At 35.6% G+C, this 72,089-nt stretch overlaps 1 protein-coding gene across 1 annotated transcript; it reads right to left on the reverse strand.

The window, feature by feature from the left end:
* Window positions 1-19,266: 19,266 nt before the first annotated feature.
* On the reverse strand, window positions 19,267-54,414 carry ER-ANT1 (endoplasmic reticulum-adenine nucleotide transporter 1). Its single transcript, XM_089819723.1, has 4 exons — window positions 54,266-54,414; window positions 53,808-54,095; window positions 50,505-50,876; window positions 19,267-19,805 (listed from the first exon to the last, which is right to left on the reverse strand). The coding sequence occupies exons 1-4, from the start codon at window positions 54,269-54,271 to the stop codon at window positions 19,506-19,508; spliced, it is 966 nt and encodes a 321-aa protein (XP_089675849.1). The 5' UTR covers window positions 54,272-54,414; the 3' UTR covers window positions 19,267-19,505.
* Between the last annotated feature and the right edge of the window lie 17,675 nt (window positions 54,415-72,089).

Here is a 72,089-nt window from a genome sequence, read left to right on the forward strand (position 1 = left end):
TGAGTTCCTTGGGAAGGATATAATGTCTCCATTTCTTAAGGGCTTAAACCAAAGAATAAAAATCCAAATCATATAATGATTACTTTCTTTTGGCCTCATTTAATCTTTCACTAAAGAAAGTCTCGAGCTCTCTCTCCTGACTCAACACTACTCCTATTTGCACATTACTTTCATCACATTGAATAGTGAAAATACCATTACATTGGATAAGATGAGAATATATTGTTGAGAAACCTTTACTTTTGGTGATGCAAAATGTTTATCTGCAACATCTATCTAAGAAAATTTACATTTGTACCCTCCCTTGATGGTTTCCATCATAGGTGCATGCACTTGGCTGAAATTTCTAATGTTTTTTTCATAAAAGGTAGACAAGCCATGGAAACTCTTAACGTCCCCCATGCTGCTAGGAGTTGGCCAATTCAAGATGGCTTCTATTTTAGATGGATCTATCTTGACACTTCCCTTGGAACTCACAATCCTAAGTAGACCAACTCTAGCTTCATGAACTCACACTTTTCCAAATTAATAATAATTTTTCCTCATGTCGCTTCTTCAATACTATTTCCAAATGCTTTAAGTGTTCCTCCTTGGTTTTACTTAAAATAAGGATTTCATCTAAGTACACCACAACAAATTTCCCTATAAATGGATTGAGCACTTCATTCATTAACCTCATGAAAGTATTTGGGGCATTACTCAACCTAGATGGCATTACCATACACTCATACATTCCTTAATTAGTAATGAAGATTGTCTTTCACTCATCCACTCCCTAATCCTTATTTGATGGTATCCACTCTTTAAGTCTTTTGTTGAAAAGTAACAATTGAAAAATATTCCATAGAAGATGGCATTGCCCCCTCCTAATCCCCTAAAATTTTCTTTATCATTAGGTCTTCTACCTGTAGAATTGCTAAGCCTCTTTATTTTCCTATGTGCTTATATTCCCCTTGTGACTTTTGTGGTTGGTTCCTACCACCAAAAACCCCTCTTCCTTTGGAGTCCCTTCCTCCTCTCCCTATGTTACCATGATCTCCTAGCTTTCTCCTCAACTTTTCTTCTAGTCTTAGGGACAATTGGAAATATTTTTTCATAGTCTTGGGTACTAAGATATTGATCTCATCTTTTATGCTCATCCTTAATCCATTTAGATATTTGGTTGCCTTCTATGATTCCTCTTCTTCTCTCTTGGATCTAAGACTTGGTCTATGAAATTATTTTGTATAGGTTCTTACATCAAGTTCCTTTTTTCTTAAATTTTGAAATGTTCTATATATTTACACTTCGTAGTATATTGGCATGAACTATACATTAATCATTTCCTTCATCCTTCTCCATGATGTTATCATATTCATCCCTCCATTCACCCTTTCTCCTTGTATGTAATTCTACCATGTAAGTGAAGACCCTTTCAACCTTTATTTATCCAACTTGACCATCTTATCCTAAGGGGCCTCCTTATACTTAAAACATTTTTTTAAGCCTTAATCCAATTGATCACCTTTTATGCATCCATACTCTCACTAAACATTGGTAAGCATCAATGACATCCCTACTTAAAGAAATCAAGGATTCCACAAATTCTTACTAATCTGTAGGAAACTCCACTACCTTCTTAGAGTTTTCCTCCTCTCCCCCCCCCCTCCCATTTCCTCATCAATATCATACTCACACTCCCTTTCCTTTCCTTTAGTCTTTTTCAATTCCTGAAACTTGGCTTCAAACAACTTTCTCTTATACCACTATGATACAAAGTACCTAGAGAAAGCAATGGTTTTTTCACTCACCCAAAATCTCTCTTTACTACATCAATATCACAACCCTAATCCCATATCCTTACTTGTACAGGTACCCTTCACAACCTCCTAACATCCTCCTTGAACAACTCTAATACCAACTAATAACACTTTCATGTTGGTACAACTACTCACATCATTAACCCTTAAGTAAATCACTATGCCTTTTAAGCCTTATCCTGGCTACAATGGAGTTTGACTCCTACTCTTACCTACTGACCTTTCTTGTCAAATGAACAATGATTTGACTGAACTTTATCATCCACTTGGTATGATCAAGTGTTTAGGATACACTTTTCTTAATTAGGCCTGATTCCCAATTAGGTGTCCTTTCTCAATTTTTTCCCTACAATTCTAAATTATTCCAAACAACCCTATGATCAAATAACATTTCTTAGTGCCCTTTTGGACACTTGTTTGAAAAAATGGGTTTCTAATCCATCCGATCAGATACTTAGAGTCTGATTGATCACATAGGCCTAATAGGCCAATTAGGTCATTTTTCCAAAGTAACCCGTTCAAAATGGTTTGATCTATACATTCCAATCACCTATAAATATTTGTCTCGATCCCAAGATATCGAACCCATTTGATACGAATTTGATCTAACCCACTCTCCAACCCCTATGTAACCCCAATTCCTAAATTGCTCTAACTAGACTCATAGAGATGTCAGGTTGATCAATTCATGTATCTCCTTGTGGCACTTGATTCTTTGTCAAAGACCTCCATATTCCTATATTAAATTGTTTGACTTGACTTCTCACCAAAGACCATGAATTTCCAAAAATGAAAAGTAAAGTTAGAAGCATTAGAACATAAAGCCCTAGGTTGGCGAGCGTTTGAGAACTAGTTATAGGAACTTTGATGGATCTCGCCACTCGATACACCAAATTGACTCATATCAAAAGAAAGTGAAATTTGAGGCACTAGTGTACACATCCGTAACCATTTCAAGAGCCAAAAAATAAATGAGTTTGAAACAATGCAAATGCACAGGAAGTTAGAATAGTTTGTTACCACCAATCTTCTAAAATGCAACCATCCTTGCAACATCAGCCATTTCCTTCGATCATATGAGACATATATAGTGTTTATACTTCCAAATTAACTTCTCTCCATTTCCATTTGAAATGAAATTGACCACTGGGGCCAAAACGTAAAATTTGCATTATTATTGACAATGTTATTAATGTTGTCATGACAACATTGACAAGCTTTCGCAATTTTTTGCAACTTTTCTTCCCTTATGGCATGAGCACATCCAAATGAACTAAAATGGGCCAAACAACATATTAACCCTACTCTACCCTTCCCTATGTTTCTAGTAACATGTTGACCAGAGTTGACCAAGAAGGCTTCTAAGTGTCATTCAAGGCCAATGGCCTTACAATTGGTCTGTATGATTCCGAAAGATCCCTGAAAGATCTTGAGGGCCTCATTAAATCTTGTTTAGACTTTTGGAGGTCCTTGACCTTCCACGGGTGCCCCTACACCAATTATGCTTCAAAAAACTTTAATATTAGACATCTAGCTACAATAAGAATGGGTGACTCTAAAAGATGATGCTTAACAAATTGATAACTTTATCCAGAGAGAAAATCAACAACAATCCCTACATAGAACTTAATTTCTCTCTCAATTGATACTCAAGAATGAAAAATAATTATTATACCATCATTAGCGGATTAAAGAGGCTTTCTTTCAATAATTGTCCTTCTAACACATTTTTTTTCTACTCATCTTACTAATTCAAATTAACTTAATGATGCTCAATGTATGTATACTCAAATAAAATAGTGTATAGGTGAATGAAGAATACAACAAATGCATAGTTGATAATGAGGACTCACAATTCCATATAAATAACAAAGAGGATTTATCTATGATAATGGATCTCCTTTCCCGTTATTTCAGATAATTTTCTCTTTTCATGTTTTGATATCATTTAAAAAGATTGTTTGTTTAATTTTTCCTATTCATTCTCACACACTCCCATTTTTCAAAACAAAAAGATTTCCTTCTAGTAATTGATTTTTATACAATCTTCCAATGAATTGGTTGATAGTGTTCATTAGAGCTATCATTCAAATATCACAATAAATTGACTCATATGTAATTTTTGAAAGACTATAATGAAAAATGGAAGAGTTCAGAGATTTAAAACTATTATAATAAGATTATTTTAAAAGATTATGTTATAAATAATAATAATTTTCTAATTTTAAAATGAAAAAAATTTTAAATACTATTTTAATAATAAACTAGTTCAAAAAGTTTAATATATCCCATCAGAAATGACAAAATTATGATACTTGAAATTCTAATAATGTACCCACCTAAAAACTACCACCTATTTAGAACTTATGTTCCCTATATCTATTTACTGTCAGTCATGTTTTTGGTTTAAGTTAAAGAGGAATTTTGAAAAAGACAGCAAAAACTTAAGAAAAGGCAACAAAACCACCACCCAAAAGAGCTGCTGATACATAATTAGTTAAAGGGAATAACAGTGACGTAACACACTCAAATCAGAACAGCAGCACTACAAACTAAAATCAAGACACAATGTTTTCCGGTTCACATGTCATTGACAACTTTCAAGTAAATCTTGAAATGAGTACTTGTTATCAGAAGAATTTATCAGGCCACATATGGGCGAACAATTATGCATGCCCACATGGAGCGACTGCTAGCTATTTAATGTTGTGTCATGTACCACATTCAGTTACATGTCTACTCTGCAATACATTTAATTTGGATCTGTATTTTATCCCACATTCTTTTCTGAAAGCACACAATCTCTGGTATTTTACTGGACTTAGATCGTCTGGCCAAATTATTTTGTTGCCAAATATAAACCGACCCATTCCATGCATTCTCATGACTGACATTATTCTCACCGAGTGTTTCCTCTTTAATACTACCAACTTTAATTCCTGCGCTTGTTCGGTCTGCATTGAATTCCTAGTCTTCTACGGCTTATAATGCCTGTTATGTTTTGTCTTTCATTTGGCTCGTACACTGCAACCAATTCTATTCCTTCTTCTTGCCACCATTTTTAAGAGCTGAAAATTAAAAAACGTTCTCATTTTGTTTTCATCCATCTTGTTAGCCTGGTTGGTTGAAGATGTCATATGTTTTGCAGTAAGAAGACAATATCATGTATGGAATATCAGTAAGAATTATTTAATGATTTCTATTTCATTAAGTCCTTCAAGAATATATATACAAATACACATGTACGTTGTTTTTAATGATTTTGTGTTGTGTCAGTCTAATAGTTTCTAGAAATTTAATAATTAGGTCCAACCAAACCAAGAAAAAAAAAATTTAATTAAATTATGTATATATAGATAAAATTTATTTCTATTTTTTATAGAATTATAAGCTCATATTTAATCAGGATTTTGGGAAGGGGTTCAATTATGGTCTATGTTTTATTAAATATTTATTGCTTAAAAATTAGAAAAATGATCATTAAAAGTTTATTACTAACGTACATTAGTTGTTCAATTGTATTCCTAGTGGTTAAATTTGTTGACTTTCATTAAAGGAGTTGTGTAAATTTATTAGTACATAACTATTTTTAAAAATAGTTATTAAAAGAAAATATAAGTACAATTTTTTGAAGGTGAGTGTTGTTGAAGGTATCAAGATGTCTTTAAGTAGATCTTAGGCAACACTTCTAACCAACTATGTTTTGACTTTTGCACATAAAGAATCCCACGATTAACTGTTCCATATTTCCACAACCCATTTCTAATGCTTTTTTAATGGATTTGACCATGTATATTTTTTTATGCACAATCAAATCCAGAAATAGAAATAGAATCAGACAATGTTCATCTTGACTACCAACAAGTCAAAATAGTGAATATAAGCAAATAGATCACATATAAAGTTATCAATAATAGCTACTTGTACACTTCCTTTTAGAAAACATTGGGTTAATAATTGTAGACATATGTATCCATCGCTTATATTGCACAAATAGTCATGCTACACATCATTCTCAGTTTACAATAACTCAAGATCCTTTTCTACAAGGATATTATACATGATTGTGTTTAACATGTCTATCAAGTTTTTTTTTTTTTTTAATCATTTTGTTATGATTTACAAAATCTTATTTTTTTGGCATTAATATAATAACCAGTCTTAAAAGTTTTAATTATCCCACAAAAACAAAGAACATCTCTATGTTGTCAATGTTTATTATTATTTAAGCAAACTAGCAAGGGAGTTGTCCCTTGCACCACCACAGATGTGCAAAACAATTGTTCAAATAAGGTCAAAAAGATCATTAACAACACATATACAACCAACCCACATCAAGAATATGTAGATAGCTCCCAACAACCTACATAGGAGAGTGAGAATGTACAAAGTGATTTTCCTTGTGTGTGTAGCACAAAGGAAGGTGATGGGGCCCTCTTTAAGAAAGAATCAGCAATAGGAACAAAGTGTTAACAATGGTATATCTCAACAACTAAGAGTTTGTGCAAACCCAATGCAACAACAGTGGGAGAAGGGTCCATATGGCTAGAGGGGACCACATTTAATATGAATTAAGTCACTCTTGAGGTCCTCATTTACAAAATCTTATCTTTTTGGTATTAATATAATAGCCAATCTTTAATTTTGTGTGTCGGTTGTAAAATTCATAATATTATAATGAATTGGGTCAAAAAATTTAGGTCTTGGTTTATATTTTATTATAATTTTTATTTTATTTTTTAAATTTCATGAACAAGACAATATGCATATTTTATTTTATTCTATTTGTAATTATGGTTCAAAGATTTGTAATACATAAAACATGGAGAAATGACACTAATAGATATATATATGTATAATTAAACTAACAATCACATCTTGGTGTGTGATGGATATGTTGAAAAGGTTTGGAAAGTAAATTAGCAATTTTTTTTGACAAATTTGCACAAATTTATGAAGTACGCGAGATCGATTGGTAGGCCATTTAGAATATAATTTTCTTTGTGAAAGACAATGTCTTAATGGAAAAATGATAGCTTCAAATCAAATATACATATAAATTTGTGTTTGTGTTGGATAGAGTGATAATGAGATAGAGATATAAGGAGAAATAAAGGGGGGGGGGGGAGAGAGAGAGAGAGAGAGAGAGAGAGAGATTAAAAACATACATGGATCTAGAGTGTTATAGAAAATAGGGAGATAAACATGTGTGTGTGTGTGTGTGTGTGTGTGTGTGTGTGTGTGAGAGAGAGAGAGAGAGAGAGAGAGAGAGATGTGTGTTTTTGTATCTCCATTTATAAGAAAGTGCAATGTGTGTGTGTGTGTGTGTGTGTGTGTGTGTGTGTGTGTGAGAGAGAGAGAGAGAGAGAGGATAAATGGACGTCAAAAGAGGAAGACAATGAAATATAGAAAGATTGAGATAGGGAGGAGAAGAATGTGTGTGTGTGTGTGTGTGTGTGTGTGTGTGAAGGGGTATATATAAATAAATAGAAAAAAAGAGAGAAGGAAAGATAGAGAAAGGGTAGAGAAGTGGAGAGAAATAAAAAGAGAGTGATAAGGAGATTAGGACAGAATTTTAATAAGACAAAAATGTATAATTAAATAATTCTAATATATTTTAAGTATTATTTTTTATTTCATAGAAAGACAAACAATTAATATAAATTTTAACATGATAAGAAAATTAATTGTCCATAAAAAAAGAATTAATATAAATTAAAAATAAAATAGAATAATTCTAAACAAAGAACATAATAATATTCTTATCAAAATAAGATAATAATTAAACAAAAAAATTAATTCAAAATATAATTATTAAATATTAAACTAAAAACAACAACTTTAAATTATTATTTGCAATTTCATAAATAAATAAAATTTTAACATAGATTTTAATCTAATAAGAAACTAATTCTTTAAAAAAATTGTTCCACTAAATAATTTTTATTTTCCACCAACCAGCTTTATTAAAGGAAAATGCCACCAACCAGATTTTAAAACAAATCCTTCTAACATTTTCTATTTATTTAAGGAAAATGCCACCTTTTCCACTTGCTCAATAGATTCAACCTTGTACATTTTATTACAATACATCTTTATCTTGCATAATGCTCTCTCTACAGATTATTAGGATTAGAATAACTATCTAATAAGAAGGTTGTCTTGTGGAGATTAATGCATAAATATCAAATGCAACATGACATAAAAGAGATTTCTTTGGGTATGAGTTGGTGTAAATTAGTTCAAGGGTGTAAGGTCGCATGTGCATTTGCACATACGTGCACGTGTGTGTGTTCTGAACTATCAAAGTCTTGTTGAACATATGGAGTTTTTCATTTTGAACAACATATTATTTTATGTCCATCTTGAGTCGTTGTTTGAGATGACTAGTAAATATAGGATCCCTTGATCTAGGTCCATGTTGTAGTATCTCCCGAATAATCTTGATTTGGTTTTCATTCCCTTGGGTTCATAATTGCAAATCTAACAATGTACATCTAATAAGGAAGGTCATCCATATCTTTTGGAGATTGATATAGCTTGATACACCCTTTCATGTGCACCTTGCTCTAAGACAAAAATTTGTAATTCTATTGTTCAACATTAAGCAAAGTTGTTAAAGGAATTGGAAAACAATAAGGAAACCAAAAAAAATAATGTACTAGAGAATATATCAAATATCAAATTCAAAATTTATTTTATTGTATTGTATTCATTCTCCATTATATTATTACAAGATATTATCGCATAATAACTGAATTCTTCAACTACCAATAAACAAATAATTAAATATATTATTCATTATCCTTTATTCTTCTCCTTAAAGAACATGGATAAAAAATGGTTATTATTCTATAATTTCCTCCCAAAATGAACATTTTGAGTAAAATCTCCAACTAGATGTGTTGCACTATCTTGACTAGGGCTCTCTCCTTAGACACCTCTGAAAGATGGTGAATTTGTGTTCTCAAATCATCAATGCAAGCATGTCAAGAGTTGCTCTTTTGTTGCTCACTCCAATCAAAGATTATCAAACTACAATTAACCATCACAAGTCATTCTACTAATGATCACTCCAATCATGAGCATAAATGATCGTCTCTTTTTCTATTTGTGATTCCAAAAACTATAGAAACTACAATCTCAAGCAAGTATTCTTGAAGCTTAATATCAATAATCATGAAACTCATCTTATAATCCAAATGTAAATTTGCAATTTTTACAACCAAACAATGTCCAAAGATATCATCAACTTATATAGTCGAAAACAAATCGACAATGTCATAACATCAATAGATCTACAACATTTGAAGCATATATCACCTATCTATAAAATGTCCACTAGAATTAGTTATGCACATACAAACAGATCTCTTTTACAATAACAACTACATCATGAAAATGTTGCTCATTTTCTTTTCATGCAGCCCCCTTGGGCTATGACAACCCTTCTTTGACTATTACTCCTACTCTGATCCAATCTCTAAGTGACAATTTACAACTTTCTTAGCTCTTTGGCCCTTGTACTAAAAAATGTCCAAAGAGTTTCATTAGTTGCTCCTCCTTTATCGTAAGGACAACATTGCTTGGACAATTATTTGATACTCAAGGAAAATAGTTCTTTGAACTCACATTCTTCTATGCAAGAGGTAAGTGAGATGTCCTCCCATCCTTGAGGAAAGCTACCAATATTTGTGCTAGTGTGAAGTTTATATTGTGTATTTTGTTTTTGTTACTTGTCTTGCTACTGAGTTGTTGATGGCCTCTTCTTGTAAAAGTCAAATACCCCAGTGATGCGGTGTTCTCTTTGACACCTTTGGACTATGAACATGTAAAGGTCAACTCCCTTACTAAGATATTGATTTTAATCAAAAACTACACAATCATTGTCAAAAAAATTATAGAGATTATGCCCTATGAATACTACCTTCTTGAAACTTCACTCTCTATAAACATCCTGCAAGACAATGATTTCCTTAGATTTAATAAATTCATTATTTCTTTTGCGCATTCAAACTTTTTGTTATTTATATACGAATGTTATACAACTTTTTAATCATACATGTTATATTTTGCCAACTTTGTCCATAACTTCACTTACATCCATTTCCCCATAGGGGTTTAAGGGTAAGGGGGGTAGGATAGCATAAAAGTGGGTATAGAGGGGACGGGCCTTTTTCCCTAGGCGTAGCCAACCCCAGTCCACCCCCAACCTTCATCTCCTTGCTTCCCATATCTCCACGTTGTATGACATCCCGGGTCAGCTCGCCCCCCTTCCCAGCCCACTCCCCCATTGTCACTTATTCTCCACCTCTAGCATTTACAAGGCCATCAGACTTATGAGATGCAGTAGGGCGGCTGATGAGGAGGGTTTTCAAGCGGAGCTCTTCAAACTCGGTACCACGATCTTGGGCCCTTATCTCTCTACACTCTTTAATAGAGTGGTTTGTTTTGGTTTTCCAGACTCTTGGTCGAGACACATTATTCACCCAATCCATAAGTTCGGGCTAACCTCTGATCCCGAAAACTATAGGACCATCATGATTGGGCATACATTTGCCAAACTTTATGCTACAACTTTGAATACTATTTTATCCAGTGAGCTTGATAGGAGGAATTGTAGGGCTAAGGGTCAAGCAGGATTCAGGATAGACTACCAGACCATAGATCATATCTTTACACTACGAGCTATTATCCAAGAGGCTCGACATCACTCGAAGAAAGTCTACTGTTGTTTTGTGGATTTTCGTAAGGCTTTTGATTCCATCCCCAAAGCAGCCCTTTTTCAGAGATTGAGAGATATTGGTATTTCTGAGATCTTATTGACGGCTATTATGAGGTTATATGAGACTGTGATTGGTAGACTCAAGACCACAGAGGGCCTCTCTGATCCTATCCAGAGCACCATTGGGGTGAAGCATGGCTGCCCTCTCTCGCCCACCTTGTTCGGGATCTACATTGATGAACTCGAGGCTTTTCTTAGTGACTCCTCGCTTCCAGGTGATGGTTGTCATCTACACCAGGTATTGATCTCCATCCTTCTCTTTGTTGATGATGTGGTTCTTCTTGCTTCCTCTCCTGAGGGTCTTCAGAGGCTTTTAGATAGACTTGCATCTTTTTGTGATATGAGACAGCTGGTTGTGAACCTTGAGAAGACTCGGGTTATGGTCTTCAACGGTCTGAAGACTTCACATCTCCATTTTCACTTCCAGGGTCGGGAAGTTGAGATTACATCATCTTACACATACCTTGGGGTTAAGTTTTCTGGATCTCGTTTCAGCTTGAGATCAGCTATTCAGCCTCAGATCAGTAAAGGGTTGGGTTCCCTTGCCATGCTCGAGAGACAGTGCTTCAGACACCACTTTCAAGATACATCGTCTAAGCTATCCCTCCTGGATTCCTTAGTAAGACCCACAGTGCTCTATGGTTCGATGGTTTGGGGTCCTCCTCTTTTAGACTCGGATTGGGCCATGATCGAGCGTACCCAGATTATGCTCCTCCGTCAGATTATCAGATGTCACGATTCTACCCCCCACAGTATTATTTTGGCCGAGTTCGGTGCTCACCCATTTAGACTTGCAGCCATTTTTGGCTTGATCTGGTTTCTCCACCGTCTTCATGGCTTTGCTGACTCGGAGGAAGGCCAACACAAATACCCTTATTTAGCCTACTGCTCCTCAGTTGCTATTGCTGACGTCGATCCTGCCACTAGAGCCCACGGTTGGTATGCTCAGGCTACTATCCTACTGAGTTCAGTGGGGATCGACATTGATCATCTTCCTCCCTACCAGTTCTCATTGGATGCCCCTGCTCATCTACTCCCTTCTCGGTAGGAGTTGAAGGGGCATGTCAGACTTGACATTTACAGGAAGTATATCACACGGACCTCAGTGGATCCTCCAAGGGGACTACGTCCAAGGATGGCTTTCTACGCTGAGCACTTCTTAGTTATTCGAGATGGGATTATTGTATGCCCTGAGTACTTACATAGATACTGGACTCACATCCTGTGTATCTCCCTTGGCTCCTTTAGGGTGGGCTCACACAAACTCCGGATTCAAGTCGATCACCATATTGCTAGAGAGGATCGGGTGTGTACACTTTGTACCTTAGTAGAGGCAGAATCTAAGATTCATTTTCTTTTCAAATGCCCCATATACTACAAGATTAGAGGGAGATTTTACTGTTTGTTTAGAGATTGTAGATCCCTCTCAGATTTTTTTAGGTACACCGATCAGAGTTGCATTGCACTCTATTTTCGCGAATCCTTACAGCTTCATGACCATACTTTACAGCTTTCATTTCCCAAGAGTCAGACCCAAGCACAGCTTATTACGACCTTCTTCTCGCCCTTAACTCCAGCTCGGGGTGTGAAGCGACCGTACAGTTTTCCTAACACGGGCTGTTCCAAATCGGTGAGACCCTGTAGGGGACCTTTTTGCCAGTGACACTCCTCTCGTGGCACTCAGCTTCATCACAAGGCTTCTGGTAGCCGCACAAATCAATCACTGTTGGACTTTTTCCCTGTGAAGACGGATACCTAATCTTTTCCATGATGTTTCTTGCTTTCTTCTTTTGTTGTGCTTGTTCTTTTTTGAAAACCGTTTGGTGCTCCATTTGTCGGCTTTTTCCTTGTTGTAAGCTTCCAGTCCCATAGACCCACGTTGTGGTCTTTTGTTGGACATTAATAAATTTATCTTATCTTATCTTATCCTGCTAAATAACATGACTATTAGACTCTTTTATGTGGCTTCAAAGATTTCACATGTCCCATGAATATTAGGCGTGGCTGCTTAGGAACGGAGCATAGCTCGCCCTTCTCTGTTGATAAAATAGGTTGTTTTTGACTAGTAGTTTTTGACGAGTAGTGAGGTGTCCAATTGAAGAGGGGAAGTCGGCTCCGGAGGGGGTTCTCCTAAACATAGTACTATGAATATATATAAATAAGTGGATGAATAAGTTGTTGAATTGGTTGTGAAGGTAGGGAAGGTTAGGTTGAAGTAGAGTAAGGTTAGGAGAGTTGAGAGTGAGTATTGGCCATGAAATGTATGTAAAGAAAAAACATTTTGTTTTCTATGTAAGGATAGGACGTTTGGAAGGGAAGGTTAGGTTGAAGGAGAGTATTTCCATGCATCCTGCAATAGATTCATTCTTCAATTGTTTGTTCCAACATGTCTTTTTCATAGTGGTTCTTCAATCCACATAAGTTACAAGTTTGTAGATCCCAACATTTATCCTTTAAATGCCTATTTTTATTACAAATAACAACATTTGTTAGAACCTATAACACCTAGCATTGTTCTCTTCATCTATGACATACCCACGACCTCCATACTTAGGCCTCATTATTGGCTCAGAGGGCTCTTTCACTCCTTATTTGTAATTTCATAATTCTTGACTTTTGTATCTCATTCTTTTCATAATTTTCAAGCCATTTGTATCAAACTCTTTTCATAATTTTCAAGACAGCGTTATCTTAAAAATTACTAGCACCATTTGCATAATCAAATACATTGTCATCACATCTAAAAAGCTATGTTGTATGATCATATTGCATGCTACTAATTGATCGACTTCTTCCAGCATTGAAATTTCCTCCATTTATAAACCATTTTCTTCTTCTAATCTTTTAACTTTTCTTCCAAATCATTATTCTTTTTTCATGACCTCATCAAATAACTTTTAACTCTTTCTCCGAAGACTAATTTTTTCTCATCCTCCCTCAAGATTATAACTTCAGTTGTCTGCATTATTTCATTATGGCTCGCTTTTCTTCCAAATCATTATTCTTTTTCATGACCTCATCAAATAACTTTTTAACTCTTTCTCCTAAGACTACATTTTTCTCGTCCTCCCTCCAGATTATAACTTCAGTTGTCTGCATTTTTTCATTATAGCTCTCTTTTATGATTTCTATCATTCATTTCTGAAGTATATGATTTCTTTTCTGAATTATACTTCTTAGCCTCCATTAATTTTTCTTCCTTGTTCTCCTTACTATTTTACCTATTTCCCCATGGAAATAAATGCTTTCAACACACCTTATTTATGTAACTGTTTTGGGTGCAGCGATTTCTATTTCTTTGTTAGCTGCGCCTGCATTCAATCTTCCACGTTTTCTCACAACTGTGCCCGATCAACAGCTGTGGTGGTCTGCCCAAAAAAATAGCATAATCTATGATTTAAACACCTACAATTAGTTTTCTTTCAACAATCTTCTTCACCATCGACAGAAGCTTTTGATGTCCAACTTACAAACCAGCGGCAACAATGTTTGCTTCATTCTTCTTTAATTTAAAGAAAGCTACAATAGAAATATTTGGAGGCAACAGAATCACTTGATATAAACTACAATTTTTTTTCTTTCAAACGTAACATAATTTGCTTTTTGACAGTAACAATTTTCGGATGACCCTATAATTCCTACTTAGTCAAAAACATACAATTATGCTACACTTCTTAGACATTTTCATCCAATACTAATAGATTAGGCAGCAGATTATTCATTTATCTGTAACATGATCTTTTTCAGGTGGCTTCTAAACAAAAGCTCAAAATTTTCCTTGCTTGGCAACTTCACAGAGATTATTCCTTCCTCTGGCGGGTAGACCAACAATCGGCAGCATCCTCTGTCTTCTCAAACAGTGACATAACCTTTGACCGGAAGCCTTAAGATTATTCCATTGCAATCATTCTCCATTATATTCTTAATATAGATTTAGGAATATAACTAAAATTGCCAACACTCATAAACAAATAACTAAATACATTACCAATGTTCATTCTCCTTGGTTGTAAACCTTGTTAGTGCAACTTGTAATCTGCAGTGGTTTATGGTGCATCGTCCATTATTTATGGCAAGACTGTAAGCATATTTTAATCAGGCTGTAAGGATTCAAGTTGCATGTCAAGCTAACTAAGGAGCTCTTGTTTTTAACTCCATCTTTGTCTTCAGGAATTTCATGCATTTATAGCATAATTTCTGCTCTCTTCTTTATATATACATAGTATTTCTTGTATCAAAAACAATGTGATCTGTAGAATTTCATTTCAATTGCAAAGCCTTGTTTTCTTCTCTTTTTTAATTTCTACAAGTATTATTTTCTAATTTGTAGCTAGATCTATGCAGCTATAGCCGCAAAATTCTACATGATATCAAAGCAGGAGTTAGGAAAATAAATGTAAGTTTTTGTTTGCACGAATTAAAGATCAAAACTTTCAAAATGGAATTCTCAGCATCTCATTCTCTCGTCATTCAACTATTTCAAATTAAAGCCAAAGATCTACTCTAGCCCACAAGTAGAGGCTTGTATCGAATAGTTATGACAACAGAGGTTGAACCAAATTCTGTATCACAGATAGACCAAGGTCATGCTCTCTCCGCATGGGTCTTGCATTAACATTCTGTAAAGAAAGAAATTGCATTAACATTACAGGCCACTCATTGTGGTCCTTCATAAGATGACTGATGCTCTACACAATTTAACTACTATAGATTGCAAAAGCTTGAAATGTCTGGTATATTTTGCCATATTATAATAAAAGTAGAGATTAACCTACCTTTACAAATTCATATAACATCTATGATGCGTCCACATGTAACATCTATGATGCCTCCAGATAAATGCTTGTTCTGTTTCAACCTGCATATGCACATTTATAGAAAATTGGCTGCTTTGATATCATGTTTCACGGCTAAATTATTTGGTGAAGCCGAGAGAGTGTTAGCAAAGTGATTAATGAAGATAAGGAAAGCATCATAAACTTTTCGTAAAACAATAAATAAGGGAAAGGATCCAGTACTTGAATATGATCTAATGGATGTGATAGAGGTGGTTGATTTGATATCTATACTTCCAGATTTGACATCCATACTTACAGACTTAATGTCCATGTTTTTTTGTCAACATTGCACCAATCGTTGTGACTTTAAACTTGTTAGTACAATGATGACTACCTATAATTGAATGAAGTGTACCTTAGTTGTAAAAAATAATCAGTGATGTAATGCCACATCAGCTGTGCAAGTATGGGTACCCTTTTTGCATGACCATTGGTCTCACTTTTTATTGGGGCTGTTTTGGACATCTTGGCAAAGAGAATGCTGGCATGGCATTATAATTGATGATATGGGCTTGAAACCTTAGTTATAAGCAAACAACTTGCCAAGTAAACTGCTGTAAAAAAATGGAAGTGATTTGAAATTTCCACATAGGATTTTGAGAAGTGCAAAGTTAGGGTGCTCAAGTACTGGGTCCTCTCCTCTAACAGCTTTCTATGAATTAACAGAACTGCAAGTTCCAATTGAATCTACTAAAGGCCTTTAGGGCAATATATTGCATGGTATAGTACTTTTAGGAAGAAAACTGCCATATATTGAAAAACAGTATCTTTCAAGATTACAAAATGTTAGGGAGGGTTCCACGTCAGAATAATTAGGAGAATCAGTCAGACATCTCATCCTTAGTGTTTCCAGCTTAAGAAGCCCTGCATGGGAATCTGCCGTCAAATTTATGAACTATAACATCAGATAGAAAGATATCACACAGCAGCAGCCAGGCTATGCAGCCAACTAGACCGTTTAATATATAAGACGATTTTCTTTTTAAAAACTAAGTGTACCATCAGATAAAAAGATATCACACAGCAGAAGCTAGGCTATGCAGCCAACTAAACTGTATAATATATAAGATGAGTTTTAGAAAAACAACTGTGTCCCCCTGGGTAAGATATATGTTTTAGTTTTCTGTTTAGATGTTGCCAGCAGCTACTGCCAATCATGCTTCTGATATGTAAAAGAAAGTGAACAGCAAGTGGTGTCCTGCAAAAGAACCATCCAACAATTGGCCAAGGAAAATGTTCAATCCACATTAAAAACCACCCGAAATTGGCTTCAAGCTCTGATGCTGATATTTAATTTGTTGAAACTCTAAATTGAAAAACTTTGCATTTGCAACAACTCTGGCAAGCATAGAACACATCATAAGATATCCTGAAAACTCTCTTTTTCAGGAAGACCAGAATAATGATATGGCAAGTAAAGAGCACATCATAATATCTCCTACACCAAATTATTTTCTGCTAGTAAATATTTGTAGAATTTGATGACATTTGACCCAATGCTGAAGCGTTTTCAAAAAAGGATTGCAAATTGTTGGGGCTATGTGAGTGGTATATATCTGTACCTTGCCACAAAAAGAATTATACCAGTATTTTAACAAGTTAAAAGGCAAAGTCGAGCGACGGCCATTGTTCAGAAGAAATGCATTGCCATCATCACAATTATTGGTCCCATATTCCAGCTCATTGGACACTATTGTTATTTAATTCATTGTAGTCATTAGTTCCAGAACCCTTGAAACAATAATCTCAGGATGGAACTGTATCTCAACATAAGCAAAGTCCTCCCAATGAAAAATATCCAAGACTTTGTGGGCAAATAAAAACTAGGATGTAATAGACATTTGAACCATTGAGCTCATGTATTACTATTTATAGCTCATTGGTGTGTGTGTGTGTGTGCACTTTTTTTTTAGATGGGTAATGGGTTGGAGCCGAAATTAGTTATTATTATTTATTGAGCTTAATTATTAATTGTTAAACTCAAGTAGATTTGAACCCAGGACCTCCCAGATAAGAGACTCACAACTTACCGTTGTGCTATAGACTCTTGCCTATAGCTCATGGTGTGTTGTCAAGAAGCTTAACGGCGGAATTTGTCATCAAACTGGTGCAATAGTTATGTTTCAAGATAGTGATCTACTATTTTGATGCTTGTGAAGGCTTGGGATGGCCTAGAATGTTTTGGAATCTTATTTAGCAAATTAAATATCTCTCTAGGTTGGTTGGTTTTTTTATCGAAGGCCTCCTAAATACAGTTGTGCCGGAGGGGGGAATGAATGTGGAGATGGAATTGGAAGTTGAATATAATTGGATATTTTGGATTTCTCTGGAGAAGTGAAATTTTCAGAAAAGAAGGCTCTCATTTCAAGTCCATCTACAAAAGTTATGGGATCTGAAAAAATAGATTAGAGAGGGTTGTTAAGTAATGAATTTGAATTCACCAGCAGATAACTCATCATGGCAAGTGCCAAACTTGTCCATTGTGCTGAAACAATCGTTCATAAACAGCAAACGTTTTCACCAGTGAAGTGGTGAACTCATCTTTGTGTGACCAGTGAGTTGGCAATTGGAATACCAAACGATCTCTCTTAAATTTCAATGACTAATCTTCAAATTTTCAATCTTTGAGAAGCTAAGGACCAGTGAGTTAGCAATTGGAATACCAAACGATCTCTCTTAAATTTCAATGACTAATCTTCAAATTTTCAATCTTTGAGAAGCTAAGGGCTCTTGCATTTCAATGACTAATCTTCTACGTTTCAACCTTTGCAAAGCTAAGGAAAGGTCTTGACTCTTAACTACCTTCTCCAAATCTTACAAGAGATTAGATATTTTTATAGAGGCTAGTGTCAGAGCCATTATTCAATCTAATACATGTGTATGCAAATCCTTGTGAGCAGGGGAGTGGTTGTTGAGGCGTTCAAGGCTATTTCAAGAATTGTTGGAGCTTGTCAAGACTAAGTCTGTCATCATCACCTTTGTGCTACGATTCGCATAGCGAAAACCTCATTCTCCTTAGACTAGAATTTTTCAGCCGCCATCTGTTTTCTCCAGGTAATATGTGATGTTCCCAGTTTATGCATGTTTAATTTGTTTAATTTCCACATTGTTGATGTATAACATCTTTGTCAAGGTGTTTTCAATAAGTTAAATTGTTAATTTATTTATTTATTTATTCATTGGATTATATAAAAGTGGATGTTGTTTGAGATAATAACATCAAGGAAATCCGTTTTTAAACTGCAGTGTAGCATAGCCAATTTACAGATGATCAACAGATAGAATAATAGAATTATGTAATTTACAACCTACACCTGTCACTCCTATGGGCATCGCCTTTGTCTCAACTCTCAATCTTTTTGAAGCATAACATTCTGACAGGTTTCCAAACAAATAAAGCCTACGGCCTGTTGCGTAGCTTGGAGAAATATAAGGATGATTTCCAACATGCTAGAAGGAATTTAGAAATATCAAAACAATGCCCGAAGTAAGACTTGACGGAACCAAAAAAAGATGGTTCTTCCCTACTCTCTTCTGAAAAACATCTCTTGTTTGAAAAGGAGTCTACATTAGAAGGGAATGGTGTTCTGACCAATCTTGGAAGAAATGAAAAGCTAGAGTATATACTACAAGGCAAAATTTGTGATTAAACACTAGGACGAGAAAGGAAAGAAAAGGAAGCAATAGAAGAATTGGTGAAAAGAAGCATATTCTTTGCCCCATTCTATTCTTGACTTCAAACTTTCTGGAAAATATTGATTCCCCATAGAGGATCTTGATATGTTTGTGTGTGGACTATTGAATTTTTAGGAAATTATTGTTTTCTGTTAAGAAAAAAGCTAGATTGAAAAATAAATTCCCAAGAACTATTATTGATTGAAATACTAATTCATCTAATCATTTACAACTCACTTGGAAGGCTCCTTCAACCACAAAGTTGGTAGCTCAAGGATAGTGAAGAATATTATTACACTAGATGCAATGTGCAACTCCTGAAATTCAATGCCACTGAAGCAACCATACAACTTTCAAACCCAGCAACCATGTGCATCACCATCAACAATCCCATTGAAAATTTGATTCTCAATTAGTTGTTGCCCGTTGATGCAAGTTACCAAATATGTGCATTTGAAGCTGATCATAGCCTGCAAGGACTCCAGCCCCTGCTACTCCTAGAAGCATATTTGCTGTTACTCCTCTGAACAGGGCAGTAACACCCTCACATTGTACAATTTGCTTAAAGGCATGTATGGGGCTCCTATATTTGGAAACTTCACCTGAAGTCATCATCATTCTGCGTCGAACTGTATCAAAGGGATATGCCAGAACGCCTGCTACAGATGTCACACTCCAGCCTAGCATGAAGCTAACGATAAAATTTCCCTGCAGCACCAAAATTATGAAGATTTAATAACAAAGCCAAATAAGACAACACAAAACGAGTGCAAAGATTTATCTTGAATGTTGATATTCTCTATTTTTTTTACATATGTTTTCCCTATTGAGAATTAGACAAGGTATATGGCTAGAAATTCACAGGATGTAAAACCTAATCAGGTGCCTCAGTTAAACCATGTTAAAATTGGGACCACTTCAACACCTATTACCTTTTGAAACCTATAATAATTTCTTAACCATTGTAAGTCTGGAGTTTCATTCAATCTAGGCTTCCTTCTCACTATTGATAATATTAGTGACTAGGTTAAATGGTTTGAACTTCCATTCGTGCCAAAATACATTGAAGCATTCCTCTGTTTCATGATAACATGTCCATAGACTATATTTCCAATGATAAAAGAGTTCAAGCAATCCAAAAATCCTGGATCGACTTAACATGGGTAGTGGCACAATTCAATATTTTTAAAGCTCAATTTATCAGAACCACAGAAGCAGCAACAAAGAATACCCTAACATGGTTGTCGTACTACAGTTACATTGAAGCCCACAGTTCAAGAAGAATTATGGGCACGAGGCAACTGAAAACCCCAACATTTCAATTTGGTATCGCTCAAAAGAAAGGCTGTAAATGAGACCTAGTGATATAATAAACCTCAAGAGAAAAAATACATAAATGAGATTTAAGTTAATTCAATCTATGAGAAGCTACAGAGCGAATCCTTGCAGCTTATTCATTCAAGAAAGCATGTTGCTAAATCTAAATATCAAAAATTAGGATCCACAAATGGTTGTACACATTCATATCATATACATGCTTTTCTCGTAGCCTGCAACAAAAGTATGTTAGATTGTTTCCTTCAAGTGCCACAACTTGAAACCACGACCTCATGAGACATTGAGACATAAGTCTTATCCGCTTCTCACTTCAACCAATTAATATTTAAAATCTGCAAAGTTGATATTGCATAGAGCATAAATGATCATACTTTGTATGACTCCAATGCAAATCACCTAAATTTAAATTTCAAGCTCTGCAGTCTTTAGCACAAAGTTGCATATATACAATCATACAAATATGGATAGAAATACAGATATGGTATTGGGTATGGATACAGCCATTTTTTAAGATCCCCAATATGAATATGGCTGGATACAACATTAATAAATATCAGATACACATATTTAACACAATTTTCTAAGTTATTAAAGGAGTTTTTCGTTACTTCCAAAACAATATAGACAAATAAATGCTACATAAATATTATAAGTTAATTAACACTTTACAATATGCAAAAATAGTAGAGTTGCATTAGAAGATAACCCAACAAAATGGGTTGCTGAATAGAAAAACATTTTATTTGTCTTTCTAATTTGGCACGGGTTTGGTTTATACCGTTTTTCTAGAGGGGATTGTTATGGAGATTTATATGTCAGTTGTTGTAGTGTTGCTCCAAAACAGGAGGCAACTACTCCCTCCAGTGGGAATGCATCTATGGAGCCACCCAACTGTGATGTTGGTGATCCAGGTGTTACAACGGAGTCAGCGGGTGTTGGATCATGCTCTAGCATAATTGATTCACAACCTAACATTGAGACATGTGCGCAGAGTCAGGTGACGGCAGTTGAGCATTTGGATAAAGAGAGTATGGACACCTCTGATGATTTGTTGGGTAATTATGAGCTGCACTAGGTATGATATCCCTTGCCAAATATTTGGCCATGACTCTTAAGGAGGTTTTGGATGGGTCCCAAGATCAAGATTTACAGGAACTTTCTGTGGAGGGGGAAATAGAGTCATACGAGTATGATACAATGAGGGTTTCCAATTCTTTAGAGCAGGTGTTGGTTGAGGTACGGACTAGTTGTATCTCAATTGCAGATGTGTGCAAGGACAGTAGCACACAACAGTGAGCAATCTTGTGGTGAGCAGTTTTGATTCAATTTCCTACCACAATGCAGATAGTGAGGCAATGAGCTTGCATAGGGGACAGGGGTTACATAGACAACATGTGGCTAGTCAACTAAAGATGAGTGATAGTGAAATCTCTTCAGCTCTTGAGCATTGTTATGATATTCGTCAGATGTTGGTTGCATCTAATAGGGATGTTCCTATGGTAGATGAGCACAGTGATAGTAGTCTATCCCTAGCAAAGATTCATGCACTTCGAGAGGTTGTCAAAATCTTGAAGCATAATTACTCACAATTAGTTGTTGACAGGGATTACCTTATGGATTGGGATAGCACATGTTATGAGGCATTGTTAGGGAAAGAGGAGGTAGCTCAGCTTACCCAAGAGCTTGAGGTGACTATGAACTCTCTTCAGTGCACTCGGTTGGCTCTTCAAGAGTCACAGTCAGGGTTAGATGAGGTTACCGTGGAGTTGGAGCAGGTACAGTCAACACCAGCCCAGACCTTGTTCAATTGCATATTGTGGTTGGTAGTGAGTTTGCTTCCACGGTTGGGGATGAGGGACATGATGATGTGGCAGTCACATTCATCCAAAATATAGGTGCAATAGGTACGGAGGAGGTGAAAGCATCAATGGAGACAAGCTCTCATGGTGATTTGCTTCCTTCTACAAGAAGCGAATCTATTTCTTCATTCCATACAGCTAGTAGCATTGGACAGTTTGCAATGCCACTTTTTCAAAGGGATCAATTGTGGGTCACAGGGAAGCAAGTTGGCACTTCCACATAATTTCTACTTCAACAAGTCGTTCATGGAGTATTTACCAAAGACTTCAGATTTGCGGGAGGATTCATCCAGAGTATCTAAGGGTACTCCCATTCAAGGATCTCGTGTTATACGGCAATTGGTGGGGAAAATTGTAGAGACCTTTGCTGCAATGCTTCCCAACAGAGATTTTGTGGTTGGGTTTGCTGAGAGGGTTGCCTAGGATCCTGCCCAACCAATAGTTGTGCAGAGTCAAAGATTGGAGTTGTCTCTTGATTCTCGATTTGGTATTGATGAGCCATAGACAAAGATTAGGGTGTTCAACCAGCATTATACAGTGGAGTGTGCTCATCATTTTTCTTTTGACCCTCAAGTGGAGGATTTGGTTTCACGTCGGTGTGGGTTGGCTCCAATTTCATACCATCCATTATGGGATGGGTTAGCACCACTTTTGCAGAGGGGATTGATACTTGTAAGATAGATCACTTGCAGTATAGACACACCCATGACAGTTTATCAAAGGTCAAAGTTAGTGATAGTGATTCAAGTACTTATGGTCGTTATCATCTCCATAGTGTAGTTGGGTGTCAGTGTCAGTTTGATAGGGACTAAGATGTTGACAGAGTTTATATTTCAATTGGATTGAGTTTCGATAAGTTATTGCTGCCATCAGTGCCTACAATCAATTTTCAGATGATTTTGTCATTGATATCAATTATTTGGGTGTTGGTGCTACAGGAGTTGCTTGTACTCAGCACAGATGGTAGGCAGTTCTATCCTTAGGATCTAGGTGGATTGTAGTGTTCATTTTGCTCTGGGATTGCTTGGGGACAAGCAATCTTAAGGAGGGAGGACTATAATGTCCCCATTTTTAGCAGGCTCTTGTAATTGGCTTGTTCAATTCACCATCGCAACCCTCGTGAGCTAACAATGGGATTTGAGGGTTTCAGTTGTGGGTTATAGGCTTCCCAGTAGCCTATGGTGTGTTTTGGCTCTATTTAAGCGACTTACTATTTATAGTAAGTCAACAATTGGTTTTGATGAGCTCAGTTGAGTTAGAGGAATTGAGTAATGCTCTGAGTTATTTCAGGCTTCTAGTTTGGGCTCCAAGAATCTTGGAGAGAGCGTCTATTTATAGTAAGTCACCTCGTCCAATTCATTCATCGCCTTTCTTCATCAAGATCACTTTGGTTTTGTCAGATTTTGATTATGATGCTTCTTCAGTCATTTTCACAATATAGGTGAATTATTATTATTCATCTCAATATGTTGAGGTTGTTTTGTTGGTATTGTTTATTGGCCACCTAAGTGTCATAGCTCGTTAGAACCGGGTTAAAAAGTTTTAAATCTTGAGCACAAGAAATAGTAACCTCACTTGTAAGAATTTCATGATATGATTGAAAGGATCATTTTTTGGAGCAAGCAGATATTAATAAATTATATGATAAGATACATTATAAAATGATGTTGTGTTGAGGAAGCTTCTTAAGTGAAGTTGCATTTAGTAAACTTGTGTCATTTGGAGACTATAAATATGAGCTAATTTGAAGAGAAAAGCATCCGATTATTCGATTATCTTATTTGCTTTGTTGTCTTGGTGACTTTTCGAAGTTTATGGATTCTTGTGTCCTTGCTGAAGTATAAAAGTATAAGGGTTTGAAGCTGATTGTGCTTTTTCACAACTGAGGTATTCTGGTTAGTCTGAGAATTATTCTAATTGAATTTTCTTCCATGTCAGTATTTTCTTGTTGCTTTGAAAGGAGAGATTAGTGCTGAAAGAAATTGCTTGGGAATCAAGAGAATTTATTGCTGTTGTTAATTCATCACCCCTGCGATTTGAATATTGAAATTCTGGGCATGTTCAATGTGTTAATTCTATAACTCCAATGATCATACTGATCTGATTGTGCAGATCGTTCAGATCTGGTAAAAGCATGAAATCCCTTAGTAAGTCGTATAAATAATTTTCTTCTCCTTAATAGTTATCGGTGTCTCCTTTGAGCAACATAGTTGAAGACTAACTAAACATCTTGGTTAGTTTATATATTAACAATATGTCTCCTTCTAATAGCCGCCGATTCTAAGAGAGCAATTAAGGCCGACCTTGAAAGGGACATATCCTTTCTAAGGACATGCCCCTTGGTTGCTATATTTATGTAGGGTGTGAATGTGGATAAAGGGCACACAAGAAAACAAAGTCTGCTCCTTTAGCATTTATTGCCTCATACAAATTATAGCAGATATAAATATATTATTGCAAAACTATACATCACAGGAAGAAGACTTAATATACTGTCCAGTATTGATAAAGACCGTCTTCAGCAATAGTAAAAGCATTACATCAGTTTGATTGGTAGCAGAATTTGCAAAAACTTTACATGGTATTAGAGCTCTGGTAGTCGAACCTAGGCTTTGCAAATTGACAATCAAATTTTAAATATCTAGCAACTCCTACCTTCAATGGCTAGCGCAATCATACCTAAAGATAGGCTTGATGGAAAAGAACACTTCGTTGCTTGGAAATTCAAAATTATGATGATTCTTGAAGACAAATGATGTAATACAGTTTGTTGATAAAGAATCCAAGCGACTTGATGCTCATCCTCATAAAACTACATGGATTAAAAGAAACAGGAAAGCCATGCAAATCATATTACATGGGGTTAAAAATGAAATAGTACCTATGATAATAAAACATCAGACAGCATTAAATATGATGAATGCATTATTAAATGCATATGAGGTTAACCATGCAACTAAAACCCTTGCACTAAAGAGGCAACTAAATCATATACAAATAAAGAAGGGAGAATCTATGAATTCATACTTCCTAAGGGTGGCTAGTCTAAGAGATGAACTTGCAAGTATAGGGACCATAATTGAAGACAAAGCGCTAACACTTATGGCTATAGATGGGTTACCAGACTCATGGGAAACATTCTCACAAGGAGTAAGTGCTAGAGACAATCTCTCAGACTTCAATAGACTTAAAGGAGATTGCCTTCAAGAAGAATCTAGGAAACTTAAGAAAGGAGGAAAATTGAAAACTGAATATGAAGAACTTCATATTCTCAACACAAATTCCTATAAAGGTAAGAAGAAGAAGGGTAATCAAAGAAATGGCAAACCTAAGAAAGATTTATCCAAAATAAAATACTTCAAATGTGAAAAAGTTGGACACTATAGATCTAATTGCCCTAAGAATTCAAAGCAGCAAATAAACTATACAAACATTTCTAGGAAAGAAGAAAACTATAATCCTGAAAAACGTGTATTGTATTCTACACTATCAAATGAAATATCAAGCATAGGATGGGCAACTAATAGTGGATCATCTCGACACATACAAGATACAAATAAGTACTCGACTCAATATCAAAAGAAGTTAATGGTGAAGTTACCATAGGTGATAATTCCAATCATGCAGTCAAAGGAATTGGGAACTCCACCTTGAAATTAAAGTCGGGTATTTCTCTCCATCTCAAAAGAGTACTCTATAAACCAGGAATAAAGAGGAATCTAATCTCTGTTACAGCACTTGAAGATGATGGACATAATGTTGCATTCATAGACAGTAATGTAATGACTTGATCTAAGAACTCTTCATTTAAGAAATCAAAGTTGATTGGTCAAAGAAAGGGATACTTATATGAATTAGGCATAGAACCTATTCAAGCCTTAATTCATGAAGTTGTTGATATAAATGAAATATGGCATAGAAGGTTAGGACATCTAAACTTCAAAACCTTATCAACTATGGAGATGGTTACTAAGTTGAACAAAGATCATTCAAGCATATGCAAAGGATGCGCTCTGGGTAAGAACACCAAAAGTCCATTTCATGATAGACTAGAAAAACTAACAATGTTTTGGAATTAGTACACACAAATTTATGTGATTGTGGACCTATCTCTATTCCTTCTCTTGGAGGATTCTGGTACCATATACTTTTTATAGATGATTTCTCTAGGAAAACATGGATTTACTTCTTAAAATGTAAAGAATCAGAAGAAATGCTTAAGAGATTTAAACAATTCAAAACCTTAACTGAAAACTTATCAAGACACAAAATTAAAACTCTTAGGACTAATAACAGAGGGGAATATGTTTCAGACTTGTTTAAAGATTTTTGTAAAGAAGCAAGAATTAAGAGGGAGTATATTGTTCCTTATAACCCACAACAAAACGGGGTAGCAAAAAGGAAGAATAGAACAATTATAGAAGCAGCAAGAGCTATGATATTTGATCAAAATCTAGAATATTATCTTTGGGCAGAAGCCTCTTGTACTGTTCTCTATATCCAAAACAAAAGTCCTCACTCTCACCTTAGAGATAAAACTCCTGAAGAAGTTTTTTTTAAGGTTAAACCAAAATATAAGCCATCTTAGGATATTTGGGTGCCCAGTATACACCAAAAGAAAAGAGAACTAAGTTACAACCCTCCAGGAGGAAAGGTATTTTTTTCGGGTATAGTGAAACATCCAAGGCATATAGAGTGTTATAACCCTCTAAGAGGAAAGGTATTTTTGTCAGGTATAGTGAAACATCCAAGGCATATAGAAATTTCATACCTAGTCAGAAAAACATTGAACTTAGTAGGGATTCAATACTTGAAGAGGATTTAGCATTCAAAAGAGCCCTTGGTTTTGAAGATCCTACACATGTACCTAGTTCTGAAGAAAATCATGAATTTGAGTTTTAAAGGGAGAACATTGCAGAAATTGAAGATGAAATTCAAAATCTTAATCTTGAGGAAACTCAAAATTCTAAGAAAAGACCACTTTGGGCTGTTAAGACTGTAGAGGAAGCACAAGACTTCATTGCACCATTCGAAACATTCAGAGAAAGTAAAAGACCCAAAAGATTTTTTAGTTATGCAGCAAACATGAGTGATTTATCTAAATCAAAACCAACCAATGTTTCAAATGCTATTAAACATATAGCTTGGAAGGATGTTATGACGGAAGAATACCAATCCATTATTATGAATGATGTTTGGGAAATTGTTCCAAAGCCTGAAGGAAAATTTGTTGTTTCTTCTAAATGGAAATTTAAAATCAAGCATGCTGCTGACGGTAGCATTAAAAAATATATAGCCAAATTCCTATCCAAATTCATAGCCTAAGGATTCTCTCAGGAGGGAATTGATTATGAAGAAACCATTGCTCTAGCTGCCAAATACACCTCTGTAAGAGCAGTCCTAGCTATTGTAGCATCGAAAGGATAGAAAGTACATCAAATGAATGTGAAAAGAGCATTTTTGAATGGAAATATTATAAAAGAGTTATATTTGGAACAACCTGAAGGATTTGAAACTCATAACCCTAAAATCTTTGTTTGCAGGCTCAAGAAAGCTCTTTACGGGCTTAAACGGGCTCCAAAGGCATGGTATGAAAGAATTGAAGCGTATCTCTCTAGTTTAGGATTCTCCAAGAATGAAGTTGATCCAAATCTCTATTATAAAAAAGATAAAGATGATATGATAATTTTGATACTATATGTTCATGATTTACTAATAACAGGTGATGGATCATCTTATAGATCAATGCAAGAAAGATCTAATCAGAGAATTTGAAATGAAAGATTTAGGACTCTTTCATTACTTCCTAGCACTAGAAGTATCGCAAAACTCTAACAGCATCATACTTAATCAAGGAAAGTATACATCTTGAAGAGATTTGGAATGTGGAATTGCAGACCTATGTCTTCTCCAATGGAGACTAATCTACACAAACTTAAGGAAGCAGCTGCAGAATCACCCTCCATAGATTCTACTCTTTATAGACAGAGAATTGGGTCTCTTATGTACTTGGTAAATACAAGACCTGATATTTGCTATGTTGTTAATGTCTTAAGTCAATTTATGTGTGAGCCAAAGGAGATTCACCTAGTTGCAGTCAAACACATCATGAGATACTTATAAGGCACTCTTAATCTTGGGCTCAAGTATGAGAAAGTTAACTTGGACTTACATGAGTACACAAACTCAGATTGGGCTGGAAGTGTTACTGATAGAAAAAGCACTTCAGGATGTTTTAGTTTAGGCTCAAAGATGATATCTTGGATATGCAGAAAGTAGGCATCAGTAGCATAGAGTTCCACAGAAGCTAATTACATTGCTGCAACAATAGCCTCTCGGGAGGCAGTTTGGCTTAGAAAGTTACTTGTAGTATTATTTGGTCAACCAATGAATCCTACTCTTATTAATTGTGATAATTATAGTTCCATCAAGCTTTCTATGAATCTAGTTTTTCATGATAGGTCCAAGCATATTGAAATTCCTTACCATTATGTAAGAGAACTGGTAAACAGGAATACTGTAACATTAGAATACATTTGCACTACAGATCAGACAACAGATATTCTTACCAAACCTCTCTCAAGTGAAGATAGATCACTTCAGGAAAACACTTGGTATGGTTGAATTATAATACATTTGTATTCTTTAATTATTAATGAAATAATTTTGAGTTTAAATTATTATTATTAGGCTATTGACTGTTATGGGCTCCACCATTTGTATTCATTATTTAAGAGGTGATGATCTTTGAGATAATAAACACTCGTATAAAAGACATTATGAGAGAACGATCTCTTGGAGAATGTACTGAACAGTAGAGAACTACTATCAGATCTGGATGAGTTCAAGATCACATTCTGATATAGACATTTCTATGCCTATGAGTCACAACTTGGATAAAGGAAGAATTTAAATCATTCTTCGGAGTTTATCCTATGAACTGGTAGATCTTAACTCAGAATCATATTGTGATATAGGTCTGCCAGTACCTATGAGTCACAACTTGGATAAAGGAAGAATTCAATCAGTCTCCAAATTTTATCCTGTGTATTGCATTCCAAGCAATACTGTTATGACAAGTATACGTGATAAGTCATATCGCAAGTATAGTAATATGACACAGTATCATGTGTTCAATGATACCACATGCTTAGAAGATTCAGATAGATATAGAGTAGATGAGTGTCATTTGATTTCCACAATTCATTATTAAAATCTGATTAGTTCTTCTGGAATTTGATTGTGTCTGAAGATTTTAGCATCAACGTTTCGGATCACACACAGTGATCCATCATCAGTGATCCATTTTTCTCTTGCTCTTCATCCTGAAACGTTGATGCAAAAATCTTCAGACACAATCAAATTTCAGAAGAACTAATCAGATTTTGGATATAGAGTATTAATCTATGCGTATTCATCTTAATTGATGGTGCTAGATATGTTATCTCTCAATATGATTATCATGTTAAGAGGGAGTGTTAATTCTATAACTCTGATGATCATACTGATCTGATTGTGCAGATTGTACAGATCTTATAAAGCATGAAATCCCTTAGTAAGTTAGTCCTATAAATAATTGTCTTCTCCTTAATAGTTATCGGCATCTCCTTTGGGCAACACAGTTAAAGACTAACTAATCATCTTGGTTAGTTTATATACTAACAATATGTCTCCTTCTAATAGACACTGATTTTAAGAGAGCAATTAAGGCCGACCTTGAAAGGGACATGGACATGCCCCTTGGTTGCTATATTTATGTAGGGTGTGAATGTGGATAGAGGACATACAAGAAAATTAAGTCTGCTCCTTTAGCATTCATTGCCTCATATGAATTATAGCAGATATAAATATATTATTGCCGAACTGCACATCACAGGAAGAAGACTTAATATACCATCCAGTATTGATAAAGATCATCTTCAGCAATAGTAAAAGCATTACATCAGTTTGATTGGTCGCAATATTTGCGAAAACTTTACACAATGCTGCCGATCATTACCAGGGCTACATTTGTAGTGTTTATGACATGTAGACACTTCATACCCACCAGCGAACGATCTGCTATATTTATCTGCGATCTGACTTTACCAGACTTGTGTTTGACAATTGGGCTCTATTACATGGTGTGATTTTGGGTTTGGTGTTTAGGGTTTGCTATATCTGCGATGGACACCTAGAATTTGAGTTTGGAGGTGTTAGAATTTACTGCAACCTGGGACTTTTGTAATTCTGAATTCTTAGTGCCCGGCTGCTTGATTAGCAACATTTGGGAGGTTGTGATTATCACCCTCAGGTTCATCATTGAATATTTATATAATCAATAAATGCTCAATGTTCAATAGATGTTATGTGTATTAGCTATGTATGCTGTGGAATTTGCAGCTAATTGATAATCCAATAATATAGTTGCAGCATAGTAAAAGTTTGGTATTTGCTCCACTACTGTAATTTTAATTTTTTGGGCATAGTATTGGCTAGCATTTGAAAGTGGGATGTTATTATTATATTACAAAATTCATTGATAAAGTTCACAAGATTGAAATATAAATAAGAGTGGCATAAAAGTTACACGCAAAATGTTTGTTGAAATGCAAAACTATTGAATTGTGAAAGAAATTGATGTTTAATTGAGTTATCGCCTGTTGAGGGTTATTAAAATAAATTTCTCAAGTATTTGCATGTTTTTTATAGAAAAATGTAGGGTTTGCTGATTTTTTTCTTCTTGTGTAAATCTTCATAAAATACAACGCTTAAATAGTAATTTCTGGTTAAAATTGTCTCACTGCAGAAGCATTAACATTTTGAAAACATTTTTTTCCCTAATCATAATGGTTCCTGCTAAAAAACCCATGATTCATGTGTGAATCACTACTCATGATATATGGGTCAATGAGTTTAATTAAAAACTACACAATTAAATCCTGATAGAAATATCACAATCTGACTTGCTGTGAAAAATATCTCCTACTTATCAATTGATGAGCTTAAGGGGCTTTCTAATGAATGGTTCATAAGGCACAACACTCAGGGAAGGTTTTGCAAATGAGGTTGCAAGCAGAGTGGGTTTAACCATGGAGGGAACTCCGTAGTTAAGCGCGCTCGAGCTAGAGTAGTACTGGGATGGGTGACCTCCTCAGAAGTCCCGGTGCTTCACCTTTGTGAGCATCACCTACATCCAATGAGTGCTAAGTGTTCCATTTATTCTCATGAGAGATGGATTCATGTGTGAATCACTACTCATGATATATGGGTCAATGAGTTTGACTCAAAAACTAAACAGTTAAATCTTGATAAAAATATCACAATTTGACTTGCTGTGAAAATAATCTCCTACTTATCATCCCAAAGGCAATCAAAAAGATGAGTGTTAGAAGTACACCATAGACTTCAAAAGATTATGGAGGTAATTTAAAAAAACACATTTATAAATCATATACATATTTTTGTTTTATTTTCATTATGCAACTTTGCAAAGTTTCGTATTTTAATGATCCTCCAGTCAATTATTGTTTTGTTTAACTGTTTTGTAGGTCATTTTAGTGTGCAACTTTATCACACTAAAATCCTTGTTGAATTCAAAGTTATCTTTGAGTTGCATATTTGTTGGTCCAAAGTGGACTTCCTCGTCCTATGCTACCGCCCCTGTAGGAATAGATGTGGTGAAATGTATTTTTTAAATCATATGCATATTTTTGTTTTATTTCCATTGTGCAACTTTATATAGTCTTGTATTTTAATGATCATCCACTCAATTGCTTTTTTGTTGAATTGTTTTGTAGGTCATTGAGCCCCTCATAGTCCTCCTATGAGTTGTTGACGAGGAGAAGCCCTCTGTGGGTTATGTTTATGACGGCATGGATAGGACTAAGGAGGCCATTAGAGCCAAATATGTAGGTGTTGAGGACAAGTATGGCCTTATTTGGAACATAATTGATAGGAGATGGCAAAATCAGCTTCATAGACCCATCCATGCAGCAGCCTATAAGATCAATCCGGCATTCTGTTTCCATGATGATTTCAAGGCGAACGAAGAAATTCTGAGTGCCCTATAGACTCTGATAGGGAAGATGGCAGCCACTAATGCCACAGATACATTGCTTAAGATGGAAGCCTATAATAATTCATTAAAGCCCATTTTTGGAAGCCAAATAAGTAAAGGTTGTAAAAAATTGCAGCCAGGTAAAAATTGTAGCTTATAAATTTTAGTTTTATTATCTAGGTTCTAGCTTTAAAGGTGGAAATGAGACTAATCTTCTTCTTTTTTTCTTTTTTCAAATAGATGATGGCAAATGTTTGGGTCTTCAGCCAAAAACCTTCAAAAAATCATCATTCGCATATTGAGTCAGCCATGCAGCACTTCTGGATGTGAGTGCAACTAGAGCATGTTCGAGCACATCCACTCAAAGAGGCGTAACACATTATCTAAGGAGAGGATGAATAATCTAGTCTTAGTGCATTACAACATAAACCTTAGGACTAGAGAAATTTTGGATAGTGACACCTCTCTGACTATTCTAGAGGAGGTTGATCTAAAGTCTAAGTGGGTTATTCTAGCTACTAATCCTGTCTTCAATGATGAGGACCTAGAGTGGATTGACCAAGTAGAGAGAGAGGCCAAGGTTGTGGCTATGGCAACGGAGGAGTGGAGAGCTAGTGGCACCACACAAGCAAAGACTATGGCTGATCAATAATCCAATACCTACCTTAGACACCTTACTAAAAGGCATAATACAGATTACTTTGAGGCTAACATTGAGGATGAGGATGAGGAGCCATAGCTATAGACTTGTTTTTGTTTACATATTTTTGGAACATTAGATGATGAATACTGATGTGATGGATTTCATGGATTTGATCTATGTTTTGATTTGACAATATGTAGAATTTTGAATTTTATATATCTATGTTTGCTATTTCCTTCAGCTACTATTTACCTTTATACTTATTTAATCGATGTATGTTTATGTATGAGATCAAATTACCTTCTATTTCTTGATGTTGTTGTGTCTTTAAGCTTTATTCAATAATGGGTACATGAAATAATCTTTAAATCCTAAAAAATCTCTAAATTTCAAGGGTTTTGTGGATTTGCCAAGTCACAGCTGAGTTTGAGCCCGTTCACGAGTCGAGTCACCCTTGCCGAGTTAGAGCTAGGTCTCAGTCTAGGAACTTTGATATTAATGCACTTGATGTTATAAAGTAATGTGTAGTTGAAGCCTCTTTAGTGGAAGGTGCAATGTTGAAGCCAAGTTGCACAAAAGAGATTATAAATATGGCTCTCATTTTGAGAACTGACATCCAATTGAATATTATTTGCTTTAGTGGTTAACGGTTTGAGTTCTAAGAATTGCTCTTTCAATTATTTTGCAAATTGTTGCTATGGTATAGCAATTTTGCTAATACTTCTCTATTGTTTCTTAATGTATTTGAGAGGTCAATCTAGGTTGAGAAATTGCTAGCATTTGAAGGAATCATTGAAGTTGTTGCAGTTAATTGAATAATTGCATTTCAGTCTGAAAGACGCCTCTGCAAAATTACAGGCAATGTTTGGCATTGTTTGGCATTGTATGTGATCTATGGTCACTTCAATTTGACCTTCGTTCATCTTTCATAGGCCTGTGGACGGTAATTAGGCCCTACGTTGCATAATTGAGGCCCTTCAATCTCCTTTTTAGGCCCTGCTTTCACCTTTAGTGCCTTGTGTTTTCATTTGAAGGACTTGCAAACACATTCACAAACTACGATTAAGCATTAGGAGGTTCCATGGAGTTTGTTTAGAGCATGTGCTTGGTGATTAGTGGCCCATATTGAGCATTTGCTTTGACATCCAACCTCTTGAATGCTACAAATTGTTGCAAGGTGCACACATATTGATATTGGCAAGTTGTAGCAGCTATTGGGCGATTTATGGAAAATTACTGAGGTTCCCAAGTGTAAATATTTAATTAATTCATGCAAATTTGGATTTTAGTATTGTCGAATTGTAAAAAACAAAAAAAGCATATAAAATAAAAAATAGAAAACTTCAAAAAAAAAACCATAAGCAAATCCGGCAAAGACAAGTTCAAGGTCTTTACAGTGATATTAGAGTGGTTTCCTACCAAACTACAAGAATTGGACTCAATTGTCAGTTGATTAGTGTTTAGGGATTGACAGTATTTGACTCAATGTTTTGCTTTCATAAGTTATGGATGGTGATGGGAGATTTGTATCAAGTATGTATTATACCCGTAGAGGTTGTACCTCTCCACCTAGGGATGGAGAGCCTTAGATACAGTTTGAATTTGTAGGCGATAGGGGTGCTAATAGTCCAAATGGTTCAGCCGATACAGGATTCAAAGATGCTAGCACAAGTTTCGTGATTGACAGAGAGGTCAGATAGACATCCAAGGACTTGGCAGGAGGACATCACCATGTGGTAGATGTATTGCAGCAACTTTCTGACACAATGCAATGGATAGCACTCCCTTTGGGATGGAGTAGGGAGAGGGCTCGTGATGATTCTCTTGATTCTCATAAATCACGAGTTGAGGATAGGCTGAGAGCCGGTGACCGATACAGAGCAGGGGACCAAGTTAGGATTGATGATAGGGTGGACAAAATAAGATACATTGGACCCTATGCTAGGCCACAAAGACCAGAGATGGATGTAGTCAGTAGTGAGATTAAGGCTACACCCTTTGCAAATGATGTAGTTGCTCATTTTGCTGAGTGGGATCCTCTACCACAGGGCGTAAAGCACAACTTGAATTTTGATAGATATTTGACTCAAAAGCACGAGCATTCCAGAGGTAGGTCTGCTCCTGATAGACAGAGGCCTAGGCAGTCAAATTTACGGGAGGTGGCCAGTAAGATGACACTCGCACATTTTGATGGGAGTGGCAGAGTGACTGTTAGAGATTGGGTTCATAAGCTCGACACCTACCTTGTCTTGTGTCCTATGACTGAGAAGGACGCTACTAGATTTGCAGTACTACACCTTAATGGAGTTGCACGTAATTGGTGGTATCATGGTCTGGTATCCCTCCATCATTATCAGATCACATCGTACCAGGAGTTTGTTGACAGGTTGATAGAGTGCTTAGACAAGAAGGATCCTGAGGTCTACTTTAGAGAGTTGGCTCAATTATGACAAATAGCTAGTTTGGAGGCATTCATTGGTGAGTTTTAGAGACTTTTCATGATGGTGTATGACATATCGGAGAGGAGAGTCGTGCTATTTATAGAGAGCCTAGCTAAATCACTTAGAGGTTGGGTTAAGTCCTTAAACCCACCTTCACTGCATGAGGCTATGTAGAAGGCTAGGAATTTGGTTAAGTCCTTAGATTAAGGCTTGCACTCTACATCAAGCTTGCATTCTACATCAATCTTGGTTCTTGTAAATCTTACTTAAGTCCAAACGAAGGGATCTTTAGAGTAGAAGCTAGCCCCTCCCTCTGCCTACTTCAAGGCCATGGCATTCTCACTTTCTTCCAAGTCATTTATAAGATATAGATGATAAAGGCTTTCGTTATGGCATATATAATATCCCTAAAAAAAGTAATGTCTTTCCGCAGTTGAGTCCTCAAAAGGCATTTATGCATGCAGAGGTTTCCTTTTGCACCATGAGCATGCAAAGTTCCAAAAAGAAAAAGGGGGGACCTGCGAGCCGATGAAAAAAAATTGATTGCGCTTACTCCCTCCCTCCGCAACAATAGGACAATATTCTGTTACCGTTAACCAATTCTCCTAGAGGCAACTTCTCCTTGAAGCCTTGTAGTTTGTCTTATGATAGGACATCGCATAAGAGGGAAGAAAAATCAGATTCTAAGTGTCCTATGGCAGCACCTTTGGATCACGAGATTACTAATGATTTGAGGAAGAAATCATGTATTTACTACAAGGGGCCTTACGATGTCACTCATGATTGCTCTATGAAGCCTAAGGGCAAGAATAAGATAATAGTGTGGTTTTATGACAATGAGGACAGTTCTAATCCTATAGGGCAGCTAGCTGATTATGATCATGATGTTCAAAGAGCTACAAGAGATGATGATAAGATGGATGATTCCAACCTCAAGTTTGCCTACCTTTCGAGCATGAGAAAGGAAGGAGCCTGTAGAATGCAAGGGATTTTAGCAGGCCAACAGGTGATGCATATAATTTTATTGATGCTTGTTTGGTCACAAAGTGATGGATTCAGACTAAGGATTTTGAGGGACTATGAGTTCGGATGGCTGATGGTTACACCCTTAGGTGTAACAAGATGATTTCGGATCTGCCAATAAAGTTGAGTAACTATGCCTTCAAGACAGATTTTTATGTGGTTAATATAGGCAGCACTGATATAGTTCTTGGCATGGCATGGCATGGTTGCATACCCTTAAGGACATTTGTATCAGCACAAAGAGGAAGGAGATGAAATTCATTAGGGATGGTAAACCACAGGTCCTTAAGGCCATTAGGAATGATAATCTTAAGCAGACTTCTCTTTGACACATGCAGCACTTTGTACACCATGAGGATGCGATTGATTGGGCCGTTGAGTGCAGGATAATGACTATATTAGATACTAATATCATCCAGATATTCAGCAGTTAAGAACTAAATAGTCTAAAGTGTTCAATGACTTACCACCTGGAGGGCCACCTGACAGAGGGATTGAGCATATTATTGAGCTGGAGAAAGGGACTAAGCCCATCATGATTACACCTTAACAACACCCAAAGAAGCTTAAGGATGAGATTAAAAAAACTATACAATAGTTGTTGGATATGGGACACATCAGGCCAAGTAAGTCTCCCTTTGCTTCTTCAGTTGTACTAGTGAAGAAGAAGGATGGCACATTATGGATGTGTATAGTTCACCCAATGCTTAATAAGAGGACTATTAAGAACCAATATTCAATCCCTCAGACTGATGAGTTGCATGGAGCGAAGTTCTTCTCCAAGATTGATTTAAGATCTTGTTAGCATCAGATTTGTGTTAGAGAGAAGGATATAGAGAAGACTGCATTCAAAAACCATTGCGGACATTTTAAGTTTCTAGTAATGCCATTTGGCTTGATGAGTGCTCCAGCTACTTTTCAGTGTACTATGAACAGGGTGTTTCACAATTAGCTTCGGAGATTTGTGTTGGTATTCTTTGACACCATCCTGATTTATAGTAAGACTTGGGATGGCCATGTTGCTACTTGATACAATTCTGGATATTTTGGATAGGGCTTCCTTGTACACCAAGGAGTCCAAATGTGCACTTGGTATGACAGAGCTTCTTTATTTGGGTCATATTATTAGGGCACAGGGTGTTTGCATGGATCTTGATATGATATTTTTTTATTTTAGAGTAGCTAACACCAGAGAACTTGACACAATTGAGAGGGTTCATTGGACTTTGTGCTTTCTACCACAAGTTCATGGCAGGTTTCTCGAGACATGTAGCGCCCCTTACGAATCTGACTCATAAGGGTGCCTTCCATTGGACTCCTTGGGCATAGGAGTGCTTTGAGAAGTTCAAGATGATTATGACTTCATGTCTTGTTGTAGCTTTGCAAGATTTTTTGAGCCCATTTGACTTGCAACATGATGCCTCAGGAGAGGGTATTGAAGCAATATTATCCCAAGATCATCATCCCATAGCTTTCGAGAGTCGGAAGCTACAAGGTCCTAAGAAATCATTCAATATCTATGATAAGGATATGTTGGTCATTATGCATACTTTGGCCAAGTTCAGGTAGTACTTAGTAGGCAGCAATTTTTGTGTTAAGATAGATCATAACAGCCTAAAGCATTTCCTAGGACAGTATGACCTAAATGGGAGACAACAAAAGTGGGTTAATAAGCCCCAATCTTATGATTTTGACGCCCTTTCTCGAAGACCCCACTTGTGCTTGATCATTGAGATTGCAGAAGATTGGAGGCACCTAATCATAGCTATGTATGCCAAGGATCAGTGGACACTTGGTATTGTTGATGGGAGTATTCAGGACAACAGTTATACCATTGCAGATGAGTTGATCACTTACAAGTTAAGGATTTATCTTATTCTAGGATCAAGTGTCTGTGAGATCATTCTCCAAGCCTTTCATGATTCTCCTATGACTGACCATCCCAAATTCTTTAAGACTTACAGGCAAGTTTAGGACAGGTTTACTTGGAAAGGCTTACAGTGTTATGTTCGTGAGTCTTCTACTTGTCAGCAAAAAAGACAAGAGCACACCTACCCAACAGAGTTGATGCAACCACTCCCCATCCCTGAGCGGAAGCGGAAGCTCAGGGCAGGGATTGCATTTATGTGGTAGCGGATAGACTTACTAAGTATGCTCACTTTTTCCATATCACTACTACATATTCAGCTATGCAGTTGGCTAAGTTGTTCTTCCAGGAGGTGTTAAGGGTACATGGTTTATCCCAAACTATAGTGAGGGGCAGCAATAGCAGACTTATGAGTCACTTCTAAAAGGAGGTTTTTATATTATGTGGGACAGAGTTGACTACTAGCACCAATTACCACCCGCGGGCTGACAGCTAGACTAAGATTGTGAATAAATGGGTGGAGGGCTATCTGTGAAATTATGTTTCTTCTCAACAAAGGGCTTGGTTTAAGTGGATTCATTTGTGTGAGTATTGTTTTAACTCCACTTACCATATGACTATACAAATGTCACCCTTCAGAGCCTTGTACGGATATGATCCTTTGAGCTTCATGGATTTGTTGTGCAACGATAGCAAAGTGCTCAGCACAAGTGATATGTTACAGAATAGTAAGGACATTATGAGGTTGTTGAGAGATCATATTCAGAGGGCATGGAATCAACAAAAGTAGTATGCTGATCAAAGGAGGACAATTCACTCCTTTCAGGTGGGCGATAGTTTATTTGATGTTATAGGCATACAGATAGTCTTCCATCGAGAAGAGCAGAGCTGAGAAGTGCAAGCCTCGATATTATGGTCCCTTCCACATGGTGAGGCGTGTTGGTGAGGTGGCTTATAAGTTGGATCTGCCTAATGGGATCTGCCTGATGGTAGCAAGGTACATAATGCATTTCATGTTTCATGCCTCAAAAAAGCATTATGCAGACATGTGGCCCCATCTCCTGCGTTGTTGCCATTAGATGATGAGGGGAGACTTGAGTTGATCCCTGAGGCAATTCTTGAAACTAGGGAGAGACAGTTGCGGAGGACTATTAGAGAGTTTTTGGTTAAGTAACAAGGCCTACCAGATGAGGATGCCACTTGGGAGCCTAGGGATATTCTTCAGCACCCGAGACTATGATTGCTTGGGGTCAAGCAATCTTGGGGAGGAAGGATTGTAATGTCCCCAATTTAGCAAGTTCCAAGAGGCCAGGTTGGTCAGCTCATCATCGCAACTCTCGTGAGTTAGACAGTAGGATTTGATGGTCTCGGTTGTAGACTTGATATTTCTAGTAAGTCTATTTTTGGCCTGTTACTATTTTTGGCAGCAAAAAGTCGGCACAATGGAGACTGTCATTTATTCAATCTTTTGCACTGGATGAGATTATTTAATGGGGAGTCATATTTATTACATTAGTTATGAGGCTTTATAATTATTAATGCACTTTATGTTATAAAGGATGTTGTGTAGTCGAAGCCTCTTTAGTGGAAGGTGAATTTTCAAGCCAAGTTGCAAAAAAGAGATTATAAATATGGCTCTCATTTTGAGAATTAAAATCCAATTGAATATTATTTGCTTTTGTGGTTGAGGGTTTGAGTTCTGAGAATTGTTCTTGCAATTGTTTTGCAAATTGCTGATGTGGTATAGCAATTTTGCTAATACTTCTTTACTGTTTCTCCCTGTATCCGAGAAGTCAATCGAGGCTGAAGAAATTGCTAGTATTTGAAGGAATCATTGAAGCTGTTGCAGTTAATTGAATACCTGTGTTTGAGTCTAAGAGACATTTGAGTCTAAGAGACACCTGTGCAGAATTAAAGGCTGCTGCTCATTACCAAGGCAGCGTTTGGCATTGTATGTGATCTGTGGTCACTCCAATTTGACCTGCATTCATCTTTCATAGGTCTCCGGGCAGTATTCAGGCCCTGCATCGCATAATTGAGGCCCTGCGATCTCCTTTTTAGGGCCTGCATTTATCTTTAGTGCCCTTCATTTCCATGTGAAGGACATGCAAACACCTTTACAGGCTGCAGTTAAGCATTAGGAGGCTGCGAGGGGATTGTTTAGAGCCTGTGCTTGGCGATTAGTGGCCCATGCTGAGCATTTGCTTAGACATCCAACCTCTTGAAGGCTGCGAACTATTGCAAGGTGCACACATATTGATATTGGCAAGTTGTCGCAGCTGCTGGGCGACTTATGACAAATTATTCAGGTTCCCAATTGTAAATATTTAATTAGTTCATGCAAATTTGGATTTCAGTATTGCCAAATTGTTAAAAACAAAAAAAGCATATAAAATTTTTAAAAACCAGAAAAAAACAAAAAAACGAAAAAAATTCCATCAGCAAACAAGTTCAGGGTTTTTACAAATTAACCCTGTGCTCTCCCCTCCCCACCCCCTATATATATAGAATTATATGTCAAATTTGAGAGAATTGAATGATCAATCAGATTCTCCCTGTAGGATATACTGCTTAAGAGGACATTTTTTATTCTTTAGAAGATATGAAGCTACCTCCCATGGCATTTTTAGCACTACTATTTCTCACAAGCAGAGAACAAGGAGGTCTTATCCTTCTTTATACATGATTCATTTGGTAAAATTATTTACATTGTTCCTATCAACCACTATTCTCACCTTTTACCATTTTAAACATCTCAACAGTTTTCATTCCTTAGCCCTAATTTACCAGTCCTGGTACTAGTTCTAGTTCAAGTTTGGGGTATAGTTCAGTCAAAAAAAAAATTGGAGGTTGGAATTGTTCTAGATTAAATCATTAATCCATACAAAAAAAATTAATTAATATATACATATTTGCAGCAGTAACTAAATACAGAAAACCACAAATAGCACCATACATCATATAATAAACAAATACTACCTTTAAAATAATTAAATATTGCAATGCCAACAAAAATCAGAATTGAATGTTATGAAATGTATTATATATTATTAGAATTAAAAAATAATATTGTCAAGCACCAATAATCAACCATCATTAATCAAGCATCATCCATTGGGTTTTCAAAGCATCATCACCATTCATATTAGATGATTTAGGTACAAGTAAATTAGGAGAACCACAAACAATTCCACTAGCTCTTCACTCTCATGGTTGATTGTCAATATGCTTTGGCTCAATATCACACTTCCTTGTGTCTGCTCCCTTGTAGCAACTTTATGTGGAAAAGAAGCAGCAAGTTTGAATGGATAAACAGTAATCCCTTTGCCTTTTTGAGTGTAGTCAATTGTGCTTTACTGAGTGGACAGAGTATGTGCTCTAATTCCTCTCAAATACAAAAGAACAAGCAACCTATTGAGAGAAAATTAGAGAGTTCAAAAGTAATCAAATTTAATTTAAGACAGTTGTGCTGAAGGTAAAAGACAATTTGTTTGAAAATCAAATTGCAAAAAATAATATTTTTAAAATAAGCATATTTATAAAATTGAAAAAAAAAAAAATTATATTGCTTTGCTTACATGTAACAACTCCAATTTTGAGAATGTTTTCTTGTGACATATACTAGTTGGGGATAAGCATTTGGATCTTGTTGGCCTCAATATACACTTGTTTGATCCAATCAATTTTGGTGCCACATTTTTTAAGCATAAAGGTCAAGGGAGTAGACAACACAAGGCGTACTTCAATATACACTTGTTTGATCCAGTCAATTTTGGTGCCACATTTTTTTAGCATAAAGGTCAAGGGAGTAGACATCACAAGATGTACCAAAAATTTGTAGCTAATGCTCCTCAACAAATAACCCAACCACTTAATTTTGGCACAATTTGTTATGATTTGCATGCTGTTTCAAAGGTCAACCTCCTCAATCATTATTATGAGAATGTTAGCAATAAATGAACCATCTTTATTTTTATTTTACCTCCCCTTTAGAATCCATTGCTCCTAAAAACATTACCACTTAAGGAGGCATTGCAATAACATTGATCAATAGCCAATTTTCTTGCATCTTTCCATACATTTGAAATGGGCACCCTTATTTTGGCCCAATAATCCCTTAAGGGCTTCAATGAATCCTCTACAAGCTTCACCTCTTTTCCCAACAAAATGTTACAAACCTTCTCAAAACCCAAGCCCTTATACCTTTTATGATTCTCACAAATTGCTTTCACCAATTATTGCTAATACGATGGGTGAACAACATTGAAAGTTGATACATTTGAATAAAGACATCTTGTTATGTATTGATTGATAATTTCTCAAGACTTGTTATGAAATGTCATTTCCAATAGTCTCTTTATCTCTTATGTGTTAAGGTCATGTGTAATGTCCCCACTTTTGCCAGTACCAGAGTTTGAGAGATTAACCTATTATTGTGATCCTTGCAAGCTAAATATTGTGGATAGAGGGTCTTCTGAGGCAGTGGCTTGGCTTGGGAGGGTCTTATCTTCTCCTCAATTCAGTAAATTACAGGTGGGTCTTTGTTTGCCTCAGATTAGACTTTATTTAGGCTTAGTTTTGTGTACTTATTATTTGTGGTAAGTTGGGTGTTAATTGAGATGGACCATTTTCTATTTTTAGAAAGTGGATTTGGTCACATGGAGAAATAATACGTGAAACTCCTATTTCAGACGACATATTTAAATGATGAGTATTTTGGGAGTTATAAAATTGTTCGTGGCCAAATTATTATTAGATCATCAAATGACTTATTATAAAGTTATAATTTAACTTTATAATATACTTGAGCATTGAGTCATCATTGAAAGGCCCATTTATTTCATTAATAGTATGCCTAAGCCAAGTATTAAATGTTACCAGAAGAGTTAAGTTGGAAAGTTTCAAGAGTTAAGTTCTTTTGGAAAACTTTCACAATTTCAGAAGTTGAGTTCTTTTGGAAACTTTTGTCAACAAAGAGATTATAAATATGAGCTCATTTCATTGGGAAAAGCACGCTTAAATATTTATTTTCTTTTGTTGTCATTGTGGCTTTTTGAGGTTCTAAAGTTTGTGCCCTTGCTTAAGTATACGGGTCTATTTTGAGGATTTGTTATCCACTGTTGAAGTATAGTGGAATATAGTCTGAAATTGGTAGTGCAAATTGCTGCTGAAGTATAGCAATTTGATTTGTCTTCTCAACTGCATTAATTGTGCAAGAGAAGCTGATGTTTGTGATTAAATTGGTTTGATTCGAAAGGGTTTGGAGATAGAAATTATAAGTTGCAGACCTCTGTTTCCCTTTGGAGTTTGATGTTTTCTTTAATGGGGCAGCGTCTATTACATGCTAATTGTGATCTGCTTTAAGTTGGAGACATCATATTGTTGTACGTTGTTCCTCATACAAATCTGCTGCAATTTGATATCTACAGCAGTCACCTACAGGTTCTTCATTTAATTGCAAATTTCATGAGAGTTGTAGTTATGTGTTTCAGTCATTAGATTGCATGCCAAGTGTTTGTAAAAATGTCTATTGGCTGTAGATGCGCATTTCACAGGCTGAAATCATATGTATGTATTTGAATGGTCAAAGAAGATTGCATTTGTACTTTAGCTTCTTTGTTTGGACATCTAATAACCATTTGCACAAATCTAGACTAAATTTGAACCATTACAAGCATGCGGAAGTAATTGAAGATAAAAGACAGCACAATAGAGATTTCATGCAAAGTGTTTAATTAAGTTATCACTTGTTGAGGGTCATTACATCGTGACATGTTTTTAGAGTTTAGCCAAAAAGCGGTGGCTCTTTATAAGTTGAAGATTAGAAGATAGTAGTAGAGGCTTCATTTCTCAAGATCCTTTCTTTAACAAAGAATGATTCGATTTGCAGCTTTTTGCTTGATCTACTTCTTCTCTCATTCATATATGCTATGACTTGTGCTTTTTGAATGAGTACACAAATTTTTCTAGGGCAAGCTTTGATGCCTACTCCAAGTATGTGGCACAAAGGACCTTTCAGTTGATTGCATGAGCTTGAATACCTAACACCACACCCACTACAAATTCAAAATATAACCTTGTCCACCTAGAAGTTGTTGTACCATATCAACATATTTCCAAAAGGGAGAATTCAGATTTGTTTTGAAGATTGGTTGGCCCATGGAGCTAGAAATGGTTGTCATTATAATACATATAGCAAGTTCAATAAACCATAGTTGCACTTATTGATGACAACTTATAACTAAACTTATTGTGATAGATTCCACATGGCAACAAATTCCAACACTTTATTGCCAATTTTTATTATCAATAAGTGGTCACCTTATCATCGATAAATTGACAATAAACACTTCAAATATTGCTTGCAATTGCATAATAGGGCATTCATGACAAAACAAAATCTCATTGCATGAGTTGGCCATGTACGAGAACGCAAGGGCCAAGTCATTCTCTTTAAACATGACAAAGAGAGGAAAACACTCAATCCCCCAGTATAATGTTTCGAATTTTGAAATCTTTTACATGCAAGATAAATAAATTAAAATTAAAATGCTTTATAACTCTTCTTATTTGTAGATGCTTGGCGGTGAAATTGGGGTGGAAATGTCCCGATATTACAAAGATTTGCCCTCAAATTCTTATCCTAGCCTTGCAGTTCATCCAATTGTGAGCACAATTGGAGCTTGTTCGAGGCCATCCATACGAAGAAGAGGAACAAGTTAGTGCAAAAATGCCTCAGTGACCTTGTATTTGTGCAATATAACCTTCGGTTGCACACGAGATAGAGAAAACACTAACTAGTCCACTTGATTAGGATGGCATAGATCCTTAATGTGATTGGACATCACAGGAGCATCCTCCATTGTTTATAGAGGATGAGATCTACAATTTGGAGAGACGGGCTATGGAGGAGGGTGGATTTGCAATGAGATTGGATGACATTCAAGAGGCTGAGGAGGTTGAAGATGACAAAAAGGAGTCATTGTCAATGCCGGCACCATCTACATTCAAGGAGGTAAGTCATAGCTAGTTATACAAAGGGAGGAGGCACAACCACAACGGACTTTTAGGACTAGACCCCCTACCTCTCCAGTAGTGTTTGCTAGAGTTGTTGGGAAGGGGAAGGGGAAGGGGAAGACGAAGATATAGACTATTTTGATGTTGTATTTACTAGTTTTACAAAGACAATTTGTCATTTCTATTTTCCTTTAGGGTTCAAACTATCAAGCTATGGCTACCAACCGTCACCATTCTACATGAGGATGTCATTTCACACCCTATTTGCATTTAAATATATCTAGACTGAGCTTGTTTGTTTTGTTTACTTATTTACTTACTCATTACACGCATCTCCTCAAAAAAAAAATATGCATTTCTAATTTAATTTAGCAGTTTTTTAAGTTGCCAATATTTGTTGGCCCTTGGCAACAAGTTGTCGATAACAATATTTTCAACTATCTAATAAACAACAAAAACACACACACATATATATGATAGCTCGTTTTAAAGGATTAAGCATGTGTTATAGACATTTTGAATGAAGACAAAACAAGGGAGTCCAATGGTAACAAAAGATGCAAGAAAAATAAACTAGAAAACTACAAAGCTCTTCAATGTCCTTGGCAACAAATGGACTCGTGGGAAAGCATAGGGATGCAAACCATCCAATTTGGAACATTTACCAATTTGTCTTCAACTCTATATGTGCAATAGCAAGCAAGAACTAAAGTTGGCAAGGATTAATGATATTTTTCTTTTCCATGCACAATAGGAGAAATGTCTTTGATTTTGTCATTTAAATGTATTAGAAACCCCATTTTAGTGTTTCGGGGAGATTTTTTTGGGGGTTTTGGTTAAATTGAAAAGTCAAAATATAATTATTTATGAAGTAATAAATTTGTTGCCTAGCCATGAAAGACCTCCAAATTCTCTGCAAGTTTGCATAGGTTCATCTCAAATGGACATGTAGGCCAAGAACGAAACCTAAGTGGCCTTCAAGTTTTGGGCCAAACTAACCGTATATCGACAAGCCCTAGCATATGCATAACTATTGTTACAACTTTATCAAACTACAAATATTGTTACTTGCGATGGCTTACAAGTGTACCTCACAAAATTATGGCAAAAAAGGATACCAAGGGATGATACTTCAACCATTCCCCAAGGAGGGAACAATTGAAGTTCAACTACCTTGGCATTAAAGAAAAATCACTATGGATGCTCTCTCTATCTAAGTTACTAAATTCCTCTCTAGAAGCCCAAGGGCCCAATTCGAGTTCGGCCCAAATATGGATCTAAATTCAATCCGGCCAAAATTTGTCCAAGGTCTAATATTTGAAACATGGGTTCGCAATGAAGAATCCGAGGAGAATTTGGATGTATTTGGAGGAAATTTTGACTTGAATGGAAAAACCCGAGAAGAATCCAACCAATTATAAACATTTTATAATTATTTTTTAATCTTTTTTTGTCTATTTTGGTCAACTCAACCCTATAATCCTAAAAATAGACCACTAAAAGGCCAAAATGGTGAAACATATCTTATTTGTGCATGTGTGAATGAGCATGAAACTTCTTGCCTCCATTGCTCAACTTCCATGTTTGCTTTCCATTGCTCAAGGAGTGTTTAAGGGTGATTGTTGCATGCACTAAACTAGTTTGTGAGCTTTTCCTATGTGGTTGCAAGTGTTGAGAACTCCTCAAAGACATCAAAGAAAAAGATTTCAGCAAAAGAGGTAGGTTTTGTTGATTTTATTTGTTTTATTTTTCTTTGCATCTTTTTTACAAAATGAAGTGAGCACTCTAGTTTTATTTTTATTTTTTTCATTTTGTTTTGTGGCTTTGTATGTTGCTTATAGATTCATAGAATGGAAGGTGCTTCTAGCACTAGGAAATCTCGGTTCAAAACCAACCCGGATTCTCCACCATAGGGTTCAGCAACTACTAGGTGGAGGAGGCTTCCTTTGGATTCACAGCCATTAGAAAGAGGAAGATAAAAGCTTTCATCAAGAGTAGAAGAACATTTGTGCTTTATCCCTTAGAAAGGCATCAAGTTTTGTACAAGCAAGCTTAGAGTTGAGGGCAACCTCTACCTAAAACCTTTCTTGCAAACTACATCACATTGAAATATGTTGAAGAGAAAAGACAAGCAGATGAAGCAACTGAGAATGCCATTTCTCATCCTCTAGAAAGGTCTATAAGTACAAAAGTCTCGAAGCCTTCTATGGTGTCAACTTCCAATAAACAACCCATAGAAGATCATTCATTCCTACTTGTTCCTCAAGAACTGATAACATCACAAGGGCTCCTTCGAAATGTCATTTCACAATGAGGTTGAACCCATTGCCAAGCAAGACTTAGATAGATTCATATACACAAATGGATTGGCAATTAATGTTGTTCACTCACCATATTTGCAAAAAAATTGTGAGATTGGTTAATGACACTCCAAGGGGGGTCAAGGATCTAGGTTGTGAGAAGGTGTCCACCACTTTATTGGACAAAGAGGTGAAACATGTAGAGTGTTCCTTGAGGCCCATTAGGGATTCATAGATCAAAACAAGTGTGTCTGTAGTACATGATGGATAGAAAGATGCAAGAAATTGCCCTTTGGTCAATGGTATTGCAGTATCCACAAGAAGTGCAATGTTTTTGAGAGCATTGGATTGTGAAGGGCAAGTAAAGAACAATCCATTCATTGCAAACATTCTTTTCCAAGCCAGTGAGCGAGTTGGCCCTCCAAATGTTGTTAGGTGATAACAAATAATGCCAATAATTGTAGGGTTGTCAAGTTATTGGTTGAGCACTATAAACACATTTTTTGGACAAATTGTTGTGTCCAATCACTCAACCCAATGCTGCAAAAAATTGACAAGAAAATTGAGTGGATCAAACAAATGCATATTGATGCCCAGGAGATCCAAATGTTCATCACAAACCACAACATGTTGCAAGTCATATCTACACAATTCTCAACACTGTAGCTCTTGAAGGTAAGTTAAATTATTTAGAGTTCAAATTCATTTTAGTCTAGTAAACTTTCTAACTTTTTAATTTTAATTTACTATTGTTTTGATTTTGAAATAGGTTGTTGAGACTCATTTCACCTCCAACACTATTGTTTTAAGACACCTTGTGAAGATTAAAGAGGCATTGCTTAGAATGGCAATCAATGCTAATTGGAGCATGTGGAGGCAATCTAGTAGCACAAGTGCAGATGCCATTAAAAAAATGATACTAGATTACTCCGGATCATGTTGAGTAACTCTAGAGATTTACTAAGCCTATATTGACCATGATCCCGTACACTGACATGGATAGGCCTTGCTTGGATGAGGTATATGATGGCATTGGCTGCATGATTGAGGATATGAAAAATAACCATAAATGAGAAAGAGCAAGATCTTGAGGGACATTTTTCAAGGAACTATAGAAAATCATGGTGTAGAGATGGAACAAAATGACTACCCCTTTGCATGTCCTTTCCTTTGTATTGGGCCCCAGGTACTATAGTTGAGTGGTACTTAATGAAAGTAGCACTAGAGTTGCCACATAAAGAGATTCTGAAATTTCTCACAGGTACACAACAGCCCTTCATAGACTCTTTCCTAATCCCATATAGTCTATGGTGTCCGAGCTTATGAGTTTTGCAAGCAAAGATGATTGTGGTCTTAGCACTCTTGAAGATGAGGAAGGTGTTGATGCTCATAAATGGTGGTACTTCCATGGAAAAATATACCAACCCCTACAAATTGTTGTGATCAAAGTTTTATTACAACTATGTTTGTAACTATTAAGATTCTAGTTTCTAGATCCTTGATGATGAATATTAAAGTTTCATTCAAGTTTTCTATTCATGACTCTCAACTCTCTGATTTCAAAATTGAAAATCTTGATAGGTAGCTAGTTCATCATCATCCAAGAGGAATTGGAGCCCATACTCCATCCACTCAATAAAATACAATAGACTACATTCCAAGAAGATCAAAGACTTGGTCTTTGTGCATTCAAACTTGAGTCTCCTAACACACATAGACAATACTACAAAAAAGGGGAGACAAAGTATTGGGATGTTGAATTGGAGCATGGAGAGTTGGATGATTCAATTGCCCACACTAGTGCACTTGGAGTTGATGATGATGATAATGAGCTACATAGTCGTCATGAGGCTGCTCCTGAGGCTGAGATTGCTAGTACCAATGTCACTGGCCCTATTGTGCTTCTAAATTGCCATGGCAGGAGGATGATGATATGTTTAATGACTTTTGATGATATTTGATCAGTGATGGCTGATTGCTAATGCTGGCATTATTATTTTTGAACTGTATTTTGGCATATTCCTATGTTATTTGGACTAAAACTCTAATATGATGGTTGTGTATTTTGCTATGTTGTTTTACTATCAACATCGTCGTGTATTGTGAACTTATTTGCTGCTGCATGTGTGTGTGTTCCAATGGAGTCCAAACAAACCCAAACCCACCACAAAAAAAAAAAATAGAATGAGCCCACAAACCCAAATCTGAATCCAAACCAAGATGACTGGCAACTTAGCTCTCTATAAAATAAGGTTGTTTTAAAGCATCCATTTGTCAGCAATAAAGATGATTTCATTGTACCTTCAATATTCAACTAAATATTAACGTACAGCTTCTCTTTAAGCCTGTTGTTCTCCATGAAGTAAGCTGATTATGACAACTCCCTTTCTTTCATTATTCATTCATCAGCTGTACTTTTCTAAGATAAAAAAGTCATCCAAGTCCCCAACTCATGATATCATTACATCTTTCCACATGCAAATTTGTTCAGAAAAGACGAACCCCTAGATAAACCCTGAAGAAAACAATCAGCTCAACTTGTTGATAAGTTCAGAATGGCTTAATGGAACCAAATCTGATCCCAGCGTAACAGACCAGATTCTAAACTACTCTAGAGCTCCTCAGCAATGCATGACAAAGTAAAGATGCGCGCATTTGCTTTCCAACATTCCTAGACACAACTTACCTACTACCACACCATATGCCTACAGCACCCTTTGACTCAAATCCTCCACAGAAATCGCTGCTTCACATTTGATCCAGCTTGGAAATATATGTTTGTGCCAGGCCCCTTGGAATAACAGATGTATCAAAATTGAAACAAATAATTCTTCAATGTTCAATGGATTTATAATTTTGATCATCCAAGACCATAATTACCTTGAGGGACCCAACAAGAATGACCGGTTTCAACGTATCATATATGCCAAAATATAATCCTCTATATAGTGTGATGCCAACAATTGAAACACTAAAACCCCTATACAGGCCCACAACACCATCACTAGCAAGAGTCTTCTTGTATACATCAAACAATCCCTTGTAATGACGCTGACTACCTGCCAGGACATTTTTTGCATCCATACCAAGTCGTGTACGAGCATAGTCCAAGTGATATAGAAATAAGGATGTAGTTGCACCAGCCGCACTGCCAGAAGCAATATTCCCTGCAAACCACTTTGCATAGCCATCTTTCTCCTTTGAGTAGCCAAAAAAATCCTGGAAAGAATCCTTGAATGCAAAGTTGAAGGCCTGTAACAAGATAGAGATGTTAACATTACTAAATTTTATATCCAAAGAAGAAAAATTAAAATATTCAATAATGTCAGACATGAAATGAATTCGGCTGATCCACAATAATAGAAGAAAGAACATAATTAAAAATTCACATTTCCTTTAGCTTATTTTGAAGAACTAAATCTGCAAGGATTGCTTCAGAATCTTAGATAAGCATTGCCCATGCTTAACACAATCAATATAAACAGTTTAAATTACTTTTAAGAGCTGATAGTTTTGGACTGCACTCAAACCAACATGAGTAAAGGTCTCTCCTGTTAATAAATTGGTCAATGATTACGAGAACATACAATTCACTCATAGAACATATGTGCCATACAATGAAAGTTTTAAGAGATAGTAAATGAAGATCCCTTAGTTAATTATATGTAAATTCAAATTGCATCCTCATTTCTAGGGCACAACCATAAGCTATCAGAATCTCAATATGAGTTCAATCAACTCTTTCTATTGGTATTCCTTCACAACAATGAGAGTCCAATTTAACTATATGACATATCTCACATTCTAAATTTGGTATTTAAAAGTACGATGATTTACAATTGTTCATCTTAAATGTTTTCAAATTACCAGCTTAAGTGTCTCCATCATTCAATCTACAAAACTAGTGACCTCAGCAACTTGTTTGTGATTCTCAGACATTAGAGGTCTTTAGTTTACATTTTGCAATTTGTTGTGTTTGATCTATTCACTATGCACTTCCATTTGTTTCTGCCCACCCCTTTTCAATATCAGCCTCCCTCCTTCCAATAAGTCAGCTCATATTCTCTACATCTAGATTTACAATTGATTGTTGATCACATTTTTAGTTTACTAACAAAAATGTTTCCCAAGTCCTGGGCAAAGTTCCTATCTCACATGTCCTCGCATGTAAATTACAGATACTTATTATTGGACAATAACAATGGCTTTCTATCATGGTGAGCTTCTTATAGCATTTAAACCATTCATCATATTCTAGATTCTAGAATTTAAGATAAGCTCATTTTTGCCACCCAAGCTCAATCATGTGTCCATTTCAACCAAATATATCTGATCTTCATCTAGCTTGTGGTCATGCTCTTGAACTTTAGTCATGGCCATGACATATTAAGGCCTAGTTCACTTGCTTATAAAATCAGGTAATATTAACTAAGCAGTCTTGTGTTGCCTTATACATCTGTTTGCCTGCCTTCATCAAATCTCCGAACCTACAAATTCCCTGTGTTACATGGGAAAGTGTCCTCTCCCTGCCCCCCCGCCCTCCCCCAACAAAAACCTTGGTTTTCCAGCGCAAATATGTTCTGAAGACATCGGGGAAATAACAAGAAATGTCTCCACCACCACCCACTGGAGGAAACATCTCTGGGACATCCTTGCATAGCAGGTGGGTGTCCCTAGGGATAATCCCCACAGCAGGTGTGGCCAGGGGACTCGCTGCCACCTAAAGATGGCTAGGGAATGCTTGGACAATCCTCAACTGTCGCAGGGATGGTCGGGATTTCCTCCAATGCTAAACTCAGTTAAATGTTTAAAAAAATAGCACAAATTTCTAGCAATGACATTGGGTATGATGGAATGCATAGTTCCATTGTTAGAATGATTCTCGTTTTATTTGTGAATTAGAGGACTGTCGAATAGAGTTTTAACTCTCCTACTGGAGTGAGCAGGTTATAAGAATGAATCGATCTAACCCTATAAATGCCTTGTGGTTTGAACTAAATTTCTGATTGTCTTAAGCTTAAATGACTCGTGTTGTAAAAATTCATAATAAAGACCCACCTATAGAATGATATTTGTCATGTTATAACACTGTGAGTAGTTTGAAAATGTTTATACGTCCTCTACTGTTTTGCACGTTTGTGCGTGACTGCCTCAGTAGAAGTAGAACATGAGAACTGGCCAAGGAAACCTTTTAAATGTCAGAAGCTCAAGTATCATGTTGTAGATTAAGACTTGTTATGTCCATCAGGATCCACCTCGCCCTCAAATTCTTCCATGAACAGATGTTCTTATGATTGAAAGCAATAAAATGTCGGATAGTTACAATGAAATAATTGAATAGATGAGTAATAATGGCAGACCGCACTATCCCATGAGAAGAACAGGCACCCATTGTCTATAAAGGTGTGAATAGTTAGGTAGTTCTTAGCTACCTAAAGGAATATAGTACTAGAGAAGAAAGCTCATTCGTTGTTAATTAAAGCATCTTTGCCCATTTGAAAAATACTTACAAAGAATTGTACAAATAATTCACCCATAAAGATGTCAACGTGACTGGCCCGGCAGGCTACGATCTAGTGGGAATATGGATAGACTACCGTGACAAAGAGAAAACGCACTCCCAGTTTCGTTCACCAGGCCGAAGATTTTCCGACAGGGTTGTCGACTTGACTAATTTAGGCTATGGCCTAGAACGCCCAATTGGCTACAGAAAAAAAACTATTGCCAATTGATGAAAATTGGGTTTATCCATCCTGCAATAAGGTACAAACCGGCGTCACTGAGGTTTCCTGTAAATTGGACATGTGCGCATTCCTTATTAGTGAACTCTGGTACCGCTCCACTTCAGGCAGCTAATAACTAAGGGGCGCGCATTCGAGCCCTTAGCATATACTGTTTGAAAAAAGTAACAATGATAACGACAAATGTGCATCGGATACCATGTAACAGGACTACACTAACGAAAGCTTCAAACTAAATTTGAAGTCTAAAGGTGTTTCAAAGCTTGACGGTGTTTTCCAATGGCTGGGAGTGTTCCAAATTGTAATACAAAAAGGAAATCTTTCTATACGGAAGAAAACTATAATATATTGCTTTTTGATGAGTTACATATATATTTGATATCTTGAATGTGGGTATGAAGGTGGATCAACAAAAGCTAATTAAAGAAACAAATAGGCATACCTGGGTGGGAAAGTATCTTATGACATTGGCACAATTGCCTCTCCAGAAGGACAGAAGCCCCTCCTCTCTCAAAACTCTTTTGAAGCCATGCCCAATTCCCTTGTACGGACTAGTCAGGTGTCCCCTCTTCAGCAACTCCCCCTGATTTTGCATCAACAACTTAACTCTCTCAATGGGGGCGGCAGCTGTCTTGGCAACGACGGCTGAAACTCCTCCCATGACAAAGTCCGCGGCAAATATCTGTGAAGGTGACACCAACTGAACCATTCCCTTTCTCCCATCATTTTCCTACACATAATTTCAGTTAAGAAACTACAATTTTTCAGTTGGACCGCCATAACCAAATAAACGTTAAAAGCACAATAATGAGAGATCTGGATATCCTGGCAAATAATTACAGGAAACCCACTATCACCCCCAAAAACATAACAGGGTAATACATTTAGAATACCCAATACCTTCATAAGAAAACCAATAGACTCTGTGGAAGACGTGGATACTTTTCTGAATCCTGATACAGATGGCCGATGGACAAACCCAGAGTTGAAAAGAGATGAAATATTGGGCCAATCTAGGGACCATATCCTTGTAAATAAATAAAAAACAAATAAAAGGGAATTCCCGGCTCCACTTCATCATTGGTGGGTTACCCGGTCAGCGTCAATTCAACGCGGACGTGAACGAGTGGGTTACTCCCCTTCCATCCGGATTAATGTTCACTTAACCGTTAGTTTAATCCAGAAGGAAGCAGCGGCTAACGGTAAAGAGCTCTGTCCAGCCGACTAAATTTCCCCAATAAATGATTGTTCACAATTTTATAATTATTTTTAAAAATAATTATTTTCAAAAATTAGTGGTTGTATGTTTTTTTAAACGCAACAATAAGTCTATAGAATTTTTATATGAAAGTGATATGTAATTCTAAAAATGATAAATAACAATCTTTTTGTTCTAAGATTTTACAAACTAGCACTTGCACCTAAAGGAAGTGCAAGGGTTAGCCGATAGGAAATTACATATAAGTTAATATAAGGGTGGTTGTAGAAAATGTGGGGTTCAATGCCACAAGGTTGCATATTTTAGAAAGAACAATGACAATCATCACAAAAAGGACCAAGCAATGAAAAACACTTCTTTGGTCTAGGAAAGTATCAACATTTGATAATGTTTGGCATTTTATTCTGGTTTGTATGGTTAGGAGGATCATGCAAGCTATAATATTGCATTAAAATTATAATCTACTAGCAAGGCACTTGCTACATGGTTCATACTATATAGTTTATAATAATTTTGTAGAAGAGTGGTAGAGTTAATATTAAAAAAAAAATTATGTCCATGGTTGGAGGCCCATCATCCCAAATGGAGAAGCAATTCAAATATGGACATTATGTTATACTTGGATTAGGCCATCCTATATGGAATCAACGAGATTTAACCTCCCTACGACCAAGAAGGATGAAAGTGCAGACGTGTTGGTTGTAGGAGCTGATATTGGAGAATTAGTTGTGCTTATAATTTTTTCAAGGAAACAATGGTGTATTCCTTGAAGCCAAGATAGGAGGCTTCTACATATGTTGGTATCTAATTGTTTAGTACTATGTGGTTCTTTAGTACATTCTAAAGAACTTCTTTATGGATTCACAATTGACTATTTATAAAAATAAAAAGTTTCTTAACTATTGATGTGGGTTTAGTTTTATAATACCAATTATTATGAGTTATTTTAATTTTAAACTATGTTTTAAAAAATAGCCTATTAAATTTTCTATTAACCATTTGATTTAACACTTCTTGTAAACTTACCATTAAATAATTGATTTTCCACTACTTATCATTGTTGTGATAGGATGTGTTAGGGTGACACATTGTAATGGACTATCGTACTTGGATTCTTAATTAGAGAGGATAACAATAGTTATTGATAAGTTAGGAGTAAATGCATGGAATTCTATTACAAGATAAGGACTTAGTAAATGAAGATATCTATAGCTTTCCACAACCTAAAGGAACCATGCTTGCAATATAACAATTCTTAACTTGCGATGTAAAGATTTTTTGGTTAACTATAGAAAATGTTTTAAAGTAATTTATAAAACCGTAAAAATTGTTATCCTAATATCCATTTCTATTGACTTTTTTCCTTCATGTTATTTGTTTATGATCGCAATGTTTTACTTCCATTTTTCTCCTACACTGACAAGTAGTGAAATGAGTGGAAGAGCCATAGCTCACTTACTGCTATGGTATGATGACTTATACTTTCAATAAGAGAAGGACCATGGTTTCAATATATAAAATATTATAGCTAAGATTCATAAGGGGGGCACTGGTTTCATAAAAATCACCATTAAGGAAGAAAAGTTTATCTTCCCTTGTTATAGACTGGATTAGTACCTCTTACTACATGATAAGTCCATATAGACAATGTATCTTCTTCTAAAGGTTAACGATTCTTTTTATCTCTAAATTGAAATAACTTATGACCTTCACTTCCTTGAGAAATTTATTTTGTTTAAAGAAATAACATTCTTTCTCTATTAATTGTAATGATTTTTTTTTAATTAATTGTTCCCTAATGGGCTAGAAATATTTTAAAATTTTCACATATTTTACCTCTTTTCATATCTTATACATGTGAATGTAATACACCTCCTTAGCTATATCAATGGAGTAGTCGATGCAATTATTAGAAGAGAATGGAGAATATATGAAAAGATTAATGCATTTGAGGTAGATGAAAATCATGGTAAAAAAGACGAAGTCATAATTATTGCTAGTGCAATTGTGGTGGCCACAAATTCTTCTACAAATCCCAACTTAGCATTCATGCTTGTCAAATACCAAACATGACCTATGTTACTAGATTGAAAGTTCCTAAGGTCTCAGTTAAGTAAGTTGAAAAATATATTACTCTGGAACTTACCTAATTTTACTAATAGTTCAAACTAACCTTAATTTGTAGGAATTAATCATTCTCTAATATTTGAGTTGATTCTTTAGGAATCATGATGCCATGGAAAACATCACAGTCCCATCAATATGGACATTGAATTTCTCTTGGATACTATAATTTGGAAATATGGAGAACAAATAAAAAGAGGATACTAACAAAGGGGGGAATTGACAAAAAATACACAAGCATACATGTGAAAAGATGAAATGTAAAGATGGTTTTTGTGCAGTCAAATGTTTGGCATTGATATCCTTTTGGTATCTAACTGAAATAGTGCATTGCAGTTGATTAATAATTTTAATCCTCATTCATGGTTGCATTCATTATCCTACATCATCTTTAGAAAAGATCACAAAGTGTCCATCTAATTAAAATGTTGAGCTACTAACTAATTTATCCAAAATTGCTCTAGATTCATTTTAGTGAATAATTTGATATGTACATAGAAGATGTATTAATTTAACTTACAATATATTATGCATGAAATATATTTGTTCTTTTCAAAAAAAATTAAACTCATATGATTTCATTCCATGTTCCAATTTATTTCTATGATTTTTTCTTAAAAATTTGATGGTATGATTGTAAGGAAGATGGAACAATTATTTCAATTTTAGTTTATTCTAGATTTTTATTGATTTGAGAGCATTATTTAATCATAATATTTATGATTAATAAATGGATGTGGGGAGTTCAAATGTCTTCAGCTGTAGAATTGCCAAAATTTGCAAACTGTGTCAGGGAACTTTAAGATTGGAGAATTGAGCATTAGAGATTGTTCATAGATTGAGAAGCTGCTAGGATTTTCTAGACTTGGCCACTTGAAGGGCATTCACATTGAATATTGTGGAAAGCTATAGAACGTTATTTGGCCAACATCGCTGATAGACTGTATGTAGAAAGTTTTTCAGTTTTGCAAAGGGTATCAACATTGGGTGATCTTATAATGCTGACAGAGTTTTACATTAAGGAGTGTCTAGAGCTTATGGAATTGCAAAAATTTTCCAGCCTGAGCTACATGGAGAATATTAACATTGAGTCTTATGGAAAGTTACAGAACATTTTGCTGCCAAAAAGGCTCCTCTTAAAGCAAATTGTGATGGACTCCTCTGAGTAGTTGTAGAACATGTCAGGTATTGAAGAATTGCATGTAGAGATGTACATGAGTGTTTGTTGTTGCAGCAATTTGGTAATATGGAATTGCATTGATAAGTTGAAGGTGATTATATCGATGGTTTTTTTTAATAGGCAATCATAAATCTAATTTTGATGCGAGTTGTTTTCATATTTGTCTTTAATATTCAGCTCTATTTCATTCATTCATCTCGACAAGTTAGCATTATATTTCAATGAAAAGTGTGTCTAACTGATTAAAATTGACCCCCAGAGAGTATATCTGTCTTTTATTTCAAAATGTCTCGAGGCTGAGTATTGTGATTGGAAGAGCAATGGATGAAGTAGAGTCAAGTATAAATGAATATCTCTTCTCTGATGCTGACACAGTCACCAACATTGTTAGATTTGATGCCAAGAATTTCAAAGACTAGAACAATTATGAATAGGGGTCACAGGGCCGCCAAGTTCCTGCAGGAGATGGTACAGATTTGATTTGGAAGAATACAATAGATGTCTTCATTGTTTTAGTTGTAATAAATTGGGCATTCAATTGTATTTAGGCCCTAAAAATACCTCTTTATTTAATATTTGATGGATGTCTTTTCTCTATTTCAAAGCTCCCATTTTCACACAAGACGGGAAGACATTGACAACGATTACCAAGTCTGGTTCTACACGTCCCATCTATATTTGGCTGAAAGTTTCTAAAGCCTTGGCAACAAATCAATTTTGTAAATATTCTGCAATTAGAATTTTCACAAGAACACCATTTCGTAGAGGCATTTTGTTAAAGAATTCACATACATTATGTATGCTTCCACATTTTATGCATCCTTCAACCATGTGTTCCATAAGATGACAACTCTTTCATGCATTGTGTCAAATAGTCTCTTTGCACAGTTCTTTACCTTGCGATCCTTTACTTCTCTTATCCTCCTTTCTCCTTCAATTCAAACCAAAAAACCTGTGAATCCCCCTGCTTCATTGTGAATACTTTCAACTTTCAAGAAAGTTTTGATTTCCAACTTGTTTGAGGGAGTCAGATGCTATAACAAGACTATCAAAGGTGAAGTGATTTGGTTGCACAACAGATCCTTGCATTCTCTGAAACAACATCAATGCCTCTTCCAATATATCTTACCTTTCATAAGCACTTATTTCTCAGAGTTCTCAACATTTACTTGAGAGTCTCAACGAGATTTTTCCAGACTCTAAAAACAACTCTAAATAGGTTTTTCTAGCATAAGGAGGCAAGCTTAGTTGTCGATCCAAGTCAGTTGAGAGGTACTCGTAAGATCATCTCTGTCAGAAATGCCAGCACAAACGTCACCATTTCTAACTCTAGATATTTTTAGGCATGATTCAAATTCTGGTTGGAGTGAACTCCAATGGAAAAGCCTATCAACTAATTATATTTGTTCAAATTAAATAGAGAATAACATTTAATTTTGTGAAAGAAATTGAATAGTTCATATGAGAGAAGTTTTCAACAACATTATGTTATTTGTAACGCCTCGTCAAGGGATCCAAAAGAAATAACCTTAAGTTTGACTAAGTTTGACAGCATTTTTTTTTGAAGTGAGGAAGTATAACATACACATCAAACACATAGTAGAAGAAGCAATAACATCTAATCATCAGCAAACATACATAATAGGTTACATTCCTTAAGGATCCCAAGACGTTGAGTCGCATTTAAATATAATCTAAACTAAGTCCATCAAATGCCACATCCATATGAAAGAATAATAATAAAGTCCAATGTCCATTTAATATACATTTGTTCTGAATGCCTCTTAGCAAATTAATTCGGAATGCTCATTCATCCACTGTACATGTCACAGGGTATGAAAGGCTTAAAAGAATATACATATGTAAAAATAGATATACATCATCCTCTTTGGATCCATGATACACGTGCAAAAAAAAAATGAAATCATTCACCAAACATGATACATCCATACATCCATAATGATAAAACATCCATCATAAAATCCATGAGCAGAATGAAGGTAAATGCCGATAAAGAATACTCTAGCCACGGTGTCTTGGACGGATCTCAATGGTAAGAGTGAAAAAGCACTACCACCCAACCGCGTGGAACCTAAATGGCCCACTCCCACTACGATGAGGAGATAGTCTCAAGTCCCAAATAGGATATCAAATCACATAACACAGATACTCTCTAAGTCCAGGAAATCCTAAAAGTATGCTAACTCAATGGTTCATAAAATAGATCGACATCTAAACCCAGAGGCACACCAAGACATGTAGGTATCTACTATGTAAGTGGGAAAGTGTCATCACACAAATCACATTCGGAGTGACTCGAGCAGTCCCTTAGGACTCTAAGGTCCCTAGTGATCCCTGCAGCCACTAGTATCCTCTCGCACTGACAAAGCATACTACAAAATGCAAGGTCATAACCAAGCATTCTCTCTACTCCCATCCTAGTCTGTATTAGCAATCGAGGCATGGGCGAGAACATACAATTATCTCTTATTAGGTTCATTTAAGTTAGTATTAAGTGTAAAGTTATCACTTATTTAACAACTTACAATGGGTTACCCCCAGGACCACTTAGGGTCCCCGACCCCCATTGCAAGCCACTTCCCAACATTGCATAAAGATAACCTACCCTAAGCTCATGAAATTACATAATCATAGAAAAATCACCTCAGTCCTATACAAGTGACTAGGAAGCATCATAAAGATATCATAGTAATCACATTAGTTCTTTACGAGCAACTGGAAAGTAACAAGATAAATCACAATATACATCGGTTCTCAACGAGCAACCGAAAAGTAATCCAACAATACTGATCAATGACTCAAAATGGTTAATCAAGTATCTCATAGCATACATCCCGCTATTCCACAAAGACACTGAAACATAGTAACCAACAAAATAAACATACTCATCATAAGCATACCATCACATACATGGTTGAGCAATAATGATCGAGATCGAGTCAACATGATACCACACTCATAAACCCCTGAGCCTCTGGTAGACATCCTATAAATGGTCAACAATCTAGTCAATCCAAAAATCTCAAACATAAATAGCATAAAGAAAACAAGATACAAGCACATGTTTTCAGTTTATTGAAAGCACGTGGTTAAGTTAAATGTGGATTTTCAATTTCTATTACAGAGTTCGCTAATAAGTGGAGAAATATTTTCATCATCTTTCTTATAATAAATTCAAGTATTAACTTAAGTAAAACAAACATTTACCCCATGATTTAAAAATCAACTCCTAAATTTACTAAGGTAAATATTATATTTTGCTTTTAAGTTTATTAATGATAAGATTCTCGTTGTTTCACATTGATCAAGACTTAAATTAAATATTTACATAATTTAAATTAATTTAATTAATTTAATTATTATTATTTATTAAAACATGATTTTAAATCATTATAAATAAAAACTCATCATTATTTAAAAATTTAAAATTTGATTTACATATTTTAATTAATATTAAATAATTATTAAATAACATATATATATATATGTATATATATATATATATATATATATATATATATATATATATATAAAATTTAATAATATACTATTTATAAACTAAATCATATTAAACTTTATATAAAATAAATTTAAAAAAAAACTAAATCAAACAACAATTTTCATATATCGCTGGGCTTATTAAAAAGCCGTGCGGCCTTGCCCTCTATCGCAGGGCCTGCGATGGCAATTGTAGTACCTGCGAAAGTGGGTACGGCTGCCGCCGGTGCAATCCTATGGGGATGGGGTGGGGTAAAACCCCCCCTCCCAATATATATATATATATATATATATATATATATATATATATATTTTTTTTAAATTTTTTTTTTAATTTTTTATTTTTTAAAATTTTTTTTTTATTTAAAAACAAAAACAAAACTTTAAAACCCACACCCCTAAAAAAACACGTCTTCTTTCATTGCAATGTCAATTTTTTTTTAAATAATCTTGAGACCATGAATTTGGTTAAACTAAATTTATATTAAATGAATATATACTTATTTGTATATATGTATATGTGTGTGTGTGTGTGTGTGTGTGTGTGTGTGTATATAAATGTATGTATATATTTATGTATGTATGTATATATACATATGTATGTATTTATATATATAAATGTATGTATATATGTATGTATGTATATATACATACATACATATATACATACATTTATATATATAAATACATACATATGTATATATACATACATACATATATATATACATATATATACATATACATATATATGTGTGTATATATATATATATGTGTGTGTGTGTGTGTATATATATGTATGTATGTATGTATGTATGTATGTATGTATCAATCAAAACTTAGAAATAACTTTGATAGACGAATACTAGATACCCATTCTTTATTTCCTTATATGTATATATATTTTTTAAAGAAGATTTTTCAATAGAATTCAACCCTTCCTGGTAAGTTTTCTCAAACTATAATGTACTAGAGAGAAATTATATTGGACAATTAAAACATTCCATGTACAGAATAATTTTCCAATATCCAAAATCCACAATATGATATATATATATATATATATATATATATATATATATATATATATATATATATATATTCTTCACTAGAATTATCCAGACAATCATCTAACAAACACGAAGAAGACAAGAATTAAAAGAACGTATTTAAATTTTCACAAGCATCTACCTGGACACTGATGCTAATTTGCTATGCTTCAGAAATCTGTAGAGAACAATTCCCCTTCCTTGAAAACTTTTTCCTTCTCCAAAATTTCTCAGCCCCTTGGAAATGAACCCTCAAATTGTGATAAGGAGTTCTCTCCCTAAAATCGGGGCACTAATTGTGCGTTTACCCCAAAGAACTCTTTGCTCAACTGAGTTAACTCTAAAATTAACTTTTATTTATCTTAGTTTTATCTTTTCCATGCACATACAATAATCCATTAAATTACTTTATTTAAATTTTTTTTTACTTGACCCCTTTGAAATTGATTTATTTAATTTAATCTCACGCACGTATTATGCAATCATGAAACTTTTTAATAAATTACTTTCTTTTCCCACTTCTAAATTTATTTTTGAACATTAATTTTGATAACTATCCATTAGTTTAAATAATAATATTATTTAGAATTTATTTAAAAATGCACTCCAAATAAATATATTATTATTAAACTAACTAAATATTATCACGTTCCAAATTTAAACTTATAAATTTATCCTCAAATTAATTCTTTTATTTAATTCTTTTTATTTAATTAATTTCTCAATTAAAAAAATAACATAACATATAATTTTCCATTAAATTAAATCATTAATTAAATCTTTTAATTAGACTTAATCAATAGAAAATTCACCAAAAATGCATACAGTAAAATACGAAAACCCATCTTAGTAAAACACATACAAAATTAACTAAGGGTTTAAAATGACGAATTAACGTCATTCGACACATTCAGAAGGTACACGACTCAAATACTTATCCTAAGTGTCAATTAGGACGAATGGCTCAAAGGTTTAGGATTTGGACTTAAAAATTTATCTCCCCTCTCTTACCATTGAGATAATGTGATAGGGTACGCTCATCCTGGCAATTCAGGGAAGTTGATACCCGGTACCTGCAACCTGCACAAAATCCATGCATGTACATACACAATATATACTAAGCTAAACAAGCAACGGTAAGAAGTGGTGCATCGTGTAAATCTCGACTAGTAGGTGACTACGACTCCCTTCCTTAACCACATCATAAACACCACACATAAAGAAAACAAACACGCACACCATACACATGCAGTATGGGGTAAGTATCCATAAGAAGACACATATGATAATCCATCTAATTAAACATCATCTATAATTTATCAGCATTGTAATAATCATCATGCACACATGAAGTATAGAGTACCAAGTAATCTCATCATATATCAACTAAGTCTGAAACAATATCTAATAATCTCAAGATAATGCTACTAATCATCAACATAACACTGGCCTAAAAGAGTTTGGCAATAATAGCAAAAATGTAAACTAGGGACATGTAGACTAGGGGCAGGCACTACATCCACCCCCCCTAGGATTAGGCTTATTCCTGGAAGCCTACAAACAAGTAGGGATATAAATCTCGTAATCTAGATGCATCCTCCCATGTAGTTGAAGAGTCATTAGTAGGGTCCCATTGGACCCTTACCTGCTCTATGGTTTGACCCCTGAGGGTCAACTCCCGCTGCTCCAGAATGCGAACTAGCTCCAAAGCCAACTGCTCGTCCTCTACTTGCAACGCATTCCAATCAAGAATATGTAAAACATCAAGGATATACTGTCTAAGTACTAAAACATGGAAAACATCATGAATGTGAGCTAGGCTAGGTGATAAAGCAAGATGATAGGCAACTGGACCTATCCTCTCAAGAATCTCGAAAGGTCCCACAAAGCGAGGCGCTAGCTTCAAGCCCTTTCCATAATGGATCAGACTCTTCCGCGGTTGCACTGTCAAGAAAACCTTCTCTCCCACAGCAAACTGCTTATCTGTCCTATGTGCATCAACATACTTTTTCTACCTATCCTGTGCCGTAGTCAAGTGATCAGATACACACAACCTGTTGCTCCATATCACAAAGCATCTTAGGACCCAACATGATGCAATCCTCAAGACTATCCCAACTCAAAGGTGTATGACAAGGACATCTATATAAGGCTTAGAAAGGTGTCATGCCAATAGAACTATGATACCCGTTGTTGTAAGTAAATTCCACTAGGTAGAGATAGTCCTCCCAAAGAGTCTGCCTATCCATCACATACATCCTCAACATATCCTCTAGAACCTAATTCACTCTCTCTCTCTGTCCATATGTCTCTCGGTGATATACCAAACTGAAATTCAACTGCGCTCCAAGATCATGTTGTAGTGATGTCCAAAATGCGAAAGTGAAAACAAGATCCCTATCTGAAATGATCTTTCGGGGAATACCATGTAGTCTCACAATGTCGTGCATGAAGACATTAGCTATAGAAGCTGCAGTGTAGGAAGACCTGATTGTTGAAAAATGTGCCACCTTAGTCAATCGATCAACGGTGACCATGATAGCATCATGACGACGAGAAGTCATAGGTAATCCTACTATGAAGTCCATAGAGATGATGTCCCACTTCCATAAAGGGATGAGATTTGGCTGCAAAAATCCTGTAGGATGCTGGTGTTCTACCTTGACTCTCTGAAACTCAAGACATCTAGCCACAAAATCAACAATGTCGCACTTCATCCCGGACCAATAGAATAAACATCGCAAGTCTACATCCATCTTCTTGACACCTGGATGTGCTGAGTAAGGTGAACGATGGGCCTCTGATAGGATTAATATGCGAAGCTCATCCAGTAGCAGCACATAGATCCTTCTTGAATGTCTCAAAAGGCCATCTGACTCTAGGACATAGTCTAAAAACTTACCCTCCAAAGGTCTCCCTGAATCTACCTCTCTACACATCTCCTAATACCAAGAATTGGTAGAGAGTGCCTGAAGTATCTAACTCCTCAAATCGACACTAAGATTCGTATATGATATCACATGTTTCCTACAACTCAAAGCATCTACCACTACATTCTCTTTCCCCTGGATATACTTCACCTCAAAGTCATACTCGCATAAAAACTCCATCCAACACCTCTACCTAGCATTTAGATTAGGCTGTGTAAATATGTATTGAAGACTATGATGATCGCTATGTAGTTCAAATATGTGTCCCAACAAGAAATGTCTCCATCTCACTAAGGCATGAACTACTGATGCTAACTCAAGATCATGCGTAGGATAATTCAACTCATGATCCTTGAGTTTGCGCAATTCATATGCAATCACCCATCCATTCTACATCAAGACTGCTCCAATCCCCTTAAGGGAAGCATCCATACACACCATGAAATCACCTATTGGATTAGGTACTGCTAAGATCAGTGCACTGGTCAAAAGCTCCTTGAGCTTCCGGAATGCTTCCTTGCATTTATCTGTCCATAAAAACTTATTTCCTTTCCTCTGAAGGGAGGTAATAGGATGTGCTATTCTGGAGAAGTTTTGGACAAATCTGCGATAATAACTAGCTAGACCCATGAAACTATGAATCTTTGACACAGTAGTGGGTGCAGGCCAATCTACTATTGCCTGGATCTTTGCAGGGCCTACAGAGATACCTTTGCCTAAGATAACATGTCCTAAATACTGTATCTTTGATCCACTTCACTGCATTGGCATAAAGTTGATTATCTCTCAAGCACTGCAAAACCAACCACAAATGTTCCTCATGCTCCTCCTAGGACTTAGAATATATCAGTATATCATCAAGGAACACAAGAAAAAATCTGTCAAGATAGGAACAAAACACCCCATTCATCAAGCTCATGAAAACTGATAGAGCATTCATCAGCCCAAAGGGTACCACCGTGAACTCATAATGCCCATAGCGAGTTCGAAAGGCGGTCTTATGAATATTAGCTTCCTTGATACAAAGCTGATGGTATCCTGACTTAAGGTTAATCTTGGAGAACATTGTAGCTCCCTTGATCTGATTAAATAAATCATCAATCCTTGGTAGAGGATACCTATTCTTTATTGTCACCTTGTTCAACTGTCTATAATCAATGCAAAGGTGGAAAGAAAAATCCTTCTTCTTCACGAAGAGCATTGGAGCTCCCAATGGTGATACACTAGGTCAGATACTATCTTTGGCCAAAAGTTCCTCTAGTTGCAAATGTAACTCACTCAACTCCTGAGTGGTCATACGGTAAGGAGCTCTAGAGATAGGTTCGACTCCTAGAGTGAGCTCAATGCTAAAATCAATGTCTCTCTTTGGGGCATACCTAGAATTTCACTTGGAAAGACATTTGCATACTCCTGTAAAATAGGGTGATCTAGAGTCTTCCTCACAGAGTCTTCTTCATCTAGCTCATTTACCATAACAACAAATACCTGACATCCCTTACAAAAGCTCCACTTTAGTTGCATAGCAGAAATCATCTATAGAGATATAGGCCTCAGTATCCCCACAATCTCTACATCCTTTCCTTGGTCATCCTGACACATAATGGTCTTCTTTCTGCAGTCTATACTAGCCCTATGAGAGCCAAGCCAATCCATACCTAAGACCACATCGTAGGAGCCAAGAGGAATAACTCGAAGCTCAATTGAAGTCTCAAACCCTCCTATTCTAAGCCTACACTTATGAACTACAGAATCTGTGGAAACTTTAGTGCTTGAGGCTAGTTCCACTTACCAACCATGATCTTGCTTAACCGCTTCCAACTTACACTTAACAACTAGAGATGGTGAAATAAAAGAATTTGTGGCACCTGAATCAAACAATATAGAGAGAGGTGTACCTCAGATAGCTCCTGTAGTCTCAACTACTATCCCCTGATGGTCTGCCTGACGATGATCCACTGCCACAAATACTCTATGAGCTCTACCTGCATCTTCGACTATAGGCTCAGATGTTACTAGCCTAGGTCCTAAATATTGAAATGCTCGTTGTGGATAGTGAGCTGCAATGTGACCAATCTGTCCACATGAATAACATCCTATGCCGCTACTAGATCCTCTCCCTATAGGTGGTGCATTCAACCGCTAGTGGCTATCTCTACTAGCAAAAGACTAGCTACTCTATGCAAGCTGAGCTTGTTGATTTCATTTATTGCATTGAGCATTGTGATTGTTCCTAGAGTTAGAGCCACCATGCCCGAGGATAAGATCCCTTTTGCTATTGTGACTGCTGTTGAAACTGATTCCCCTTAGGGAAAGGAGGCTTCCTATTCCCACTTGTGTTGTGGTTGCCCTTAGATCTTGCTATTTTAGGCGCTCCCACAAAACCCCCATGTCCAAGGTTGACACTCTACTCTACAAGGATGGCTCGATGTACCGCATCCTTGAGGGTTTTAGGCTCAAATACCTTAACACCCCCAACTAAACAGTTATTCAAGCCTCTAATGAAATGTTGTGCCAATTGCACTGGGTTGTCACTAAATCCTGAAAAGGGCATGAGCTCATAGAACTTGTGCTCATACTCTAGAACGGTCATAGTGAACTATCTCAAGTTATGGAACTCATTTTCTCTATGCTGCTTCCATTCCTTTGGTAAGAATTGTTCATGGAAGCTCTCCAAGAAAATCTCCCAAGTGACACTATTCATGTTTATGCCCAACTTCTTTTCCTCAATAGTCCACTAAGTGGCCCCAAAGAACTCCAGGTTGGTAATGGAAAATCTTGCTTTGACATTACTATCAAAGTCTTGCATAGCAAAAATCTTGTGAAGGGCAATAAGCCACTGCTCAGCTACATAACCAGAACCTTGCCCATTAAAGGGCTTGATCTTGGACCTCTGAAGGTCCTTCATCTGAGAAGATACAATGGATCTATGTCAATCCCTCTGAGGTCTCCTAGACCTATGTCTATGCTCATGTCCTACTTGATGTGCTCTATCTTGATCATGAATAGGAGGTAGGCAATCAATGATGGTTCACATCATTTGCCTCAGATCAACCTCCTAAGAGTCAGCATGTTCCTCTCTATGGTTCTCTTCCTGATGCTCACTGACATGCTCTTCCCTATTCTCTTCCTGACATTCCCTGCTATGCTATTCCCTATTCTCTTCCTGAATGGGGCTCTTATGGACAGACTCATGAACAGTGATAGCTTTGCCTCGTCCATGGCCAAGGCTACGACCTCTAATAGAAGATCTCGTCCCAGATACCATCCTACAATAATATCCAAGATACAAAATACTATAACAACCATAATGCATAATACTGTAAATCATATATATATATATATATAAGACATACGTTTTGCAAATAATAAAAGTGTCATTTTTAGTTTGATGTCAAAGTGTTGTAGTATGAAAAATATACAATTAACAATTTAAGTTCTATTTTAGTTCAATTGATTCAATACTAATGGTGTTCCAATATACCCAGAGCTCCCAATGTAGAAATTAGGCTCTGATACCAGATGTAACGCCCCACCAAGGTATCCAAAAGAAATAACCTAAAGTTTGACTAAGCTTGATAGCATTTTTTTTTTGAAGTGAGGAAGTATAACATTCACATCAAACACATAGTAGCAGAAGCAATAACATGTAATCATCAACAAACATACATAATAGGTCACATTCCTTAAGAATCTCAAGACGTTGAGTCACATTTAAATCTAATCTAAACTAAGTCCATCAAATGCCACATCCATATGAAAGAATAATAATAAAGTCCAATGTCCATTTAATATACATTTTTTTCGAATGCCTCTTGGAAAATTAATTCGGAATGCTCATTCATCCACTGTACATGTCACAGGGTATGAAAGACTTAAAAGAATATACATATGTAAAAATAGATATACATCATCCTCTTCGGATCCAAGATACACGTGCAAGAAAATAAATGAAATCAATCACCAAACATGATACATCCATACATCCATAATGATAAAACATCCATCATAAATTCTAACCATCCATCAGAAAATCCATGAACAGAATGAAGGTAAATGCCAACAAAAAATACTCTAGCTACGGTGTCTCAGACGGATCTCAATGGTAAGAGTGGAAAAACACTACCACCCGACCGCATGGAACCTGAATGGCCCAACCGCACTGAGAAGATAGTCTCAAGTCCCAAATAGGATATCAAATCACATAACACAGATACTCTCTAAGTCCAGGAAATCCTAAAAGTATGCTAACTCAATGGTTCCTAAAATAGATCGACATCTAAACCCAAAGGCACACCAAGACATGTAGGTATCTACTATGTAAGCGAGAAAGTGTCATCGCACAAATCACATTCAGAGTTACCCAAGAAGTCCCTTAGGACTCTTGGGTCCCTAGTGATCCTTGCGGCCACTAGTATCCTCTCACACTGACAAGTCATACTACAGAATGCAAGGTCATAACCAAGCGTTCTCTCTACTCCCATCCTAGTCTGTATTAGTACTCGAGGCATGGGTGAGAACATACAATTATCTCTTATTAGGTTCATTTAAGTTAGTATTAAGTATACAATTATCACTTATTTAACAACTTACAATGGGTTACCCCCAGAACCACTTAGGGTCCCCAGCCCCCACTGAAAGCCACTTCCTGACACTACATAAAGATAACCTACCCTAAGCTCATGAAATCACAAATCACATAATCATAGCAAAATCAACTCAATCCTATACAAGTGACTGGGAAGCATCATAAAGATAATCATAGTAATCACATCAGTTCTCTATGAGCAATTGGAAAGTAACAAGATAAATCACAATATCCATCGGTTCTCAACGAGCAACCGAAAAGTAATCCAACAATACAGATCAATGACTCATGAATGGTTAATTAGGTATCTCATAGCATACATCTCGCTATTCCACAAAGACACTAAAACATAATAACCAACAAAATAAACATACTCATCATAAGCATACCATCACATACATGGTTGAGCAATAATGATCGAGATCGAGTCAACATGATACCACAATCATAAACCCTCGAGCCTCTGGTAGACGTCCTATAACTGGTCAACAATCTAGTCAACCCAAAAATTCCAAACATAAATAGCATAAAGAAAACAAGATACAAGCACATGGTTAAGTTAAATGTGGGTTTTCAATTTCTATTATAGAGTTCGCTAGCAAGTGGAGAAATATTTTCATTGTCTTTCTTATAATAAATTTAAGTATTAACTCAAGTAAAACAAACATTTACCCCGTGATTTAAAAATCAACTCCTAAATTTACTAAGGTAAATATTATATTTTGCTTTTAAGTTTATTAATGATAAGATTCCCATTGTTTCACATTGATCAAGACTTACATTAAATATTCACATAATTTAAAATAATTAAATTAATTTAATAATAATTATTTATTAAAACATGATTTTAAATCATTATTAAAAAAACTCATCATTATTTAAAAATTTAAAATCTGATTTACACATTTTAATTAATATTAAATAATTATTAAATAACATATATAAATTACTTAATAAATAAATAAATATAAATAAATATATATATATATATATATATAGAATTTAATAATATACTATTTATAAACTAAATCATATTAAACTTTATATAAAATAAATTAAAAAAAAAAAAAACTAAATCAAAAAGCTATTTTTATATATCGTTGGGCTTATTAAAAAGTTGTGCGGCCTTGCCCTCTATTGCAGGGCCTGCGACAGTGGGTACGGCTGCTACCGGTGCAGTCCAATGGGGATGGGGTGGGGTAAAACTGCTCCCTCCCAATATATATATATATTCTTTTTAAAAAAAAAAAAAAAAACAAAACTTTAAAACCCACGGCCCTAAAAAAAACATTTCTTCTTTCATTGCAATATTGATTTTTTTAAAAATAATCTTGAGACCATGAATTTGGTTAAACTAAATTTATATTAAATGAATATATACTTATTTGTGTGTGTGTGTGTGTGTGTGATTATCAAAACTCAAAAATAACTCTAATAGATGAATACTAGATACCCATTCTTTATTTCTTTATTTCTTTATATATATATATATATATATATATATATATACATATACATATACATATATATATACATATACATATACATATACATATATATGTGTGTATATATATATATATGTATATATATATGTATATGTATATATATATATATATATATATATATATATATATATATATATATATATATATATATATATATATATATATATATATTTTTTTTTTTTTTTTTTTTTTTTTTCTCAAGAAGATTTTCCAATATAATTCAACTCTTCCTAGTAAGTTTTCTCAAACTATAATCTATTGGAAAGAAATTATATTGGACAATTAAAACATTCCATGTACAAAATAATTTTCCAATATCCAAAATCCACAACATATATATATATATATATATATATATATATATATATATATTCTTCACAAAAGTTATCCAGACAATCATCTAACAAACACGAAGAAGATAAGAATTAAAAGAACGTATTTAAGTTATGCAAATTTTCACAAGCGTCTACTTGGACACTGATGCTAATTTGCTACACTCCATAAATCTATAGAGAACAATTCCCCCTTTCGAAACTTTCTCCTTCCTTGAAAACTCCTTCCTTCTGCAAAATTTTCCAGCCCCTTGGAAATGAACCCTCAAATTGTGATAAGGAGT

The sequence above is a fragment of the Cupressus sempervirens genome, chromosome 3 (genome assembly GCF_028749045.1).
Source record: "Cupressus sempervirens isolate cs-2001-9-10 chromosome 3, ASM2874904v1, whole genome shotgun sequence".
Lineage (NCBI taxonomy): Eukaryota > Viridiplantae > Streptophyta > Pinopsida > Cupressales > Cupressaceae > Cupressus > Cupressus sempervirens.

Coding starts and splice junctions, on each gene's coding strand:
- ER-ANT1 (XM_089819723.1), bottom strand. Junction 50,877..53,807: donor TAAGATACTTTCCCACCCAG/GTATGCCTATTT, acceptor ATCTTGTTACAG/GCCTTCAACTTTGCATTCAA. Junction 19,806..50,504: donor TTCTTGTTGGGTCCCTCAAG/GTAATTATGGTC, acceptor TTGGTGCTGCAG/GGAAATTTTATCGTTAGCTT.